Source organism: Pan troglodytes, chromosome 14, assembly GCF_028858775.2.
Source record: "Pan troglodytes isolate AG18354 chromosome 14, NHGRI_mPanTro3-v2.0_pri, whole genome shotgun sequence".
Classification (NCBI taxonomy): Eukaryota; Metazoa; Chordata; class Mammalia; order Primates; family Hominidae; genus Pan; species Pan troglodytes.
Genome location: NC_072412.2, coordinates 86,706,288 through 86,778,376, shown reverse-complemented (window position 1 = coordinate 86,778,376; position 72,089 = coordinate 86,706,288). Strand labels below are relative to the sequence as shown.

At 36.0% G+C, this 72,089-nt stretch overlaps 1 long non-coding RNA gene across 1 annotated transcript; it reads right to left on the bottom strand.

The window, feature by feature from the left end:
* Nucleotides 1-18,667: 18,667 nt before the first annotated feature.
* Nucleotides 18,668-57,551, bottom strand: LOC107967937 (uncharacterized). The gene is made up of 3 exons (XR_008538854.2): nucleotides 56,852-57,551; nucleotides 54,898-55,098; nucleotides 18,668-18,798 (listed from the first exon to the last, which is right to left on the bottom strand). It is a non-coding gene; the product is annotated as an uncharacterized LOC107967937 (long non-coding RNA).
* Between the last annotated feature and the right edge of the window lie 14,538 nt (nucleotides 57,552-72,089).

Here is a 72,089-nt window from a genome sequence, read left to right as displayed (position 1 = left end):
TTATTTATTTAATTGTCAGAGCCTATGTTACTCCAGTTAGCATATGTTTTACATGAGTTGCCTGTTTATCCCTTTAAAGGAACTGTCTTTTTCAAACCTTGATTAGTAGCATTTGGAATCTTAACCTAAACCTTAAAAGTATCCATCATTGGTTTTATTTTTTAAAATTATTAAATATACATAATTTATTGTACTGGGAACAAAGCAAAATACTAGACACCATTTTGATTGAAAATTACACACACCTATGTTTAAATAAAGTCTCTGTGTATGTGTGAATTTTAATAAAGAGTCTCAGTTTCTCTACCCAATCAGTAAATAACAAAGTAGTGGGAAAAGAGGAGATGTGGAAATGGAATGTAACCTAGGGTCCCAGGGTTTTGGGATATGCACTGTGAAAGAGTTATCCAATTTAACTGTTGCACCCTGAGTTCTTGTTTCAAAAAGTTCCAGGAAGAATGTTCAGCCCTGGAAAAAAAAAAAAAAACTAATTGAAGCCCTAGATATCTGAGTTGGAGATAAATATTGGCAAAATCTCCTCATAATCACACTAAAATGTCCACCCAGGGACGAACTTATTGCTATTTTCTATACGTATACACAGTGTACGTAGTAGCACGACTGATGACTGCACCTCTGTAGCCTTTACTCCATCTCCACATACAATAACTCAGCTAACCAATAAAAGCCCTGTTTCTACTTTTGTTGCCTGGGGAGGCACTGTTTGGGAAGTATCCTCAGTGCCCTCCTTACTTGTTGCAAGAAATACAATCCTCTTGTTAAATCCTCCTTGTTTGTGGCCACCTGTAAGTGGTTGGTCCCACCATTGTGTGAGTAACAGGAACACATGTGTTTGTGTGTATGTATGTGGATATTACACCAGCTTTATAGTGTGGGGCTGAAGAATAGAGTTGTATATACAACATTGTTATAGGACCTGGCGGAGTGAACACTTTGGGAGAGACAGTCTTCCATGGAACACATGTACTCCTCCACGTCTTGTTGGGTATGCCAACAAGCAAGTCCTTGACCATTTATTCTCTGGCATTCTCTCAGAGTTGTGTTTACATTTGTCAACCTACATGCAGGACAAAGAGCAGGCTTACTAACTGCTTGCTATAAAATGGCAGATTCCTGAAGTTCAGTGCTTCTGTTCTAGAACATAAACCATTGCCTGTGCAGGCATCTATCTATCTGGTCACAAATTATGCCACCCTTATGTGGCTTTGGGCACGGGGTGCTGACACACATACGGATGCTCCTATGCTCCTGCTACTTGCTTTATCATAAGTAATAAAATGCTTTGTCTCTGTCCCAAAAGCCTCAAGTCTTCCACTAGCATCCATAAAATGCTGAGAGGTTAACTGATTAATATTTGTATAGAGTAAAATAAAATTCCTCAATAAATGTTAGGAGAAAACAATGACTGAAGTTGAAACACCAACCTTACATTAAAAAATAAAATTCAACATTAATCAAGTCCCTTGACTTTGGTGCTAGATAAATCAACCACCATTGAAAGGCATTATAGAAGTTCTCATTATGAAATTTAAAAAACATATTTATAAATGTTTGCTTCTTTATACTTTATCTTTTAATGGTCCAATTATTTTATGCAACTTACTGTAAGCTTAAGTATACACTAAGAATTTGTGTCTATTTTCTCCATCTTTATAATGTTTAATATTACTGGATTTCTCCCTCAGTTTCAGTTTTATTACTTTATTGAATACATTCATTTTCTCCCTTAGAGTTAGTATGTTTTCAGGTAGTGTTTTAGAATATCCTGGTTTTTTTTTTAAAGAAATTTAGTTCTGGGATCTGTAACAGACACTGAATTAGTATGTCAAGACAATGACCTAGAAATCTGTATTTTAGTGATGATCAACATGTTTTTTATGATCAATTTGGGGAATACTGTCAACATAAGAAGTGCTTGAGTTTTTAAGTAAACTTTTTATGTAACCCAATGAAAACTTATAAACATAAAAACTTTAGCTTTTGATTCCGGTGTCCAATGTTAACCCCAAGGCTGGAGCGCTTAGGAAGTAAACATTCATTTAAACATTCATTTAAGAAGTATTCCTTTAAGAAATATTTCAGGCTGGGCACGGTGGCTCACGCCTGTAATCTCAACACTTTGGCAGGCCAAGGAGAGTGGATCAAGAGGTCAGGAGTTTCAGACCAGACTGGCCAATATGGTGAAACCCTATCTCTACTAAAAATACAAAAAATAGCCAGGCATGGTGGCAGGCACCTGTAGTCCCAGTTATTCAGGATGCTGAGGCAGGAGAATCACTTGAATCCAGGAGGCAGAGGTTGCAATGAGCCAATATCGCACCACTGCACTCCAGCCTGGGCGACAGAGTGAGACTACATTGCCAAAAAAAAAAAAAAAAAAACCCACCAGAAGTATTTCACTTAAGAAGTATTCATTTAAGAAGTATTGAGTAAAAATTCATTTAAGAAATATTTCTTAGGTATTTCGTGAATACATCCTAGGCAAGGGGTTTGTGGTAAGTGTGCTGAAGATTTTTCTCGTTTCTCTCAATAAGTTAAATGGATTTCAGATTCAAAAGGATTTAGGGTGATTGAATATTTCATGGAAGAATTCAATTTTATGAAGATCTAGAATGCTTTAAATTTTATAAGTCCTCAGAAATGAATGCTTTATAATACGTATTCATTATTTTTGTTATGGCTTATTGACCTTGATGTGTTTAGGGACATTATCGTGCTACTTTTAAGAGCAGGTGCTTTGAAGTAGCACCCTTAGGTTCTAAGCATTGTCCCAGGCATTTACATGCAGCAGTAAATATGACAAACACTGCCATGGGCCTCAAAACTATTTTCCAACCATTACAGGTCACAATAGTCCTGGCCTTCTCCGTGTCCCACAGAACTAAATCTCTCTATTATATATTTTAGCACCAAAACATACTTTGGGGGTGTTTCCTCTTCTCTGAATGTGCCTAACCACAATGCTAAACACATGGTATATTCAATAAAAATTGACTAGTTGAATTGAATTAGGCATGAGGTGCATTTTCAGTGAAAGGCTTCCAATAAAGAGCAGCACTTACTATTTTCTGCCAGAAATAATCTGTGGCACTGGTTGAAAGAAAAGACAAAGTGGTATATTTTCAGCTCTGATCATATATTTATAAGTTAGCGGCAGTAATATTCTGTATGTAGTTTTTCCATATTTATTTCTCAGAATCATAAAAATAGGATATATTAACGCTGGACATTTCTCAGAGTTTGGCTATAGTTTTCTAAAGATGTTTTTAGAGGAGTATATGTTTTCTTGCTGTAACTCCTGTTTTCTGTTGCGCTCACACTATTGCAACAATACTTGCCTCTTTTTTCACATTAGTCAAGTTTAAAAATTATTCACAGTTTTGGTACATGCAGTGTGTGTGTGTGCGTGTGTCTGTCTCTGTGGATTATGACAATATTGCACGCATGTCTTAGCATTTTTATATTAGTATTCTTTTTAACAACATATAAAATTTTCTATGTCAATGAGTATTAATCAACAGGATTTTTAAATGATTCTATAATATTTCATCATACAAACTCACTATATAAACAGGCTCCAAGTGTTTCAAATTTAAGTTACCAATTTTGTCATCATAATAAAAGTGACCACTGAGGTAATGAATATTTGTGTTTCATTTCACTTTTTTATCTTCTTGTACATTTCTTTGTTTTTATCTCATATATGTAACAGCAATAAAGAAATACAAATTCATAACTCATGTTTGAGTAATGGATATGCTATTTGCAGGTGATGAAAAGTCACATTGTTTTTCACTCTATTCTTCCAATTTCTGGATCAAAGACCACAATTCACAGTGGAAGAGATTTTGGCATCCAGATGGGATGGCAACCAGACCACAGGAAATGTTTTCTGACAACTTGTAGAGATTCACTTTTTGGAAATACGCCATGACCATTGCCTAGGGACCTGAAAACATGAGATGGTATTCTCAAGGTAAAAGCAACTCAACTCAAAATGTTGCTTTTCACATAAGAGAGAAAATGAAAATCAATTTCAGCTCTCTGTATCAAAAGAGAGCAAAGAAATAACCATGCATGCTTCTGAAAGTTTTATCTTCTTGTAAGGATTAAAGTAAACAAAAAGTATCTTCGAGGGTAACAATTAATCTATATTTATTTTGAGGCTCTAAAATCAATTATTAACAAAGACTAGAAATAAATAATTATATTGCCTCTAAGTGTAGATGAATCACACTTTATAAATACAGTAAGAATATTGAAGTTATTGGTACACTAAGAAAGTAATCAAATTAAATGTAACTGTGAATATTAATGTGTGTGTTTGCATATGAATTAAACAGCATTTAAATTTTCACCAAAGAAAGATGATAGATAGATAGATAGATAGATAGATCCTCAAAGGGAATTTTACAAATATTTGTGTAGCTTAATTATAAGTAAGTAAAAATAATTGAATCATAGAGTACATTGAATTTTAAAGCTGTGAAAATTTTTAAGAATGAAATAATTTAGTTCCTTTGCTTCATCGGTATGAAAACTGAATTTTAAAAAATAAAAACCAATTGAGCTGATGCTGAAACAATTTAAAAAGAGTAAAAACTTCCTTTGTTTAAATGAATGACAATTAAAATAACTTTTGAGACAATTTATTGATTAAAAGCTGAATGAGAATCATTGGCAATGTAGACATTATAAAAATCACAGGTCAGGAAGAGTACTGCTTTTCTTTTAGGCCTATCTGGAGAATGCATCTAGCAAGTAAATGTATGTAAGTCATAAGGGTTTACCTGCATTTCTAATATGATACAGTTAAGTGAAATGTGATGATTTCAGAGGGCAGCCATAAATGTCATCATGAGTTAGAATACAGATTAGGAACAATTTAAACAGTTAGAAAAGCTAATGCAAAGGTCATGCTACTCACAAACCATGAGGACTTCAATTTTCCTGACATTTCCTCTAAGGATGTGAAGTTCACAATCTCCAAAGGACCATTTAAGTTCTATCTCATAAAACTGGAAGGCTTTCTTTTTTCACAGTCAATGATCAACTAATAAGACAAGTGATTAGAGAGAAAGCAGTCCTAAGAAACAGAGCAAACATAATAAAATTACTTGGCATTCTTAATTTGGAAAGGCTACTAATTTAATCAGATCCAGCTAGCTTGATGAATAAAAATATTGGAGCCTGAAGGAGATATACTGAATATCAGAAGATTAGATTAATTAAATATAATGAATAATAGAAAGCAAATTAAAACATCAGGCTGAAGCTACAGGGGGCAAATTCCAGTTATTTATTTATTGTTTTGATCAAGTTTATTTAATTTTTCTGAGTTAAAATTTTCCTATTTTGTAAACTAAAATAAATATATATTTAGTTCAAGATTCTTGGGGCATTAAAGTAACAGCATATATAAAAGTTCTTAAAGGGGAGAGAGCCAAGATGGCCAAATAGGAAGAACTCTGGTCTACAGCTCCTAGCATGAGCGACGCAGAAGACGGGTGATTTCTGCATTTCCATCTGAGGTACCAGGTTCATCTCACTAGGGAGTGCCAGACAGTGGGCGCAGGACAGTGGGTGCAGCGCACCGTGCACGAGCCGAAGCAGGGCAAGGCATTGCCTCACTCGGGAAGCGCAAGGGGTCAGGGAGTTCCCTTTCCTAGTCAAAAAAAGGGGTGACAGACAGCACCTGGAAAATCAGGTCACTCCCACCCTAATACTGCGCTTTTCCGACGGGCTTAAAAAACAGCCCACCAGGAGATTATATCCCGCACATGGCTCAGAGGGTCCTACACCCATGGAATCTTGCTGATTGCTAGCACAGCAGTCTGAGATCAAACTGCAAGGCAGCGGCGAGGCTAGGGGAGGGGCACCCGCCATTGCCCAGGTTTGCTTAGGTAAACAAAGCAGCAGGGAAGCTTGAACTTGGTGGAGCCCACTACAGCTCAAGGAGGCCTGCCTGCCTCTGTAGGCTCCACCTCTGGGGACAGGGCACAGACAAACAAAAAGACAGCAGTAACCTCTGCAGACTTAAATGTCCCTGTCTGACAGCTTTGAAGAGAGCAGTGGTTCTCCCAGCATGCAGCTGGAGATCTGAGAATGGGTAGACTGCCTCCTCAAGTAGGTCCCTGACCCCTGACCCCCAAGAAGCCTAACTGGGAGGCACCCCCCAGTAGAGGCAGACTGACACCTCACACGGCCGGGTACTCCTCTGAGACAAAACTTCCAGAGGAACGATCAGACAGCAGCATTTGCGGTTCATGAAAATCCACTGTTCTGCAGCCACCACTGCTGATACCCAGGCAAACAGGGTCTGGAGTGGACCTCAAACTCCAACAGACCTGCAGCTGAGGGTCCTTTCTGTTAGAAGGAAAACTAACAAACAGAAAGGACATCCACACCAAAAACCCATCTGTACGTCACCATCATCAAAGACCAAAAGTAGATAAAACCACAAAGATGGGGAAAAAAACAGCAGAAAAACTGGACAGTCTAAAAAGCAGAGCGTCTCTCCTCCTCCAAAGGAACGCAGTTCCTCACCAGCAATGGAACAAAGGTGGACGGAGACTGAGTTTAATGAGTTGAGAGAAGAAGGCTTCAGACAATCAAACTACTCCGAGCTACAGGAGGAAATTCAAACCAAAGGCAAAGAAGTTAAAAACTTTGAAAAAAATTTAGACGAATGTATAACTAGAATAACCAATACAGAGAAGTGCTTAAAGGAGCTGATGGAGCTGAAAGCCAAGGCTCAAGAACTACGTGAAGAATGCAGAAGCCTCAGGAGCCGATGCGATCAACTGGAAGAAAGGGTATCAGTGATGGAACATGAAATGAATGAAACGAAGCAAGAAGGGAAGTTTAGAGAAAAAAGAATAAAAAGAAACGAACAAAGCCTTCAAGAAATATGGGATTATGTGAAAAGACCAAATCTACGTCTGATTGGTGTACCTGAAAGTGACGGGGAGAATGGAACCAAGTTGGAAAACACTCTGCAGGATATTATCCAGGAGAACTTCCCCAATCTAGCAAGGCAGGCCAACATTCAGATTCAGGAAATACAGAGAATGCCACAAAGATACTACTTGAGAAGAGCAACTCCAAGACACATAATTGTCAGATTCACCAAAGTTGAAACGAAGGAAAAAATGTTAAGGGCAGCCAGAGAGAAAGGTCGGGTTACCCACAAAGGGAAGCCCATCAGACTAACAGTTGATCTCTCGGCAGAAACTCTACAAGCCAGAAGAGAGTGGCAGCCAATATTCAACATTCTTCAAGAAAAGAATTTTCAACCCAGAATTTCATATCCAGCCAAACTAAGCTTCATAAGTGAAGGAGAAATAAAATACTTTACAGACAAGCAAATGCTGAGAGATTTTGTCAACACCAGGCCTGCCCTAAAAGAGCTCCTGAAGGAAGCACTAAACAAGGAAAGGAACAACCAGTACCAGCCACTGCAAAATCATGCCAAATTGTAAAGACCATCGAGGCTAGGAAGAAACTACATCAACTAATGAGCAAAATAACCAGCTAACAACATAATGACAGGATCAAATTCACACATAACAATATTAACTTTAAATGCAAATAGACTAAATGCTCCAATTAAAAGACACAGACTGGCAAATTGGATAAAGAGTCAAGACCCATCAGTGTGCTGTATTCAGGAAACCCATCTCATGTGCAGAGACACACATAGGCTCAAAATAAAAGGATGGAGGAAGATCTACCAAGCAAATGGAAAACAAAAAAAGGCAGGGGTTGCAATCCTAGTCTCTGATAAAACAGACTTTAAACCAACAAAGATCAAAAGAGACAAAGAAGGCCATTACATAATGGTAAAGGGATCAATTCAACAAGAAGAGCTAACTATCGTAAATATATATGCACCCAATACAGGAGCATCCAGATTCATAAAGCAAGTCCTTAGTGACCTACAAAGAGACTTAGACTCCCACACAATAATAATGGGAGACTTTAAAACCCCACTGTCAACATTAGACAGATCAACAAGACAGAAAGTTAACAATGATACCCAGGAATTGAACTCGGCTCTGCACCAAGCAGACCTAATAGACATCTACAGAACTCTCCACCCCAAATCAACAGAATAAACATTTTTTTCAGCACCACACCACACCTATTCCGAAATTGACCACATACTTGGAAGTAAAGCTCTCCTCAGCAAATGTAAAAGAACAGAAATTATAACAAACTGTCTCTCAGACCACAGTGCAGTCAAACTAGAACTCAGGATTAAGAAACTCACTCAAAACTGCTCAACTACATGGAAACTGAACAACCTGCTCCTGAATGACTATTGGGTACATAACGAAATGAAGGCAGAAATAAAGATGTTGTTTGAAACCAACGAGAACAAAGACACAACATACCAGAATCTCTGGGACCCATTCAAAGCAGTGTGCAGAGGGAAATTTATAGCACTAAATGCCCACAAGAGAAAGCAGGAAAGATCCAAAATTGACAACCTAACATCACAATTCAAAGAACTAGAAAAGCAAGAGCAAACACATTCAAAAGCTAGCAGAAGGAAAGAAATAACTAAAATCAGAGCAGAACTGAAGGAAATAGAGACACAAAAAACCCGTCAAAAACTTAATGAATCCAGGAGCTGGTTTTTTGAAAGGATCAACAAAATTGATAGACTGCTAGCAAGACTAATAAAGGAAAAACAGATAAGAATCAAATAGATGCAATAAAAAATGATAAAGGGGATATCACCACCGATCCCACAGAAATACAAACTACCATCAGAGAATACTACAAACACCTCTACGCAAATAAACTAGAAAATCTAGAAGAAATGGATAAATTCCTCGACACATACACCCTCCCAAGACTAAACCAGGAAGAAGTTGAATTTCTGAATACACCAATAACAGGGTCTAAAATTGTGGCAATAATCAATAGCTTACCAACCAAAGAGTCCAGGACCAGATGGATTCACAGCCAAATTCTACCAGAGGTACAAGGAGGAACTGGTACCATTCCTTCTGAAACTATTCCAATCAATAGAAAAAGAGGGAATCCTCCCTAACTGATTTTATGAGGCCAGTATCATCCTGATACGAAAGCTGGGCAGAGACACAACCAAAAAAGAGAATTTTAGACCAATATCCTTGATGAACATTGATGCAAAAATCCTCAATAAAATACTGGCAAACTGAATCCAGCAGCACATCAAAAAGCTTATCTACCATGATCAAGTGGGCTTCATCCCTGGGATGCAAGGCTGGTTCAATATATGCAAATCAATACATGTAATCCAGCATATAAACAGAACCAAAGACAAAAACCACATGATTATCTCAATAGATGCAGAAAAGGCCTTTGACAAAATTCAACAACCCTTCATGCTAAAAACTCTCAATAAATTAGGTATTGATGGGACGTATCTCAAAATAATAAGAGGTATCTATGACAAACCCACAGCCAATATCATACTGAATGGGCAAAAACTGGAAGCATTCCCTTTGAAAACGGGCACAAGACAGGGATGCCCTCTCTCACCACTCCTATTCAACATAGTGTTTGAAGTTCTGGCCAGGGAAATTAGGCAGGAGAAGGAAATAAAGTGTATTCAATTAGGAAAAGAGGAAGTCAAATTGTCCCTGTTTGCAGATGACATGATTGTATATCTAGAAAACCCCATTGTCTCAGCCCCAAATCTCCTTAAGCTGATAAGCAACTTCAGCAAAGTCTCAGGATACAAAATCAATGTACAAAAATCACAAGCATTCTTATACACCAATAACAGACAAACAGAGAGCCAAATCATGAGTGAACTCCCATTCACAATTGCTTCAAAGAGAATAAAATACCTAGGAATCCAACTTACAAGGGATGTGAAGGACCTCTTCAAGGAGAACACAAACCACTGCTCAATGAAATTAAAGAGGATACAAACAAATGGAAGAACATTCCATGCTCATGGGTAGGAAGAATCAATATCATGAAAATGGCCATACTGCCCAAGGTAATTTATAGATTCAATGCCATCCCCATCAAGCTACCAATGACTTTCTTCACAGAATTGGAAAAACTACTTTAAAGTTCATATGGAACCAAAAAAGAGCCCGCATCGCCAAGTCAATCCTAAGCCAAAAGAACAAAGCTGGAGGCATCACACTACCTGACTTCAAACTATACTACAAGGCTACAGTAACCAAAACAGCATGGTACCGTTACCAAAACAGAGATATAGATCAATGGAATAGAACAGAGCCCTCAGAAGTAACACCGCTTATCTACAACTATCTGATCTTTGACAAACCTGACAAAAACAAGCAATGGGGAAAGGATTACCTATTTAATAAATGGTGCTGGGAAAACTGGCTAGCCATATATAGAAAGCTGAAACTGGATCCCTTCCTTACACTTTATACAAAAATTAATTCAAGATGGATTAAAGCCTTAAACGTTAGACCTAAAACCATAAAAACCCTAAAAGAAAACCTAGGCATTACCATTCAGGACATAGGCATGGGCAAGGACTTCATGTCTAAAACACCAAAAGCAATGGCAACAAAAGCCAAAATTAACAAATGGGATCTAATTAAACTAAAGAGCGTCTGCACAGCAAAAGAAACTACCATCAGAGTGAACAGGCAACCTACAAAATGGGAGAAAATTTTCACAACTGACACATCTGACAAAGGTCTAATATCCAGAATCTACAATGAACTCAAACAAATTTACAAGAAAAAAACAAACAACCCCATCAAAAAGTGGGCAAAGGACATGAACAGACACTTCTCAAAAGAAGACATTTATGCAGCCAAAAAACACATGAAAAAATGCTCACCATCACTGGCCATCAGATAAATGCAAATCAAAACCACAATGAGATACCATCTCAGACCAGTTAGAATGGCGATCATTAAAAAGTCAGGAAACAACAGGTGCTGGAGAGGATGTGGAGAAATAGGAACACTTTTACGCTGTTGGAGGGACTGTAAACTAGTTCAACCATTGTGAAAGGCAGTGTGGCGATTCCTCAGGGATCTAGAACTGGAAATACCATTTGACCCAGCCATCCCATTACTGGGTATATACCCAAAGGACTATAAATCATGCTGCTATAAAGACACATGCACACGTATGTTTATTGAGGCACTATTCACAATAGCAAAGACTTGGAACCAACCCAAATGTCTAACAATGATAGACTGGATTAAGAAAATGTGGCACATATACACCATGGAATATTATGCAGCCATAAAAAATGATGAGTTCATGTCCTTTGTAGGGACATGGATGAAACTGGAAGTCATCATTCTCAGTAAACTATCGCAAGGACAAAAAACCAAACACCACGTGTTCTCACTCATAGGTGGGAATTGAACAATGAGAACACATGGACACAGGAAGGGGAACATCACACTCTGGGGTCTGTTGTGGGGTGGGGGGAGGGGGGAGGGATAGCTTTAGGAGATATACCTAATGGTAAATGACGAGTTAATGGGTGCAGCACACCAGCATGGCACATGTATACATATGTAACTAACCTGCACACTGTGCGCATGTACCCTAAAACTTAAAGTATAATAATAATAAAATTTTAAAAGAAAGTTCTGATATAGTTAATACACACTTATACATTTTAAAAAGCGTAGCCTAAAATATAGGAAATATAGGTTGTATAATATTGCATGTCATTTGGATAAATAATTGAAAAATAAATACATAATGGAAACAAAATAAATATATCACTTTCATGCTTACATATGTGCGGAGACCAGATCAATAGGGAAGACCCTAACCCAGCGGCACTAGAGGAATTAAAGACACACACAGATACATAGAGGTGTGGAGTTGGAAATCAGGGGTCTCACAGCCTTCAGAGCTGAGAGCCTGGAACATACATTTACCCACATATTTATTGACAGCAAGCCAGTGATAAGCATTGTTTCTATAGATTATAGATTAACTAAAAGTATTCCTTATGGGAAATAAAGGGATGGGCCGAAATAAAGGGATGGGTTGGGCTAGTTATCTACAGCAGGAGTATGTCCTTAAGGCACAGATCACTCATGCTGCTGTTTGTGGTTTAAGAATGCCTTTAAGCAGTTTTCTGCCCTGAGTGGGCTGGGTGTTCCTTGCCCTCATTCCAGTAAACCTACAACCTTCCAGTGTGGGCATCATGGCCATCAAGAATATGTCACAGTGCTGCAGAGATTTTGTTTATGGCCAGTTTTGGGGCCCCTTATGGCCAGAGTTTGGGGGCCTATTCCCAACACATATGTAAAATGAAGATGAGAATAGAGAATTAATATGGTTTGGCTGTGTCTCTATCCAAATCTCATCTTTAATTGTAGCTCACATAATCCTCACATGTTGTGGGAGGGACCTGGTGGGAGGTAATTGAATCATGGGGGTGGGTCTTTCCCATGCTGTTCCCATGATAGTGAATAAGTCTCCTGGGATCTGATGGTTTTATAAAGGGCAGTTCCCCTGCACATGTTCTCTTGTCTGCTGCCATGTAAGATATGCCTTTGCTCCTCCTTTGCCATCCGCCATGATTGTGAGGCCTAAAATATTGGTTGTACAATATTGCATGTGATTTGGATAAATAATTGAAAATTAAATACATAATGGCAACAAAATAAATATATCCTCCCCAGCCATGTGGAACTGTGAGTCCATTAAACCTCTTCCCTTTATAATTACCCAGTCTGTGGTAATTAGCAGCATGAGAACAGAGTAATACAAGAATTTTTCTTAATATAATCAGAATCAAATGCTAAATCTTAGATATCTGAATATTTAAAGCAAAAGCCTTCTTATCTTATTTGTTGAAATGGTATCTTTACCGTACAATTTTATTTTTATAATTTGACTAGATAAATTAGCATACTGTATACTATTTTTTCAAAATGTTCTTCATTTTCCATTTAATAAGTCCCAGTCTTTCTTAAGCAATAAGAACATTGGAATAAAGATAAGAATAAAGTAGAATTGCAATCCTACCTTTATATTTCCACAAAAGAGGGAGAATAGTTCACATTTATATAAAATTATATTTTCATTGAATTAAGTTAAGAAGAGTTGAGTAATGTCTTCTCTCTGACATACGGGAGTACAACATTCCAGGCCAAAAGTATTGCATTTTAAGCAATTGTCTCTGGAATGCCTGCTTTCCAACAATTAACTTGATTCTAGTGAGAAATACTTGCTTATCTCCCTCCCAATTAATAATTATTGCCCTTGTTTTACTTGCATGTCCCAGGTACTGAAAACCTGAAATGATATATTTGACTCAGGAGGAAAAGATTAACAATAGTTCCCTTCTTAGTAAGTTTTGTTGACATTATTCTTTATAGATCTCATACATTTATCATACTAGGATAGCTTTGACATTATTTCTTCTTATTAAGTTTAATACCACTGTCTTATTTACTAAATCTGTTGTTTACCTGTCATACTTTGTGGTTCTATATTTTGGGCTCTATATAGGAAACCAGGGAAGATATAGATGTTCCACATAAAAATCAAATTCACATATGATGCCATCAGCGAAATACCAAAAATGGCTGCTTGGAAGCTGTAAATGCCATACAAATACTCTTATGGCAATGAGGCTAGAAATGGGGAAAGACTGAAAGGCTTCCTCAGTTTGTAAGTCTCTTAATTCAGAATCGCAACCACCCTGTGTGTTTGCAGAGGAAATAGATAGTTTGTAAGCTGCTTCAATTTATTGCTTGAGAACATGTGGAGAAAGGGAATACAGGACATTTGGAAGAGCTCACAACAGTGTTGCTGAAACTCCATTTTAGACTGAGAACTGCTCTTCGACATATTTGTCCTGAAAGTTTGATGGGAAATTCTCTTGCCGCAAGTTGCACTAAACTACCACAAGGGGTTTTTCTTAGAGTTCTTTCATCAGGAACTCTGCGACAAATACTAAAAGCTGCAAAACAGAATGCCAAGCAATACTCTTGAGGGTAAGATATGGTATGTTAAAGCCTCTTGGACTGTTTATAGGTTATTTGGTGAATGTAAATATATCAAACATTACTACACTTTTCCATATGCTATCACCTAATTAACTTTAAAAATATTGTACTTACTTGCTCCTTATTTCATTGTATATGCCAATTTCAAAATATACCACATGAATGTACTCTGTTTTAACTGCAGAAAAGGGGGAAAATATTTTTCAACCAGGCTGGCAAATACAACATAAATGTTTAAAATGTTTATCACAAAGGACATCTTTTACATTTAGAATACTACTCCGCCATCTAGAGGAAAACTAAGAATCTAACACCCAGTGGGGGAAAAATTCAACTAGAATGAATTCTTCATACTTAGAATGTAAAAATTATGGTAAGTAAATAGTGTAAAGGGCCGGGCGCGGTGGCTCATGCCTGTAATCCCAGCACTTTGGGAAGCCAAGGCAGGCAGATCACGAGGTCAGGAGTTTGAGACCAGCCTGGCCAGCAAGGTGAAACCCCCTCTCTACTAAAAATATGAAAAATTAGCCGGGCATGGTGGCACGTGCCTGTAGTCCCAGCTACTCGGGAGGCTGAGGCAGGAGAATTGCTTGAACCCGGCAGGTGGAGGTTGCAGTGAGCCGAGATTGTGCCATTGCACTCCAGCCTGGCAGCAGAGTAAGACTGCGTCTCAAAAAAAATTATGTATATATATATATATATATATATATATATAAAATATAGTAAAGTCGCCATCGACAGGAAGATTTTTTACTAACCTTGTTAATGTAGATCATAGAAGTAATAACAATAAAAAGACAATATTTACAAAAATAAATCGACAGACATGCTTAGCAGCAAAACAAGTAAAATGTGAAAATATTGATCTTTGCTTCTTTCTGTTATACAGATGATATCTAATCTTCAAATAAATTGCATCTGAAAATTATTTGCTCTCTTTGTGTCTCATTAATAATAAAATTCTTTGGCTGCAAATCTATGCGTTGGAATGCAGTTTCTAACTGCTGATGCCTTTTTCTTTTTAGATGATTGACCTTTATGTTCAATGCTGTAAATATATTAAAACCTACTGGCACTCTCCATACCTCCTTGCCTGTATAACAAGAGCAAAAAGCACTGACTGTGCATTCACAGGTCACTTTCATAGAATGTTTAATTTTTAAAAAATATTTCGAATCCAGTATTGCTTTTTCTTAAGGAAGTGAAAGAGGTATTGCTTAAATAATTTTTCTGGGAATAGCAGTTTGCTGATTATACATATATGTAATATATAATCAAGAAATAGAATGTTACATATTATGTAATATATAATATAGCATATTATATATTATATAATCAAGAAATAGAGAGAAATCTCTCTCTATCTCTCTCTCTATATATATACATATATACAATCTATATATTGTTATGTAGTCCCTTCTATGTCTATATATATATATGGGGAGGGACTACATAACGATATATAGATTTCAATGCATCACTAACTTTTGTTGTTGCTGCCATTGCTGTTTCTTGCCTATGTTCAGCTTAGCACATTCCCTTTGTGTACAATCTGTGATTTCAGGCACGAAAATAAAGGAAGGTGCATGAAAAAGTCACTTTTCATTATTCTTGAGTGAATTTCTGCTAGAGAACAAGAAAACTCTCAGTAGCTTGTACTGAACCCCTGCTGTCTTTTAAAAGGTCTTCATGCAAATTGGCATTTTTTATATAGGTTACCTTGTGAAGAGAAGCTAATTCGGTGAAGGTCAATTTATCTCAAAGCAAGTGTGAAATGTGTAGTTTGTTGAATTGATCTATTATTTCATTGAATGTTAAAATAAACCACAATTCTGTTCAGGTGAAATCCAATCTCTTAAAATGACAGTGACTCATGAATAAAATAAAATATGTACTTTTCAAAATAATTAAATAATGGGATCTACCCAGTCATCAAATAAATGACTTTTTGGAAACTATTAACAAGAAAGAGTACATTAATGTTCTTTGATTCTTTTCACATAAAGAAAAATGTGGGCCAGGAGTGATGGCTCACACCAGTAATTACAGCACTTTGGGAGGCTGAAGCGGGAGGGTCAACTGAGGTCAGTAGTTTGAGACCAGCCTGGCCACCATGGTGAAACCGTGTTATCTATAAAAATACAAAAATTAGCCAGGCATGGTGGCACCTACCTGTAATCCCAGCTACTCAGGAGGCTGAGGCAGGAGAATTGCTTGAACCCAGGAGGCGGAGGTTGCAGTGAACCGAGATCATGCCACTGCACTCCAGCCTGGGCGACAGAGTGAGACTCGGTCTCAAAAAAAAAGAAAAAGAAAAATGTCTTTGTTTTTATTTTCTATTAGTATCTCAGTGCAGTTTCATTGTGCCCTTCTGAATTATTAAAGATTAATATCTAAAATGATCTCCTCTGTCTTTTTAAAAAGACTCTTTAAATGTAAAATAGAATACAGATGGAAGAAAACTGTAAACAGCAGTCACATGGCTTAGTAAATGCTTATAAATTTTAATAAGGTAAAAACTACAAAATCCAAGAAATATAACAAAGCCACAAACAGTAGAGGCTCCTCATGGGTTCAGATTCAGTCTCAAAACCACCCCTTCCCTCAAGATTAGCCAGCATCCTGACTCTTATATTAGTCATTTCCTTTCATATTATCAACGTTTTATCCTCCAGGTGTGCTTCCCAAATAACAGTTTAGTCTTGCCAACTTTATTTTAATTTTATGTTTCAGTCTTTTTTAATTTACAGATTCCCTTCTGTCCTTTTTATTTCCTTGTAACTTATTTGTTGAAAATCATGTGATGTTTGACCTTTAGGTTTTTCTGCAGTCTGGATTTTGCTGATTGCATACTCATTTCAGGATGTTCCTCTGTCATTTATACTTTTTGCAAATTGCCAGTTGGCCCTAGAGTTTTCATCAGATTCATTTTCAATTCCTTTGGCAAGACTATAGGTATTGTCTTGTTTTATCAAGAAGCACGTCTTGTGGTATAATCAGTGGTTGACCTTCCATGACTAAATCAATTGCTGCTGCCTAGTGAGTAGCAAATGGCAATAGTCAAATTAAAGGTAAAAACACGGTTCAATTACTGCCTGAGTCCACTTGGGCCACTATAACAAATAACCACAAACTAGAAATTTATTTCTCTTACTTCTGGAAGCTGGAATGTCCATGGCCAAGGCAGATTCAGTGTCTGGTCAGAGCCCAATTCCTGGCTCATAGACAGTGCCTTGTTTCTGTGTCCTTACATGGTGGAAGGGATGAGGAATGTCTCTCAGACCTCTTATAAGGGCATGAATCTTATTCACGAGGGGCCCAACCTATTACTTAATCGTTGCCCAAAGGCCCCACCTCCTGAAACCATCCAACTTGGGAGTGAGGATTTCAAAACAGAGATTGTGGGGAGACATGAGTATTCAGACCATAGCAACTACTATTTGGTTTCATAGTAATATAACTCCTTTGGAAGGACAGGATAAATCTTTTCCTTTTATATCTTATTTTAAGGATAATGATTTGCTTCCCTATTATTTTCCTAAAATTGTCTAATTATTATTATTAAGAAATTATGACTTTAAACATATTTGATGAATTTAATTTAGTCTTACATATTACCACTTTTGGAGCTCAAATTGTATCATGTTTGCCCAGTGGCAGCCTCTTCAATATGACACCTGAGTCTTTTTGACATAACCTTTAACAATTTAAAAAAGAAAAGGCATGTCTATTACTGGGCACAAAGATTATTTATCTCAATTTTTATTGTTTATATACATAATATGTCTGTAATCCAATAAAGAAAAGTATACACACATACACACCATGAATATAAATCATCCACATTCAATAGATATCAAAAGAAGAAGATACATAAAGGGCCCAAATGTTGGAATTACTAGGGAAAAAAATATTTATAAATAACTTTTGCATTATAAAGAATCTAGTGGAAAAGGTATCAAATATGCACAACCAGAGATAGAATATTATAATACACAGAAATGGAAACTATAAAAATGAGATTAATGAAAACGCATGCACGCACACACACAAACATACACACATGCATACATATGTGTAAGAAATGAGAATGTCCTCAGTGGGTTATCAGCAAATTGAACACAGCAGAGAAAAGAATCATTGAATTTGAAGACAATTAGTTAAAAGTTATTCCAACTGAAATTTTTTAAAAAGTTGGAAAAAGAAACAGAACAAATACATAACTGATCTCAAAGAAATGAAAACTTATTTCCACACAAAATTCTGCTCATGTGGCCAGGCGCAGTGGCTCATGGCTGTAATCCCAGCACTTTGGGAGGCCCAGGCAGGTGGATCACCTGCAGTTAGGAGTTCAAGACCAGCCTGACCAAATGGTGAAACCCCATCTACACTAAAAATACGAAATTAGCTGGGTGTGTGTGCACATACCTTTAATCCCAGCTACTCAGGAGGCGGAGGCAGGAGAATCAATTAAACCTGGGAGGCAGAGGTTGCAGTGAGCCGAGATCGCGCCATTGCACTTCAGCCTGGGCAACAAGAGCGAAAGTCCGTCTCAAAAAAAAAAAAAAAATCTGCTTATGAATATTCATTACAAATCTTATTTGTAATATCCCAAAACTGGTGACAATGATGTGATGGGGACGTTACACCAAAATATGGTACCTGGGCATTCGAGAAAACAGCAGATTCAGGAAGATCACTCTCACCTTCCTCTTGCTCTTCTTTCCTGAAGCAAGTCATAAAATCTTTATTTCAGAGGCACTTTCCCTATGCTTGGAGAAAAAGTAACATCCATATCCTAGAAGACACAGAGAAGCCAAGAAGAATCTGAATATACAGGCCTTACAAAATTCCTAGAACTTAGTTTATGACCATTAGATCAGATCCCCATTGTGCAATCGTACTTCTACATGACTGTCTACCCTTCATCAAACTTAACATAAAAAAGGATGGGGTTTTCCGTTTCTTTGGGTCTTCATTTTTGAATGCACCTGTGTTACATAACACATATTAAATAAATGTGTATATTTTTCTGTCATTAATTTATCTTTTGTTATAGACATCTCAGCAGTAAACCTTGAGTTGAGTGAAAAAATAATATTATTTTTTCTCTCCTAAAAACATAAATATCCTTCAATAAATAAATTGTTAAACTCTGGTATATCTATTCAATATCCATCCAATTTAATAATAACCAGGGCCGGGCGCAGTGGCTCACGCCTGTAATCCCAGCACTTTGGGAGGCTGAGGCAGGCCGATCACTAGGTCAGGAGATCGAGACCATCCTGGCCAACGTGGTGAAACCTCGTCTCTACTAAAATACAAACAATTAGCCAGGCGTGGTGGTGCGTGCCTATAGTCCCAGCTATTGGGGAGGCTGGGGCAGGGGAATCACTTGAGCCTGGGAGGCAGAGGTTGCAGTGAGCTGAGATCGTGACACTGCATTCCAGCCTGGCGACAGAGCAAGACTGTCTCAAAATAAAAAAAAAATAATAATAATACCCAAACATATGCAGTAACACACGATTAATACATGTAACAACTTGGATGGATCTCAAGAACATTATCCTGGGTGAACAAAAGTTAATCTTAAAAAGTTGTGTGGCTTCATTTGTATAACATTTTCAAAATAACAAAATCAGAGATATGGAGAAATATCAGTGATTGATATGGATTAAGAAAGGGGTGAGAAGCAACTTTAAAAGAATAGCACAAAGTATTGCCTGTCAATTTCCAACTTTTAAATTTTATTTTTGATAGCACTTTATATCTATATATACATATATAGATATATATAACTTTTTATTATTACTCCCACATTTTGGTGGCTTCATATTTTTTTATTTATTCAATATATTTTAATACACTGTGCTGTACTTGTCATAGATTTTTTAGATTGAAATTTAATTCACTTGTTTTTCTTCTTTATTTGGGAAGTGAAGTTTATGGATTTTCCTCAGTGGATTTTTCCAGATTGATTACAGAGATTCTAGTATGTTGGACTATCTTTACTGCTATTTTTGATGTTTTGCAATTATATATACTTGTGTCTCTCTTAGGCAGAAACATAGTATAAAGGCATGTTTTCTTTTTGACATGTGGATGGGGGCTTTTTTTTCAGTTGTGTTTAATTTTTGATTTTATTGCATTTTGCTCCAATATTTTTATATGATTTTCATTTTTATAATTTATAGAATTATTTTAGTATGGCCTAAGATATGGTCAATAACAATATTATTTTTAATTTAGCTAAAAACTCTATTCCCTAATAATAGAAGAATTCAATATATGAGACTGTGTGTATATGTGTGAATATATATATATATATATAGTGTGTGTGTGTATATATATATACACTTAAAAATATATATATATACACACTTTCTACATAAAAAGAGTATAAAATATTTTGTGATCCCCAAAACTATTAAGAGTGATATCACTCCATTAAAAATGAATGTTATATAGCATTTCACTCTATAAATGTATGAAATATTATATATACATTATGCTGATAATTTATGAGTTTTCAATTTGGGGCTATGATGAATAGAGCTGGTAACAGCAGCTAACTAAAGGCCATTAAATAAACATATTTATGTGTTTCTGCTGGGTTTAAACCTAAAAATGGAATTTCTGTATCATAGGGCATTCAGATGTTCATCTTTAACAGATGCTGGCAAAGACTTTTTTAAGGTGTTTGTCAGATATTCTCTTTTCACCAATATTCTGTAACTTTTCTGGTTGCCAAATGTTTTTGCCAGTATATTGTATTTAATTAAAAAGTATTTTAACAATGACAGTAGGTAATGTATTATCTCCTGTGAAATGCTTGTTCTTTTGTCTATTTCTACTATAATAATCTTTTTGAAAATGATTTATAATAAATCTTTATTTCTATATTTACTAATATTTATAGTAATTTTTATATGTTATAGATAATAATACTTTGTTAAATATCTTTATTGTGAATATGTTTTCTCATATTTTGGAATACATGGTTTCTTAAAAGTAATGAAGTCTAATTTGCTAGTTTCCAGGTTTTTATTTGAGTGCTCTCAGTGTCCTAGATAAAGATTTGTGCCTTTCTCTAAGGACATACAAATATCCTCCTGTGTATTCTTCTCAAAACTTTATTGGTTACCTGTGTACATTCAGACCTACAATTAATCTGGATTGATTATGTTTATCCTTGCAATTAAGGATCAAGAGAAAATTATTTTCTATACAATTTTCCAATTCATTTGGCATTATATAGTAACAAAATCAGCCTTTCCCCACTGTATATATGAAGATCTACTTCTGGACATAATATACTTTTTAAAACATTAATAGATGTTATTGTTTAGAGCTGTTTCAGGTTTGTAGAAAAAAATGAGTGGAAACTACAGTAAGCTGCTCTCTACTCCCCTCACCTAACACTCCTTCCACACAGCTTCCCTTATTATAAATATCTTGAAATACTATGGCACATTTCTTAAAATCGATGAGAAAACATGATACATTACTATTAACAAAATTCTATAGTTTCCATTAGGGTTCACTCTTTGTATTGTACAAGCTATGGGCTTTGACAAAACCATAATGGGAGGTAACCACCACTATAGTATCATAACCAACTGTTTATCCCTCCCCCACTTCCCACCAACCACTGGAAACCACAGCTCTTATTGTTCTTATTATCTTTTCCAGAAAGACATATAGTTAGAATCAGTCTAGTATGTAACCTTTTCAGATTAACTACTTTTATTTAATACTTGACAATATTTATATGAGTATCCTCCATGTCTTTTTGTTGCTTGATACTTCATTTTTTTATGACTGAATAATATTCCATTGCATGGATTACCAGTCTGCTTATCCATTCACCTACAAGATTACATCTTGGTTGCTTCCCAATTGTGGCAATTAAGAAAAAAATGCTATAACCATTAATGTGCAGGTTTTTGTGAGGACATATATTTTAAGTAAATACTCATACCAAGAGTGTGATTGCTAGATCTTATCATAAGATGAGGTTTAGTTTTGTAAGAAACTGCAAATTGCCTTCCAAAGTGGCTGTACCATTTTAGTTTTCCACCAATAATAAATGACAGTTTCTTTTGCTCCATGTTATTTTGTCTAGTTGTATTAGGATTTTAAATCTCCTTAATTGTAAGATTGGGAATTAATCAAACTATATGTTTTCTGGAAAAAAAACCTAGCAATCTATGTTAATGATGAAAATAATAGTCTGGGGTACTGGAAATGACATTTTGTATGGCAAAAGTTAGCACTGGCCTTCAGTCCTGCTCTGGTACGAAGCCAAATGATACAGCATTTCTAGTGCTAAAACTCTATGAATTATCTCCCTTCAAATTGCTCTACAAAAACTGAGCTAGATTTTCCTTTTCACAGATGGTGTCACCGGCCTGTACCTTAAACAGTGATATGTGAAACAACTCCTTTCACTACTCTTGCAGATGATCAAGGACATCTGGGCTTACGTCTAAATAGGAGGACCTAGAGTAGTTTAAATTGAGGCCATGAAGCAGCCGGGGAAGTCTCTCATGTGTAGCTCTCCTGAGCATCTAATTAACTGTCTGTGATATTTGTAACCTCTTCAAACAGTCTGCATAGTCATTTGGATAAACATTTAAAATATTCTAAATTTATTAGTATTCTAATAAATAATTATAGATTCAGCTACCACTGAATCTACAATATACATTTACTGGCACATAAAATAAATTGCAAAGTGTGATTGCTTATATGTTCCTCTGAATAATATGAAAGAATGACTTAGAAACTATAGCACTTCACACCTGTACAGTGAACTGCCTATACCTTAAAGAGTTTTCACATGGGATTTAGATTAAACATACCTGCATATGTGCATTAAATATAATAAATATAATGGGTATTATGTATAAGTATTTTATATCAATATTTTTGGACATTCATGTCTATAAACTATTAGTTACATTTGAAGTAAAATTCACTCTGTACAGCTATGAAAAAAATGTGTATTAAAAAATAAAGTGTCTACAACTAGTTTCCTTTTTTAAAGCAGAATTCAAAGAAAATAATGTCCAATTCTGCCTATACTGATAGATGACATTAATGAGATAGTGCATTTATTGTATTATTCTCAGTGTCTGCAACTTCACTATAGAATAAGGAGAAATTGCCCAATCTTTTTTCATTTTTGCCAAATTGCACTTTGGCAAATAATGACTAAAATGACTTTGTACAAATATTTTTCACCATAAGCCTTTTTCTCAAAGTTATTGGGATTTAAATTAATCATTATTATGTTTTTATAATGTCACCTTTTAAGGAACTCAAGATTGATAGGTATAATTTGAAGGGCAGTGCAGCTCCAAACATCTGAATACCCCCTGCACACATCATACTGACTGATATCTCACTATTAAAGATTCATTCCACTGGGATAGAGTTTTAAGAAATATAAATATTCAAAATATCCAAAGAAGAGGCAAATTTAAAAATTTAAAAGCTCACAGGAAGTCTCTATTTTTATCAGTGGCTACCTGATCAGGCAGGAACTAGAGAAAAGCTAGATGAAAACAAGTTAGAGAAAAAGGGGTAAGAGACAGCAGAAACACTCACTTTCCACAGGGTCAGGAGAGGGTGCCAGAGCTCCACTGCTTATACTTTACATATGTAGGGGCAGCCAATCTTGTATACATATTCGTGAGTCTGACAGTATAACAAAATTTTGCCCACCTAACTCTTAACATTGATAAAGCATGGCTTCCTCTAAATTATTATCTCTTCAAATTTAAGTATCTTGGTTTTATTTTGAAGCATCCTTTGCCAAAAGCAGATATTAATTCTATGGCACTTAATATGTAAAAACCTTAATGCACAACGACCAAGGGCATTGGAAATACACAGATCTAGATTTCATTTCTAGCTCCATCAAATGCAATGTGCGACACCATATTGACTTCAATTTCCTGGTTTCCAAATATACAGAACAAAGACAATAACAACGTGTTGAATTGTTTGCCACTAATGTTTACAGTTTATGCATATAACATATTATTTCTCTCGCTGAAACATTTGATAACATTTTAAATATTCATAAATATTTTATCCATTATAAAATATTTATAATAGTTTTTCTCTTTACCTCAAGTTTGATGTAAAGATTTAATTAAATAAGCTATCAATAATAATGTCTGGTAAAATATAAGATGTATATAAATGGGGTAAGTGTGTGTGCTAAATTAATACTACTGTCCTTTCATTAACTTAGGAGCACTGGGCAAATAGACCATTTTATTAGACTTTGTTTATTTTATAGAGTATTGTAGGACAGTGCTTCTCTGAAGAACAGACGTAATCTCTGCATTTATGGAAAATCTATAGTAGGAAGCAGTCATAAGCCTTTGGTTTTATTTTGGTTATGTTTTGGTTTTTTGCCTCTATTACCTTTAGGACATGCTTCCTCAATGCTCGACCTCCAAACTGAGTTTGTGTTAATGCATGGATTTGAGTCTTCCTTTCTATATTCAGGTAAATGTGGCTCTCGCTGTCTCCATATTACAACATGTCAGATAAGTTTATGTGTAATGTCTTTTGAAATTATTCACAAAAATTGGTTATCCCATCCTTTATATTCTATACATTTTAATATGATATTTCCTTTTGCAATAATTGGCCCAGGAGTCTTTTAAATAAACTTTTGCATAATTACAGCAACAGAAATACTATGAATTTTATAGAACATGCCATGCCACGGTCTTTTTTTTTTTTTTTTTAATAAACAAGGTCGTATTTTGCCACACAGGCTGAAGTGCAGTGGCGCGATCGAAACTCACTACAGCTAGATCTCCCGTGCTCAAGTGATCCTCTCATTTCCACTTCCTGGGTAGCTGGGACTAGCGGCACGTGCTACCAGTGCCAGCTAGTTTTTTGTTTTGTTTTGTTTTGTTTTTTAAATATTTTTTAGAGAAAATAGTTTCACCATGTTGCCCAAACTGATCTTGAGCTTCTGGGCTTAAGCAATCTGCCTGCCTCCACCTCCCAAACTGCTGGAATTATAGGTGTGAACCACTCACTGCACCCAGCCCATGCCATGATCTTTCAAAAATCAGTTGGCTGCATTCTCTGCACTAGAGTAAAAACATATATACAATTTTAAAAGTCTTAAGCTGCTATAACCCAAGAAGATCACCGTGCCTTTAAAGATATTTAATCAAAGGTCAAGAATAAGAAAGGTTGAATGAAAGAAAAATTTATAATCACTTTTTTAATGTAAAATAGTTATATTGTTTAATCATTAAAGAAGAAGTTGTGGTTTTGATAGTTTTAAAGGTTACAATCTTGTGGTTATAATTATCATAATTACCTAACCTTGTGTATGTTAGGCAAACTTTAATGAAATTCATTTTGTCACAAATTCTTTACTGAATAAACTAATTTGTTGAAAAAAATAAGGAACTTAGAAATTCCCCAGTAATCTTAGTTAATACAACTAAAAGATGGCCATATGGCATGGCTGCAGTAGTCACAACTGTTTTCAAAAACTCAGTTATTTTCTAGATGGAACTGTGGGCTTACATACAATTTCAGATCAACATTTAGCTAAAAGGTTTCAAAATTGGGTAAGGACATATTCCTACATTTCTAAAGCAGGCTTTTGGCCATTTGCCTACTTTATTAGACTTTATTTATTGAGTTCAGAGAATATGCTGGAATTAAAAGCTAGAATTCACAGTTTTGGAAATCAAATATATGTTGTCGCAGGGAGAAATATTTTTACCTTTGATCTGTGACCAATAAATCACAAGACAGTGCCTATCTTCAGATGAAATAGAGTATTCGGCCACAGTCACTTTGATATCACTCTTACTAAAGTGTCATCACATCAGCCCTGTCAAGTACTTAATTACAGAATTGATTTTACTAGGAAATACATACAGTTGATATTTTTCACCTTATTCATCTCAAGCCTTACCACCTTTTAAGGAAACTCTTAATATCTACATTTGTATTATTTTGTATAATTTAATTTTGAAGTTTGTTTAATTTGGAAAAAATATGCATCATATTTTAGGACTGTGAGAACTGAATTTTGAGTATAAATCAGAGCAATACATTTTGGAGAGCAATTTGGTAGTATTTTGAATTTCACTATCAGACAACATAAAATTTCACACACACACACATACACTAATACATGAACAAATATTTTTCCAGTCCCTTTGCCTGATCAACAATGAATCATTTTGTTATGAAGATGCATATCCTCTTTTATGTGGAAGAAAGTTTCTTCCATTATTTAATTGATTATTATTCTTTTTATCTTCAATTTTTTCTGTATTTCCTAATTCATGTATATCAGACCTACTTCCATTCTCCAACTTGCTCCTCTTGTAACTGATCTTTTTGCAAAATCATATTTTTTCTAAATTTAAGAAAATATGGCCAGGCACGGTGGCTTATGCCTGTAATCCCAGCATTTTGGGAGGCTGAGGCGGGCGGATCACCTGGGGTCGGGAGTTCGAGACCAGCCTGACCAACATGGAGAAACCCCATTTCTACTAAAAATACAAAATTAGCTGGGGTGGTGGCCCACACCTGTAATCCCAGCTACTCGGGAGGCTGAGGCAGGAGAATCACTTGAACAGGGGAGGTGGAGTTTGCGGCGAGCTGAGACTGGGGCTTTGCGCTCCAGCCTGGGCAACGGGAACAAAATTCCATCTCAAAAAAAGAAAAAAAAGAAAAAAGAAATATCTTGACCTCGATTTCTCTACTGTTTAATCTTATGGTTATTGCCCCCTTGATAGTATTTTATTTTAATATGGTATTTTTGTTTGTTACTTGAAAGCATATTCTCCAAACTCAATTTGTTCTCTTTATATTGATGGCATTTGTTTTCAAATATTGTAGGCACTATGTACAATATACTGTAAGGAGACAGGATGCCTTTTACAAATTACAATATTCTTTTCAAAATTCTAAAATAATCATTTTTCTTCCAACCATGGAGTCATTTAATGTGCCTAATGATATTTCTGTATTCTCTCTTTTAATACATTATTTTTGGAAGTTTAAATGTGTTCTGTCAGATATATTGCAGACCCATCTTCAAATACCTGTATTACAGATAAAGGGAGAAGGAAGAAATTTGTGTTTACTCTCATTTTTTTTTTTTTTTTCGTATTCTACTGATCCAGTTTGCCATAATATGTTAAGGCTGAGTTAACCATGTGGGCAGCTGTAAACTAGGCAGGGGGCCCATATTTTGTCGAGTTGCTCCAGGCAGGAACTCTGGTAACTATAGATTCTGAGTCATGCTTAGGGGCACCTGCTCCCCTGTAACCACCACACTTGCTAGCTTGACAGCGTCCTCAGCTTTTGCCAGATTGTGAGCTTAACAAGGATCAATGCCAAGTCAGAATTATACTGGAATGAACTGCCAGGCAGGGCAATTAGAGTAGAGAACAAGACACCGTTGCTCAAGGTTTCGTTTGGTTTGTTCTGTGTTTCAGTACTAGCTCAAGGATAGTTGATGCACAGTTCCTCTTTTCTAAAAGATACAATTGCCCTTTCACAAAGCCCACTACAATGCCTACATTTTACTCGGGCCACATTTCATGCCAAGTGTTGGTTAGAGATGAGTTTTGTGTCCAGGGCATCACGGAGGTAGCCCTGTCACCATTTTCTGAACAACTCAGCTTGTTCCTACCAACAACCCCATTGCTTCATCTTGATGTAAGCTTCTGCTAATCAAACTCTGGGAGTTTTCTAGTGCTTTCTGATAATTTCATTTACTCTGTTTAGAAGCAAAATAAAACATAAACACATAAAAAATATTTTCTTTGTATTGGTAGCTCATATCTATTTATGTCCTGTATAGAAATCTCTAGTGCATTGTTGGCACTCTTTCCTCTTCTGATTTAGGATTTTTATCCTTTTTATTATTTTTAAAAATTGCCCTTTATTATTACAGACATGATTTTGAAACAATGGAAATCTAAGAAGAAATTGCTTGTTAACATCTTCCAAAATAAAATTTCTATTTTAATTTGGTCATAAGAGCTTCCAGACCATGTCTTTGAATGATCAATTTTGACATATTTATATATCTACATATACATAATACTTAGGTATAATATTATGTATTATCTCTCAAATATGCATAGCTATCTATACATACAGCCCATTGTTTTTCTTCCCTCACATCATCCCTCAACCCCTGTCCTACCCACTACAGGTAGGCAAGATTAGCACTTTGGAGGTGGGGCCTGGTGGGAGGTGATTAAATCATGGGGACAGATTTCCCCCTTTTTGAAGTTCTTTGAAAATTCTCCAAACCACTTTCCAGAGTGGCTGAACTATATCACATTCCCACCAACAGTGTATAAGTGTTCTGATCTGAGTGAATTATTAAGTAAGAAAAATACAATGAAGATAAAAACTTAGAACTACCATTCAACCCACCAACCTCATTACTGGGTATATATATATCCAAAAGAAAATACGTCATTCTACCAATAAGACACATACACTCATATATTCATTGCAGCACTATTCACAATAGTAAAGACATGTAAGCAACCTAGGCCCCCATCAATAGTAGATCGGATTTTAAAAATGGGGTACATATATACCATAGAATTCTACACAGCATTAAAAACAAAAACAAAATCATGCCCTTTGCAGCAAAATGTATGCAGATGGAGCCCCCTATTCTAAACAAATTAATACAGAAACAGAGAACCAAATACCATATGTCCTCACTTATAAATGGGAACTAAATGTTAGTACTCATGGACATAAAGATGCCAACGATAGTCAGTGGGGACTACTAGAGGGGTGGTATGGTTTGGATCTGTGTCTCTATCCAAATCTCATGTCAAATTGCGATCCCTAGTGTTGGAGGTGGGGCCTGGTGGGAAGTGATTAAATCGTGGGGACAGATTTCCCCTTTGGTGCAGTTCCTATGATAGTGAGTTCTGGGTGACATCTGGTTATTTAAAAGTGTTTGTCACCTCCCCCTACTCCTGCTCCAGCCATGTGAAGTGCTGGTTCCTCCTTTGCCTTCCGCCATGATTTTAAGTTTCCTGAGATCTTCCCAAAAGCCAAGTAGATGCCAGCATAATACTTTCTGTACAGCCTATGGAACCATGAGCAATTAAACCTGCTTTCTTTATAAATTACCCAGTTTCAGGTTTTGTTTTATAGCAATGTGAGAACAGACTAATACAAGGAGGGAGGATGGGAGTGGGTCAAGGATTGAAAATTAACTATTGGGCTCTGTGCTCAGTACCTGGGCGACAGAATCAATTGTATCCTAACCTCAGCATCACAAACATATCCAAGTAGCAAACTTGCATGTGTATCTCCTGAATCTAAAATAAATGTTGAAATTTAAAAAAGTAAATAATAAAAGCTGCTTTGCTGTAACCAATAAGTACCAAAAGATAAAAGGGAAAAAAAATGCTACTTGATTCTGAAAAATTATGTAGTTATAATTTAAATAATAAAAATGTATTAGTAAACAAAAATATTATACTTTAGATTAAAATAATGAATTCATTTCTTTATTAAAAAATAAAAATATTCACCCAGATCAAAAGACATGGGTGGATTGACATAATATTCACTTTTATGAGTGGAATCCACTTTATTTAACCATTCCCCATTGGCATTTATATTGTTTATATTTTCTGCAGGTACAAAAATATTGCAGCAGTATTCCCTGTATATAAATGTATTTTAATTAATATTTTATTCAGTGGATAGACTAAAAAAGTGACACTGTGTGGAGGAGCTTTTATGGTTTTAATTTTGAAAGTTTTAATATCAAATTCTTTCCCTGATAGTTGTGAGATGTTAATGGTATCTTCAGAAGTTCCCGGCCAGGGCCAGCGCCTCACACCTGTAATCCCAACACTTTGGGAAGCCGTGGTGGGCAGATCACAAAGTCAGGAGTTTTGAGACCAGCCTGACCAATATGATGAAACCGGGTCCCTACTGAAAATACAAAAATTAGCTGGGCGCGGTGGTGGGCGCCTGTAATCCCAGCTGCTCAGGAAGCTAAGGCAGGAGAATTGCTTGAACCAGGGAGACGGATATTGCAGTGAGCCGAGATCGCACCACTGCATTCCAGCCTGGGCGACAGAGTGAAACTCCATTTCAAAAAAAAAAGTTCCAGTGACTTTTTATGATTTGTGGATTGGTTTTTGAGCATAACAGTCACCTGTTGATACAATTCCAAGTGAGTCAGGAAGCTGAAAGAAGTCAAGTCCTGCTTGTCAAAGCAAAATGAACATATAAATGGTCAGGGTGAAAGGCGGATGATAAACCAAAGTTCTTTTGAAAGAGCTTGACACATTGATATCACCAAGAATTGGGAACAAGTGGTAAATAAATTGAAGTGTACCAAAATATTGGAGATGTTAAAAATAATACTGGGTTTATGTGTATTGTACATGGGGAGAATTTGCAGAATATGTAAAACATGGCACCTTACAGAGCTAAGTAAAATGGAAACAAACCAGTTTGCATGTGTGTTCATTATTTTTTAATGCATTTGTTCAGACACATAGGTAAATGCCTGAAACTGGTAACTGAAGGCTATACTGCTAACAGCTGTTGCACTTGGGGAAGATGGTAGAATTAACCATCAGCGCAGGAAGCCCTTCATTTTGACCTCTATAGAACTCTGAAATAGTTTCATTGATGGCAAACATGTATTTGTTTGCAAAATGCAATTTTTAAAAGAGGTAAAAGGCAGAGGAGGATGAGATGAAGGAAGAGAAGGAGTGGGAGGAAGAACAGAGGTGAAAATTAAATCAGGTCAAAGTCCAAAACTGCACAGTGGTTTCAGAAAAAACTCAAACATTGTCTGGCTTATTCAGTGTCTGCTCTTTGTATTCCTTTTTCAGTGGAGATAACTTTATCACCAGCTCACCTCAGCATCTTCCAAACATACCATCATTTTTTTTCTTCCTTTTCTAGTTTTCTTCTTAATAACATATATTATTAGAGTTTTTATTTTATAGAAATGCCTACTTTATTTAAGAAATATCATCTGTGAATACATTATAAAATATGAGTCACTAGCTTTACATCTATTTAGGTTCATAAATATTTTCAACTTATGTCTGTGTTTTCTAATGCTTATAGTTCACACAATTACTCTTGGATTTCCAGAATGCTTTTGGTAATTTTTTTGAAAAGCAGCATCTTATAGAAATAAGGAAACACCCCCAGATGGACTGAAGAAGCGAATATTAAAATGAACATTTGTCACATGAAACTGACTTCTTTAGTAGACAAAGGCTGTGATGGCTGTACAATATTCCCCTTACTCTCTACTTCTACTTCCAAGTACTTAAATATCCTTAAAAAATATAAAGCTTTACTGAAAGGTGTGAAAATTTGATATGGTTTGGATCTGTGTCCCCATCCAAATCTCATGTTGAGTTGTAATTCTCAGTGTTGGAGGTGGGGCCTGGTGGGAGGTGATTGTATCACGGGGATGGAGTCCCCAAGAATCGTTTAGCACCATTCCCCTAGTGCTGTTCTTCTGACAGAGTTCTCACAAGATCTGGCTGTTTAAAAGTGTGTAGCGCCTCCACACTTCTCTCTCTTCTTCCTGCTTTGGTCATGTAAGACGCGCCTGCTCTCCTTTCCCCTTCTTCCATGACTTTAAGTTTCCTGAGGCCTTCCCAGAAACCAAACAGATGCCAGAATCACACTTCCTGTACAGCCTGTGGAACCATGAGCCAATTAAACTTCTGTTCTTTATAAATTACCCAGTCCCAAGTACTTACAGCAATGTGAGAATGGACTAACATACAATTCTATCAGAAAACTCCTGCCTCACCTGTGCCTAATTTTGACCTTGATGGCTTTTGATCCACTTGAACAGAGTTCATTATTGTGCTACCTCGGCACATAGAAGATGCTATTGTTCCTTCCTGTTAGAGACCCATTATAAAGATTTCTCCGAAGCAAATGCACTTTTCCAGGAGTAATATTTAGCACAGAGTTTTCTCCTCCCCACCTGTAGAATGTATAAAGAATATCAAAAAAGTAGTACACCGGAAAAGATTATCAAGTCCCATAGCTTTATGATCAAAGTTATGTTTTAAGTCCAATAGATGAAGAAAGATATGTTATCACTTCTTCTCCAAGCAAATCAAAGGAAGAAATATTTTATAGTTATTAAAATCACTAAATCACTATTTCTCTCTCTGTGTTGCTCTATTTCAGCTTTTTACTCACTTTTAGTCCTCTTTTAAGCCTGTTTTAATGATATTTAAATAACTGCTCTGTCCCAGATAATGAAACTTGTCTAATATAGAGATTTTTGGCATGATTCATTTACTGTATTGGTTCACCTTGTGTGACAAGTATACTGAAGAGTTCATAAAAAAATGACAACATGGTGAATTGCCCTAATTGAATCAATGATCTAAATAGCCTTTTATAACTTAAATAATTCTGTTTAGCTCAAGCCATTAACGTGACAATAATTTTAAGGGATATGCTATTGAAAATTGCTGTTCTCTTGCATATATTAAATCTTCAGGCCTAGAACTCTATTAATGAAAATATAATTTCAGCCTTACCAACGCATTCATGAAAGTAAATTGATCTTTATACAGTGTATTGCAAAAACTAATGGCATTTTTTTCCTATAAATGAAAGCTGTAGGGATGTTTGGGATTGTTTGTTTCTTTTTTTGCTACTGCATTTCGAAAAAAAAAAACGGTCCACAAATGCTAAAAAAACAAAAATCTAGTTTGATGTACCTTGTTTCAGTTGTCTAAAAAAATTTATCAAACTTAATTGGAGCTAACATTGGGATTAAAAACCAGCATGGCTTAACTTTATTTTTAGTTTCCTTCTGATACCTGTTCTTGGGGCATTACCTAACTACCTTTATATAAGTTAGGTATGCAGTACATAAAACATTTTTAAACTTATAGATTCATGGAGCACATGTGCAGGTTTGTTACAAAGGTATAATGTGTAATGCTGGGATTTGGGCTTCTACTGAACCTGCCGCCCAAATAGTGAACATTGGATCCAGTAGGTAGGTTTTCAACACTTGCCCCCCTCCCTCTCTCTTCCTTTTTGAAGCCCCTAGTATCTATTGTTTCTGCCTTTATGTCTATGAGCAGCACAAAAAAACTTAGGACACTTTTTTGCAAATTACGGAAAATTTGATCAAAACCGCCTTAAATAAGATAGAAATTTATTACCATAAAATTGAAACATTCAGCTTATATTAATTTCAAGCACAGATAAACAGGAATATTACCATTAGTAATTCTTTTGTCTTTTGTATTCATCTGTTTAAAGTATACATTTCATCTTTTTTTAGTATATTCAGTTATACAAACATCATCACTACCTAATTTTAGTATATTTTCATCACTACAGAAGGAAACCCCATACTCATTATGAATTACTCCTCAATCCCCACTTCTCCAGTCATAGGCAGCCAATAGTGTACTTTCTATTTTGATGGATTAGCCTATTCTAGATTTTACTATAAATGGTATCATGTGGTCTTTTGTGATTGGTTTCTTTTACTTAGCATAATGTTCTTTAGGTACAACCGTGTTGTCATAGGTATCAGTATTTCATTCCTTTTCATACCCAAATAACATTTGTGGTACACTACAGTATATATGGATATGCAACATATGTTAATCCTTTCTTCAGTTGATGCATATTTAAGTCGTTTCTATTTTGGGATTATAAGTGGGCAGTCTTTTCACTTTCCAGATGGTGTTCTTAAAATGCAAAATTTTGTTATGTATTTGTCATGTACAACGTGATAGTTTAAAGTATGTATATATTATGTAATAGTTTAATCTAGCTAATTAATAATGTATTGCCTCAAATAGTTATAGTTTGGGGATAATAATGCTTAACATCCACTGTCTATGCATTTTTCAAGAACACAATATATCATCATTAATTTTAGTCACCATACAGCCACCTTGTGCAACACATCTCTTGAACTTATTTCTTCTAACTGTAATTATGTATCCGGGGATCTACATCTCCTAGTCACTCAATCCCTGCCAACAACCTCAACCTCTAGTAACCACGGTTTTACTCTCTACTTCTATGACATCAACATTTTTAGATTCCACATTTAAATGAGCTCGTGTGGAATTTGTCAATCTGTGCCTAGCTTAGTTCAATTAGCATAATGTCTTCCATGTTTTTCCATGTTGTTGCAAATGATTGTGATGAAATCCAAAGTATTTATATATTGTCTTTGGTTACTTGTACTTTTGGTGTCATATATAGAAAATCATTGTCTAACCCAACCTCACAGATTTACTCCTATGTTTTGTTTTAATTTGTATAGTTTTAGCGCTCACATTTAGGTCAACGGTCAGTTTTAAGTTCATTTTTATATATAGTGCGAGGTTGGAGTTCAACTTCACTTTTTTTTTCATGGATAACCAATTATTTCAGCCATATGGTTAAAAGACTATTACTCTCCCACTTGAGTTGCCTTTGTGCCCTTGTCAAAAATACCTTTATTGTGAACATAAGTGTTTATTTTTTGATGCCACTTCTTTTCCATTGGTGTAAATATCTCTTCTACTCTAGTACCATACTGTCCTTATTACTGAAAATGTTTTCCTAAGTTATGACATTAGGAGAAATATGTCTTCTAATTTTGTTCTAATTTTAAAGATTGTTTGAAATATTCTGCATCCTTTACATTTCCATACAAAATTTGGTATTAGCTTCTAACATTCCACAGACATAAAAAAATGAGAATTTGTTTGGGATTGTTTGAATCCACAATATGATTAGTTTGTGGAGTATTTCAATTTTAATGATATTAAGTTGACCAATCACTGAACACGGAATTGCTTTATGTTTGTTTAGATATTTTCTCACCTTCAACAATATTTTGTAATTTTCATTGCACAAGCCTTCAATTTCTTTTGCTAAATCTATTTCTTTGTTTTATTTATTTTTTGATGCCATGGGAAATGGAATTGTTTTCTTCACATAATTTTTATATTCTTCACTGTTAGTATAGGGAATTATTATTGTTTTTTGTATGCTAATTATGTATTCTGCAGCCTTACTGAATTTATTAGACATATTAGACATAATCAGCTGTGGGGGTGTGTTTGCTTATGCTTGTGTGTGTATTTCTTAGGATTTTATATATAGAAGGTCATCTTATCTATGAGTAGAGATAAATCATTACCTCTTCCTTTCCAAAATGAATTTCATTTTTTAAATATTTTTATCTATTTTATTATTTTTAATTTTTATGTGTACATAATAAGCATATATACTTATGGGGTACATAAGATATTTTGATACAGACATGTAATGCATAATAATCACATCTGGATAAATGGGATATCGATTACCTCAAGCATTTATCCTTTGCGTTACAAATAATCCAATTATACTGTTTTAATTATTTTAAAATATACAATAAAATTATTATTGACTACAGTAACAATGTTGTACTAGTAAATACAAAGTGTTATTCATTCTTTCTAACTATTTTCTTGTACCCATTAACCATCCTCACCCCCTTGTCCCTCTGTTCCCAGCCTCTGGTAACCATCCTTCTACTCTCTATCTTGATGAGTTCAACTGTTTTAATTTTTAGCTCCCACAAATCAATGAGAACATGTGAAGATTGTCTTTCTGTGCCTGGCTTCTTTCACTTAACACAATGACCTCCAGTTCCATTCATGTTGTTGCAAATGACAAATCTCATTCTTTTTTTTTTTTAATGGCTGAATAGTGCTCCATTGTGTATATGTACCACATTTTCATTATCCATTAATCTGTTGATGGACGTTTAGGTTGCTTCCAAATCTTAGCTATTGTGAACACTATTGCAACAAACAAGGGAATGCAGATATCTCTTCAATCAACTGATTTTCTTTCTTTAGGTATATACTCTGCAGTGGGATTGCTGATCATATGCTAGCTCTATTTTTAGTTTTTTCAGTAATCCCCAAACTGTTCTCCATAGTGGTTATACTAACTTACATTTCCACCAACAGTGTACAAAGATTCACTTTTCTTCACATTTTTGCCAGCGTTTGTTATTGCCTGCCTTTTGGATATAAGCCATTTTAATTGGGGAGAAAATATATCTCATCGTAGTTTTGATTGGCTTTTCTTTGATTATTAATGATGTTAAATATCTCTTCATATGCCTGTTTGCAATTTGTACGTCTTCCTTTGAGAAATGTCCATTCAATTCTTTTGCCCCTTTTTAAAATCTAATTAGTACCTTTTTCCTATGGAATTGTTTGAACTCCTTATATATCTGGTTCTTAATCACTTGTGAGATGGGTGGTTTGCAAACATATCTCCCATTCTGTCTGTTGTCTCTTCACTTTGTTGATTGTTTCCTCTGCTATGCAAAAGCATTTTAACTTGATGTAATACCATTTGTCAATTTTTGCTTTGATTGCCTGTGCTTGTGAGGTATTACTCAAGAAATTTTGCTCAGACCAATGTCTTAGGGATTGTCCCCAATATTTTCTTGTAGTAGTTTCAAAGTTTGAGGTTTTAAATTTAAGTCTTTAATCCATTTTAATTTCACTTTTGTATATGGCAAGAGATAAGGATCTAGTTTCATTCTTCTGCATATTCATATCCAGTTTTCCCAGCACCATTTAATGAAGAGGCTGTATTTTCTTCAGCATAGGTTCTCGGCATCTTTGTCAAAAATGAGTTTACTGTGAGTGTGTGGATTTGTTTCTGGGTTCTCTATTCTCTTTCATCAGCCTATGTGTTTCTTTTTATGCCAGTACCATGCTGTTTTGATTACTATAGCTCTGTAGTATAATTTGAAGTCAGGTAATGTGATTCCTCCAGGTTTTTTTTCCCTCAAAATAGCTTTGGCTATATAAATTTTAGGAATTTTTTTTCCATTCCTTTGAAGAATGTAATCGGTATTTTGACAGGGATAGCATTGAATCTGTAGATTGCTTTGGGTAGTATGGACGTTTTAATAATATTGATTCTTCCAATCCATGAACATATAAAATTTATCAGTTTTGGGGGATCCTCTTCAATGTATTTCATCAGTGTTTTATAGTTTTCATTATAGAGAGCTTTTATGTGTTTGATTAAATTAATTCCTAGGTATTAAATTTTATTTGTGGTTATTGTAAATGGGATTACTTTATTTCTTTTTCAAATTGCTCACTATTGGCATATAGAATTTCTGAATTATTGCATGCTAGTTTTTCATCCTGCAACTTTATTGCATTTGTTTTTCTGTTCTAATAGATTTTGTGTGAAGTCTTTACGTTTTTTCAAATATAAGGTTATATCATCTGCAAACAAGGATAATTTGATGTCTTCCATCCATTTTGCATGTCCTTTATTTCTTTCTCTTGTCTGACTGCTCTAGCTAGAACTTCCAGTACTATGTGAAATAACAGTGGTGAAAGTGGGTATCCTTGTTGTTTTCCAGATCTTAAGTGAAAGACTCTCAGTTTTTCCTCATTCAGCATAATACTAGTTGTGATCTGTAATATATGGCTTTTATTATTTTGAGGTATGTTCCTCCTATACCCAATTTTTTGAGGATTTTTATCATACTCTGACCTTTTATTCTACTAAGAAGAAAATGTTGAATTTTATTAGATGCTTTTTTAGCATCAACTGAAATGATCGCATGATTGTTATCATTCTTTCTGTTGATATGATGTAGAATATTGATTGATTTGTGTATGTTGAACCATGTTGGCATTCCAGGGAAAATCCCACTTGGTCATGATAAATGATCTTTGCAATGCATTATTGAATTTACTTTGTTAATATTTTGTTGAACATTTTTACATCAATATTCATCAGAGATATTTTCCTGTAGTTTTCTTTTTTATGATGTGTCTTTGTCTGGTTTTTGGTAGCAGGGTAATACTGGCCTGGTAGCATGAGTTTGTAAGTATTTCTTCCTCCTCTATCTTTCAGAGTAACTTGAGTAGGATTGGTATTAGTTCTTCAAATGTTTGCTAGAATTCAGCTGTGAAGACATCAGATCCCAGGCTTTTCCTTACTAGGAGAATTTTTATTACAGCTTCCATCTCATTACTTGTTACTGGTCTATTCAGGTTTTCAATTTCTTCCTTGTTCAATCTTTATAAGTAGTATGTATCTAAGAACCTGTCCATTTCTTCTAGATTTTCCAATTTATTGACATATAGTTACTCATAGTAGCCATAATGATGCTTTGATTTCCTGTAGTATCAGTTGTAATGTCTCCTTTTTCATTTCTAATTTTATTTCTTTGTATTTTCTCTCTTTTTTTTTTCTTAGTCTAGCTAAAGGTTTTTCAATTTTGTTTATCTTTTCAAAAAACCAACTTTTTATGCCATCAATCTTTTGCATTGTCTTATTCATTTCAAATTCATTTATTTCTGCTCTGATCTTTATTATTTCTTTCCTTCTACTAATTTTGGGCTGGTTCGTTGTTGCTTTTGTAGTTCTTTAAGATGCACCATTGGATTGTTTATTTGATGCTTTTTCTCTTTTTTGATGTAGACACTTACAGCTATAAAGTTTCCTCTTAGTTTTGCTTTTGCCATATCCCATTACAACTGAAACTACAGAAATTCAAAGGTTTTAGTATGTTTTCATTACTATTTGTTGCAATAAATTTTTTCAATTTGTTTCTTGATTTCTTCATTGACCCACTGGTTATTCGGAAGCATATTGTTTGATTTCCATGTATTTTTATAGTTTCCAAAATTCCTCTTGTAATTAATTTCTAGTTTTATTCCATTGGGGTCAGAGAAGATGCTTGATGCTATTTCTGTTTTTTTTTTTTTTTAATGTTTTAAGACTTGTTTAATGACCTAACATCTTAACACCTATACTTAGGGATGATACATGTGATGAGGAAAACATTGTATACTTTGTAGCTGTTGGATGAAATCTTATTTAAATACCTATTAGATCCATTTGGCCTATAGTGCAGGTTAAGTCCAATGTTTCTTTGTTGATTTTCTGTCTGGAAGATCTTTGCATAGCTGAAAGTGGAGGGTTGAAGTCTCCAATAAACAGTGTATCGGGGCCTATCCCTCTCTTTAGCTCTAATAATATTTGCTTTATATATCTGGGTGCTTCACTGGAGCATGTTTTATAACTTAAATAGTTAAATATTTTTAAAATGTGATATAATTTTACATGCTTTTAATGGTGCTTATGTAATACAACTTGTGTAAGATATTTATGAATGATTAGTTTTCAAAATTTCTTGAATATTACAATATAGTATTCTTTACAAATGTTTGTTTGTAACTCTATCATATTGGGGTAGAATCCCAATAAAAGGATTGCAAAGTCAAAGGGCATGAACATTTTAAAGGCTTTTATACCATTTTCTGATCACCTTCTGGAAGATATTACCAGTTTGCTCTTCCTTCAGACAGTATGAGATTTCTTTATTCCAAGTATGGGATAAAATTATTATTTAGACCATTGAACTAAATGCATGCTTAACTTCCAGTTCTTGCATATCCAGATGTGTGTTATTTTTGTCTAATAACCATCCTGAATTTAGAGTATAGTATGATTTTCAATATACAAGTTTGGCAAACACTCACTTTTAAAGATATATATTTTTTCATGGATGTAACTGAAAGGCAGCTGTAGATTAAAGCACTGAATGTGTTTGTTGGCAAAAGTGATTTTGCTATGTAACACTGGAAGACAATTGAGTTTTAAATGTAACTTACACATGAAATTTAGTATCAGTCTCCAAAGGGAGTGTCTAAGCCCTGCTTGGAAGAAGACTATATATATGTTTGCTAGAAATACTAGTTGTGTTACTGATAATTATCATATTGTTTTACATATTTGAGTTTATACCTATTAACTCATTTACATGTTCTATTTTCCCATTTCTTTTTCTTTTTTTTCATTCTTTTGAACTAATTTTATTTTAATATTTTTCTCCTGGTTTGGAATAATGAACAATTTTTCTAGTTTGAATGGTTATCTCAAGAACTGCAGTATAAATAATTAACTTAGTAATTATTAGTAACTTAGGCCTAAAACTAATCAATATCTGTAAAATAATAGGACTTTTGTCTTTATATAATAATACAAGGACATTGTCTTTCAACCCCTTCTGATATGCTATTGTTGCTTTATATTTTAGTTTTGCTTTTCAATTTACATACGACAATCTAATTTTATGTTACCCTCAATATTTCTTTGGATTCTTGAACACATTTATATTTTTGTTCTCTCTATTCCTATTCTATCTAAAATCTTCCATTTTAAAATACTTCTCTGTGTTCTGAAATAGCATCTCTTAGAATTTCCTTTTTGAAGATACCATAATGCAAATACCCTAAGCTTGATCTAAAAGTATTTTTCATTCTTAAAAGATCTTTTATATATCTAAAATTAAAGCTGGGCAGTTTATTTTCTCTAAAAATATGGAAGATGATATTTCATTCTCATTTGGCATTTTATGCTGCCATGAAATGGAATTGTCCTTTTAATGGCTGTTCCTTCTTTGGTAGTCAGCCTTATCTCTCAGGGTGTCTTTATGATCTTTTCTTTTTTATCTGTGCTTTTTTACTTTACTATTTCCAAATGTATATTGCTTTTCACTTATCTTGATTGTGATTGATTGAGATTTTAAAATCTGTTGAGTAGTATATGTATCAGAAAACTTTTACTGGGCCACCTCAGAATCTCTCGGCTTCTGTCCGTGAGATCCTCAGTAATTTTGTTTTCACTTCAGTAACTGATATATATTTCAACTCTAGGTGATCTCCACCTATGTGTATAAACCCCACAGTTCCTTGCCTTGCACATGTCATATCTTCTGCCTCCTAAGCTCTAAAATTCCCTGGTTCTATTCAGCACCCTAATGTACAGTTAGTGCTTCAAAGGAGTAAGTTTGGCCAATGGGTGTAGGAGAAAATACGTTTTTCTTTCTAACAACACCAGTTAGGACAGTTGTTAATAAATTCACCTTTAACAATAGTTACTTTCAATAGGACTTTAGAGTGGAATAATTCAATGGACTGATGGTAATGTGGACACCATTGGCTTTTAGAGGTGAGATGGTGATAATCTCTGTCATAAAGTGGCAATAAAGCTACTGAGGCTTTAACATGTTTAATTGGGAGAGGGTGCAGGCAGAAGCTGAAGTGTTGGAAAGAGCAGTGGTTGTTGCAGTTGACTTGTGTGATGGCAATGATAACTATATGGATTTTAGAGATGGTTGGCTTCTGTAAACGACGTTGAAATTTTTGCAAAACGACAAGGTCGGCTTGGAAAAGCCACTGGGCAACTCATTTCATACTGTGAAAAGTCACTAGTTTCGAATTGAAATGCAATGACAATTGAAATGACATTGAAATTTTTGCAAAATGAGAAGGTGGGCTTAGAAAAGCCACTGGGCAACTCATTTCATACTGTGAAAAGTCAATAGTTCTTATCCATGGATTTTAGGGGCAGACTCTAATATATTGTCTCTTATAGCCACAGAAAAGACTGCACTGAAAATTTAGTCCAGGATCCGACAGGGCTATAAAGGAACCTAATTACAAATGGTTCCAAGAAGGATTGTACCACTAGAATAAATAGTAATTTTTAAAAAAAATCACATTCTGGAAAGAGTTGCAGAAGTTAATGCAACTTAACTTATTAAAAGACTTAAAAAATAGGTTGTCTCACCTCTCTTTTGAAAACCAGATGGATTGTGGCAGATGACAATGGGCTATGATAATCCTAAACCACCATGCTGGATGTTGTGTGTTTACCAGAGCAGATCAACACAGCCTTTATCATTTGTAATGTCGTTATTGATCTAACACATGTATTCTCTTCAGTCCCCATCAATAAAAACAATAAAAACCTGTTTGTCTTTACAGGACAATGCACATTCTCTGTATTGCCCCAGGACAATATTTATTCTCCTGCTCTTTACCATTAATTAGTCTGCTGGGCACATTATTATCTTGCATTCCACAGAATATTGTACTGTTGAATTGGTGATACTTTACTAATTGTAATTATATTGGGCTGGAAGTAACAAGTATCCTGGATGCTCTGTTTAGGCAAATGTTTCCCAGAGAGGAGATGAAAACTGGTGAAGAGTCAAGTTCTTTTACATCCACGAAGATGCTTGTGGTCCAGTGGTCTGGAGTGTGCTTTCTAATTTTAGGGGCAAGTTGTTGCACCTCACATTTATTATCTCTAAAAAACAGGCAGAGCACATGAGCACCCATGTGCTGATTTTTCTAGAGATGAAGGTAAGATTCAGGCAAAATACCCTTCTAAATATAATTCTGCTAAAGTTATAAATGGAGCAAAGAATTTTGATAAAAACCTGGCGTATACAATGAAGTAGTTTACCTTTTTGAAAGGACAGAAGAATGGTCCTTAGCAGCCCAAGAACTAGTTTTCCATAGCTATCACAGTTCACACATTATTGGTTCGATTTCATGAAACACTCTGACATTTTGGTTAAAGTAAAAACAACATTTTCACACCATGGTAATATAAAAATTCTAACTCTAATAAACCTTACCATTAAAATAAAAACAATTGTTTTTATATAATTGTTTTATCTGTGGAAAAGTGAGTTTTATATATATATATATATATATCTGATATGTTCCCAAGGGATTTTTGTCAAAGTCATGCTATAACATTTTGGGCAATACATGGATAAGTATTTATTGAAAAGAAAATTTTCAACTGAATCATGATTTCTAGTGTTCAAATATTGTCATCACAAATCAAAAGAAAATAACATTATATGCTATACTTAATAAAATAGCTTAATAGAATATGAATTTCCAAATATTTCCTTATAGTCTTCTTTGACAGGAATGCATCAACTTGACATTATTTTATAATTAATTTTTGAGATTGCCTATTATAGGACAAGTATTTTATTACTGACTTTTCTTGTTGAGATTCATTGGAATTGGAAAACTTAAATAGGAAAATAATACATAATTCAAGTTATTTTTTCTTCGAAGTTTCTCAAATTAATTGGGGGTAATTATGAAATAATTATGATACTTTAGAAAATAATGACGTCTCTGAATGAAGAATAAATAGATTAGGATGGTAGAAGTGGGAACAGTCAGATCTGTTAGAAGGCATTGAAGTAGTTTATGTAGCAGGTGAAGTACTTTGAAAATGATATAAACAAGGACAGTGGTATGAAATGAACAGAAGTGCATGAATTTAGCATGTTTTCTGGATTTTAAGCTTCTAGAAATTGCTAATGAATTCAATCTGTGAGAGAGGTGAAGGTGAAAAAATATCAGGGATAATTAATAAATTTTTGATCTAATATGTAGTAAAGTATTATGTAATTATTGGGGGGACAACCTTGGGAAAATAACAGCATTACAAAAGTAGAAACCAAAATTTTTCTTTGAATATGTAAAGTTTGAGATACAGAGCGGTTATTTGAGTGGTTATATCAAGAGAGTGCTAAAAATATCTGCCACTTAAATTATGAGTCAGATCTGGCTGCAGAAATGTGTGAGTTGTCAATGTACAAATGTTTGTACACTGTACAATGTACAAATAACTTAGTTATTTTCTGATAGTGAAGGAATGTGGATAGAGAGGCAGAGATTAAGACTGAACTTAAGGATACCCCAACATTGTAATTCAGAAAAAAGAACAAAATGCATTAAAGAAGACTAAGAAGGGCCCAGGAGATCAGAAAGAAACCCAGATAATGTGGTTTCAGAAAACAAAGAGAGCAAATTTGAAAAGTAAGAAGTGGAGGCAAGAGGCAGAATGAGATGATTGATATGGTTTGGCCCTGTGTCCCCATCCAAATCTCATCTCAAATTGTAATCCCCATATGTTATAGGAAGGGCATGGTGGGAGGTGATTGGATCACGAGGGCAGATTTCCCTCTTGCTGTTCTCATGATAGTGAGTGAGTTCTGACAAGATCTGATACTTTAAAAGTGAAGCACTTCCCCCTTCACTCTCTTGCTTCCCCTTCGCCTTCCACCATGATTGTAAGCTTCCTGAGGCCTCCCCAGCAATGCAGAACTGTGAGTCAACTAAATCTCTTTTCTTTATAAATTACTTAGTCTCAGGTATGTCTTTATAGCAGTGTGGGAACAGACTAATGCAATGGCTGAATAGAAGCCTCCATCAATTGTCCTCCCCACAAGAACACCAAATTTAACATCTATCTACACAAGAAAACACCTTCATGAGAACCAAAAATCAGGTAAGCAATCACAGCACCTGGGTGTAACTTCATATTGCTTAAAGAGGTACTGAAAAGGGTAGGAAAGACAGTCTTGAATTGCTGACATCACCCTTTCCCCATCCCTAGGCAGTGGCCACATGGTGCTGACAAAAATTCTGTGCACTTGTGGGACTTTGCGTGGGAATACAGTGCTGCCAATACAGAGGCCCACAGTGCCGGGCAGAACTCAGCTGATGCCCATGGAGGGAACATTTAGAACAGCCCTATCAAGAGGAGAATTGCTCATCCCAGTAGTCAGAACTTAAGTATCAGCAATGCTGGCCACCATGGGCTAAATTAATCTGGGCTCTAAATAAACTTGAAAGGGAGTCTAGGCCACAGGGACTGCAACTCCTAGGCATGTCCTAGTGCTGTGCTGTGCTTGAAGCCAGTGGACTTGGGAGTCACATGATCTAGTGAGACACAGCAAGGGTGGCCAGGGGAGTGCTTGTACCACCCCTTCCTCAACCCAAGGCACCACAGCCTACAGCTCCAAAGGAGAGTCCTTCCTTCTGCTTGAGGAAAGGTGAGATAAAATTAAGGAGGATTTTGTTTTGCCGCTTGAATACCAGTTCAGCCACAGTAGAATAGGGTACAAAGCAGAGTTGCGAGGCCCACATCCCAGCCCCTAGCTTCTGGACAGTATTTTTAGATACACCTTGGGCCAGAAGGGAACCCACTGCCCTGATGGGAAGAACACAGTCCTAGCAGGATTTATCACTTGCTGACTACAAGCTGACTAAAGAGTCTTTGGGCCTTACGTGAACACTGACAATACCCTGGCAGGACTCCACAAAGGCCTGTGGTGGTTGGACATGGAAAACACTCCTCTGCCTGGGGAAAGGAGATGGGAGAGTGGGAAGGACTTTGTCTTGTTGTTTTGGTGCCAGCTCAGATGCACTAGAATAGAGTACCAGGTAGATTTCTAAGGTATCTGACTCCAGATCCTGGCTTCCAGAGAGCATCTCTGGACCTGCCTGTAGACCCCTCTCTTCAAAAGAAGAGAACAAGACTGGCTAATGATAGAGCCTGCTGATTATATAGCCCTAGGATCTTAAGCAAACATAGGCGGTGGCCAGGTAATAGTTACAGTGAGCTTGGGGTGAGATCCAGTTCTGTGCGTGCTTCAGGTCTGATCGAGTGCAGCCCCAGTGGTGGTGACCACTGGGGTGGTTGTGTCAACCCTCCGGCATCTCCAGGCAGCTCAGCTCACAGAAACTCTGTTTGGGAGGAAGTAGGAAAGAGAACAAGAGTCTCTGTCTGGTAATCCAGGGAATTCTTCTGGATTTTATCCAAGACCACCAAGGCAATACCTCTACAATCCGCAAGAACCACAGCATTGCCTACTGTGGGGTATCCCTTAATGCAGATAAGGCTGCAGTGACCAAAAACTGAGATCACAACCCCCAAGTTCCTTCAAATACCTGGGAAGCCTTCCCAAGAAGAATGGGTACAAACAAGCCCAGAGTGCAAAGACTACAATAAATACCTAGCTTTTCAATGCCCACACACCAACGAACATCCACAAACATCAAGACTATCCAGGAAAACATGACCTCACCAAATGAAGTAAATAAGGCACGAGGGACCAATCCTGGAGAAGCAGAAATGTGTGACCTTTCAGAGAGAGAATTCAAAATAGGTGTGCTGAGGAAGCTCAAAGAAATTCAAGATAACACAGAGAAGGAATTCAGAATTCTATTAGAAAAATTTTATAAAGAGACTGAAATAATTAGAAAGAACCAAACAAAAATTCTGGAGTTGAAAATGCAATCGATGGCCAGGCACAGTGCCTCATGCCTACAATCCCAACACTTTGGAAGCCCAAGGCAGATGAATTGCTTGAGCACAGAAGTCTGAGAACAACCTGGGCAACATGGTGAAGCTCTATCTCTACAAAAAAAATATAAAAAATTAGCCGAGTGTGGTGGTACATGCCTGCAGTCCCAGCTACTTGGGAGGCTGAGCTGGGAGGATCACTTGAGCCTGGGAGGTAGAGGCTGCAATAAGCCATGATCATGCCACTGCACTCCAGCCTGGGTGAGATAGTAAGACCATTTCTCAAAGAAAAAAACTTAAAAGAGAAAGAAAATGCAACTGACATGCTGAAGAATGCATCAGATTCTCTTAATAGCAAAATTGATCAAGCAGAAGAAATAAGTGATCTTCAAGATACACTATATGAAAATACACAGTTGGAGAAGACAAAACAAAAAATAATACAATGGAATAAAGCACACCTTGAAGATCTAGAAAATAGCCTCAAAGGGGCAAATTTAAGAGTTATTGGCCTTAAAGAGGAGGTAGAGAGAGCTAAAACTTATATTCAAAAGGACAATAACAGAGAACTTCTCAAACCTAGAGAAAAATAACAGTGTTCAAGTACAGGAAGGTTAAAGAACACCTAGCAAATTTAACACAAAGAAAACTACCTGAAGGCATTTAATAATCAAATCCCCAAAGGATGAAGGATGGATCCTCAAAGCAGCAAGAGAAAAGAAATAAATAACATAAAATGGGGCTTCAATACAACTTACAGCAGACTTTTCAGTGAAAACCTTACAGGCCAGGAGAGAGAGTAATGACATAAAGTTCTGAAGGAAAAAATGGTTACCCTAGAATTTGTATATCTGGGAAAAATATCCTTAAAACATGAAGGTGAAATAAACACTTTACAAAACAAATAAAAGCTAAGAGATTTGATCAACACCATATCTGTCCTACAAAAATATGCTAAAGAGACTTCTTCAATCCGAAGAAAAAGATGTGAATGAGCAATAAGAAATCTTCTGAAGGTGCAAAACTATCTGTGAATAGTGAGTATACAGAAAACACAAAATATTATAAAGATGTAAGTGTGGTGTATAAATTACTCCTATCTTAAGTAGAAAGATGAAAAGATGAATTGATTAAAAATAATAACTACAATTTCCAATGCATAGACAGCATAGTAAGATATAAATAAAAACAACAAAAATATAAAAAGTGAGGAGACAAACTTAAAGTGTAGAGGTTTTATTAGTTTTCTCTTTGCTTATATGGTAATTTGTGTAATCACTATTAAGTTGCCTCATTTTAAAATAAAGGGCTATAAGATAAGTGCAAGCTTCAAATCTAAAAACATGCAATAGATACACAAAAAATAAAAAGTCAGAAGTTAAAACACACCAGCAGAGAAAAATGCCTCCCCTAAAAGGACGACAGGAAAAAAAAATACAAACATAAAAGGAAGACAGGAAGGAAGGAAGGAAGGAAGGAAGGAAGGAAGGAAGGAAGGAAGGAAAGAAAGGTGGAAGAGAAGATTAAAAAACAACCAGAAAACAAATAACAAAACGACAGGAGTAAGTCCCTACTTATCAATAATAACGATTAATAAAAACTGACTAAATTCTCAAATCACAAGACATTGAGTGGCCAAATGGAAAAGTGATCTCTTGCCTACAACGACCACACTTCAGCTATAAAGACATACATAGACTGAAAATAAACAAATTGAGAAACATTCCATGCCAATGGAAAACAAAAAGTAGTAGGAGTAGCTATGCTTATTTTACACAAAATAGATCTCAAGATAAAAAGTATAAGAAGAGACAAATAGGTCACTATAAAATGATGAAGGGGTCAATTCAGCAGGAGGATATAATTATGAATATATATGCACCAACACTGATGCACAAGTATACCATTGTACCATTTTCTCCACATTCTCAACACTTGTTATCTTTTGTGTCTTTGATAACAGCCATGCTAACACATGTGAGGAGATATCTCAGTGTGGCTTTGAGTTGCATTTCCCTGATGATTGGTGATGTTTAGCATCTTTTAAAATACCTTTTGACTATTCTTATGTTTTCTTTTGTTTATTATTTTTTTTTAGGTAAATGCATACTTGATATACAGTTCCCTCCTAGTTATCTACTCAAGAGAAATAAAAACATATGCCCACACAAAGACTGGTCTTTATTTCAAAGCAGTATTATTCATAATTGCCTCAAACTGGTGAGTAGATAAGTAAGTTTGATGTATCCATACAAAGGAACACTACTCAACAATTACATGGAACAAACTACTAATACACACCACAACATAGATGAATCTCAAAAACATTATGCTAAGTAAAATAAGCCAAGCCCAAAAATATATACTGTATATTCTCCTTAATATGAAATGCTAGAAAAGACCAAACTATAATCATATTAAACAAAGTAGCATTTGGGATCAAAAGAGGCTACAGATAATTGACTGCAAAGGGGCATGAGGGAAGTTTCTAAGATGATGAAAATATTCTAAATCTTGATTGTGGTCATGATAACATGACTGCACACATTTGTCAATCTCACTAAACTGTGTACTTAGAAAGGATAATTTATTCCATAGACATTTAATTCGATAAAGTTGATAAAGATAGATTATCAGCATAGCATTTTCCCTTTACAAATTTTGCCACTTATTTTCTTCTGGATCTATTTACTTTCTTTTGTGCTAAACTGAGTGATATAGTTTGGCTGTATCTCCACAAAAATCTCATCTTGAATTGTAATTCCCACAATTCCCACATGTACTGGGAAGGACCCAGTGGGAGGTAATTGAATCATGGGGGCGGGTCTTTCTTATGATAGTGAATAAGTCTCAAGAGAGCTCCTCAAGCTCTCTCTCTTTGCCTGCTGCCATCTGTGTAAGACCTGACTTGCTCCTCCTTGCCTTCCACCATATGAGGCTTCCCCAGCCATGAGGAACTGTAAGTCCATTAAATCTCTTTTTCTTCCCAGTCTCAGGTATGTCTTTATCAGATGCATGAAAATGGACTAATATGCTGTGGAACAAGCAAATTAGACAATTTGCCTTTGACAATTAAAAGTCTGGTGATGATAGGCCGGGCGCGGTGGCTCATGCTTGTAATCCCAACACTTTGGAAGGCCAAGGCAGGTGGATCACGAGGTCAGGAGATCGAGACCATCCTGGATAACACGTTGAAACCCCATCTCTACTAAAAATACAAAAATTAGCTGGGTGTGGTGGTGGGTGCCTGTAGTCCCAGCTACTCGGGAGGCTGAGGCAGGAGAATGGCGAGTGAACCCGGGAGGTGGAGCTTGCAGTGAGCCGAGATCACGCTACTGCAGTCCAGCCTGGGCGACAGAGTGAGACTCTGTCTCAAAAAAGAAATTAAAAATTAAAAAAATCAAAAAAACTCTGGTGATGATAATAAAGTGTACAATTTCATGGGTCTCTACAAAATACTAAGGGCACAGAGGACAAAGTAAGAGGTAGGAATCCAATAGTGGGAGTGCATTTATATATGAAGCCTGTAATATATTAAGTAATGCAAGGCCCTTAACTTGCTCTATTTTTTTTAATCAAGTGAGTGGAGAAATAATTGTGGTGGGTAAAAGAATCTCAAGAAGATACACTCAGAGTGAGTTTTAAAATGTCACTAGCAGACAAAACAGGTGGGATTCCTTGGGATGATCATTCTAAATACATGAGTGTATTGCAGACAATGGCTTTGGGGGAAAGCAGGATTAATTTAGCTTACTTAAAGCTTAAGAAAAATGCTTAAGGGGAAAGTAAAAAGAATGACAGTATTACTGGTAAATGACTCAGATTAAGAAGGGCAGTCATGCATCTATGTTCATTACTAATTTGGAATTGACAGTGGCATTGGAATTAGATAGTAATAGCTTTGAATTTTTAGATTGTTTTGAACAGTATATTTATTTTAATGATATTGATTCTTCCTATCCATGAGCATGGGATGTTTTTCCATTTGTCTGTGTCATTTACAATTTTTTAAATCAGTGTTTGTAGCTTTCCATGTAGAAGTTTTTCACCTCCTTGGTTAAATGAATTGCTTGGTAATTTTATTGTGGCTATTTTAAATGGGATTGTATTCTTGATTTGGTTCTCAGCTTGAGTATTTTTGGTGCATATAAATACAGCTGATTTCTGTGCATTAATTTTGTATTCTGAAAGTTTACTGAAATTGTTCATCAGGTCTGGGAGGCTTTTGGAGAAATTTGTAAAGTTTTCTAGGTAGATCTAGTCATCAGTAAACAGAGATAATTTGACTTCCTCTTTTCCAATTTGGATGCCTTTTATTTTTACCTCTTGCCTGATTGCTCTGGTTAATAGTTCCAATATTATGTTGACTAGGAGTGGTGAGACTGAACATCTTTGTCTTGTTCCAATTCTTAGAGAAAATGCTTTTGACATTTTCCCATTAAGTGTGATACTGGCTGTGGGTTTGTCATATACAGCTTTTATTATTTTGAGTTATGTTTCTTCAATGCCTAGTTTGTTGAAGGTTTTTATCATGAAAGGATGTTGGATTTTATCAAATGCTTTTTCTGTGTCTATTAAGATAATCATATGGTTTTTGTTTTTAATTCTGTTTAGTGGTGTATCAGATTTATTAATCTGTATTAAAACACCCCTGCATCCCCAGAATAAAACACACTTGATTATGATGAATTATGTTTTTGAAGTGCAGCTGGATTCAGTTTGCTAGTATTTTGTTGAAAATTTTTGGAGGTTGTTCATCTGGGATTTCTGCCTGAGGTTTCCTCTTTTTTTTCTTGGGTCTTTGCCAGATTTTGGTATCAGGAAGTCCCTCTTTGCCAATTTTTTTGAACCCTTGCAGTAAGATGGGTACTAGACCTTTCTTGCATAGCTGGTAGAAGTCAGGTGTGAGTCTGTCTAATACAGGGCTCTTTTAGTGAGTAGATTTGTTATTACTGATTCAACTTCATAGCTCATTATTGTTATGTTCAGGATTTAAATTTCTTCCTGATTCAATCATGGGAGGTTGTATCTAGCAATTTATCCTTTTTCTCCCGGTTTTCTAGTTAGTGAACATAGAGATGTTCATAATGGTCAATGATAATCTTACATATATATCTGTGGTATCAGTTGTAACATCATGGGTATCATTTCTGGTGCAGCTTATTAAAATATTCTCTCTTTTCTTCTTCATTAATCTAGGCAGTGGTCCATCAATTTTATTTCTTCTTAGGCACGCTGGCTCCTGTTTCTTCCTTCATAGCCACTCATGAATGCCCACCTCAAGACTTTTGCATTTTTCTCCCTCTACCTGAGAGATTCTTCCCCAGGTCTTCTTGTTGGCTGACTACATCTCCTCTTTCAGATCACCCAATTCCACCACCTTTTCAAAAAACCAACTTTACATTTTGTTGATACATCATACGATTTATTTGGTTCCGATTTCATTAAGTTCTGCCCTGATCTTTGTTATTTATTTTCTTGTGTTACCTTTGGCTTTGGTTTGTTCTTGTTTCTCTAGTTCCTTGAAGTGCAATGTTAATTTTTTTGTGTTAATGTGAGATATTTCCAGCTTCTTAATATAGACATTTAGCACTATACACATTCCTCTTAACATTGCTTTTGCTGTATCCCAGGGGTTACTGTGTATATGCTGTGTATATATTTTCATTTGTTTCAATTTTTTTTTTTCTGATTTCTGCCTTAATTTTGTTGTTTACCCAAAAATCAGTCAGGAGCAACCTGTTTATTTTCCATGTCCTTGTGTAGTTTTGAGAGTTCCTCTTTGTATTGATTTCTATTTTTTACACGGTTGTCTAAGAAAATACTTGATATGATTTTGATTCTTTTGAATTTATTGAGACTTGCTTTGTGACCAAGTATATGGTCAATTTTGGAGAATGTTTCATGCACAGATGAGAAAAATGTATATTCTGCAGTTGGTGACTAGAATGTTCTATAGATATATATTAGGTCAATTTGCTCAAGAGTTTAATTTATATCCGGAGTTTCTTTGTTAGTTTTCTACTTCAAAGATCTGTTTAGTGTTGTCACTGGGGTGTTGAATTCCCATACTATAGTATATAGCTATCTATCTCTTTTTCTTAGGTCTAGTACTGTTTCTTTAATAAATCTGTTTGCTCTGGTGATGGCTGTGTATATATTTAAGATAGTTAAATGTTCTTGTTGAATTAACCCCTTTATCATTATATAATGCCCTTCTTTAATTTGTTTTGTTATGTTTTGTTTTGTTTTACTGTTGTTGATTTAAAGTATGTTTTATATAGTAAAAAAATAACAATGCCTGGTCTTTTTGGTTTTCCATTTGCATAACATATTTTTCTCTTACTTTGAGCCTGTGGGTGTCATTATTCATTAAGGTCCTTTGAGGGCAGCAGATGGTTGGGTTTTTATTTTTATCCAATTTGCCAATCTACATCTTTTAAGTGGAGCATTTAGGCCATTCACATTCAAAGTTAATATTGACATGTGAGGTTTCGTTCCTGTCATAGTGTTTTTAGGTAGTTGCTTTGTAGTCTCAATAGTGTATTTGCTTTATAGGGTATGTGTACTTTGTATTTATGAGTGCTTTTATTGTAGCAAGTATCATCTTTTCACTTCCATATTTAGAACTACTCTAAGCATTTTTTGTAGGACCAGTAGCCCTTAGCATTTCCTTGTGTGGGAATGACTTGATTACTCATTTATTTATTAAGCTTAGTTTGGCAGGATATAAAATTTTGGCTGGCATTATTTTTCTTTAAGGAGGCTAAAAGTAGGCTCACAATCTCTTCTGGCATGTAAGGTTTCTGCTGAGAAATCCACTGTTAGTTTGATGGGTGTACCTTTATAGGTGATTTGACCCTTTTATCTAACTGCCTTTAAGAATTTTTTTTTAGTGTTGACTTTGAATAGTCTGATGACCATATGTCTTGGTGAAGTTTTCTTGTACATTATCTTACAGGTGTTCTCTAAATTTCTTGTATCTGGGTGTCTACCTCTCTGGGAAGACTAGGGAAATTTTCCTGAATTCTTCTCTCAAATATATATTTTTTCAATTTGCTTACTTTTTCTTCTCTCTCAAGAATGCTTTATAAGCTTTGGTCAACTTAGGTAATCCCATACTTCTCTAAAGTTTTATTTATTTAAAAACAATTTTTTTCTTTATTTTTGTCTGACTAGGTTAATTCAAAAAACAGATCTTCAAGGTCTGAAAATTTTTCTTCTGCTTGGTCTAGTCTATTAGTAAAGCTTCCAACTATATTTTGAAATTTCTTTAGTAAATTTTCCAATTCCAGAATTTCTACTTGTTTTTCAATTAAATATAGCAATCTCTTCTTTTATATCCTGAATCATTTTTCCGGATTCTTTGCTTTGATTTTCAATTTTTTCTTGAATCTCATTGTGCTTCCTATTGGATTCTGTATCTGTCATTTTAGAATTTTCATTTTAGTTAGGATCCTTTGTTGAAGAATTAGTGGACATCTTCAGAGATGTCAACACTCAGGTTTTTTGTTCTGCTAGTGTCTTCACACTGATTCCTTCTCATCTGAAGCAGCAGTTGCTTTTATTTTTTTTGTGTAATTTGCTATCATTTGAATGGAATTTTTATGTTTTATTCTTTTTTCCCTTGAGGATATGACTGTGATGTGTATTGCATATGATTATTTGGCTTCATTTTTGGGTGCTTTCAGGGGGCCAAGTCTCTACATAGGTTTCTTGGTTGTGGATACCCTCTCTGTTGTGGTTTTCTCAGATGCTGCTCGCTGTAGTGATGTATTGGACATATGAGCTGATACACTATCTTCCACAGGGCTGAGAGTACACAGGTCTCATAAAACTTATCTCATTCACTAGCACTGGGCCCTTCAGACAGCAGCTTTTTATTTGGTGGTACAGTTCAGTATTCCATGCAGTAAGTTTCACTTAAGAGTAAGAGCCACCCACTCTCCAGGACCCTGATAATTGAGGGGAGGAACTACCCTAATAAGAGAAGGAGGGAATCAGCATGTTGGGGTATGCTGAGATCTCGGGGGCAGGGTTGAGGTGCTGCACTAACTGCTTATCCTGGGCAAGGAGGAACATGCTCTGCTTTCATATCAGGGCCCTGCTCCAGGGTTTGTGACCTTTAGTTCATATAATCATTATGTTCTGCCTCCTTTCTGTAGCCAAGAGCCAAAGAAATGCCCTTCTGGTGGCTACTACAAAATAGGGTTCGGGGCTAAGCCCCGGGTCCAGAGCAGACAGACAGCTCTGTGATTTGTCTGCCCTTTATTGCCAGAATGCTACTGCCTTATGTAAAGAGCAGGAGATGGGTCCTATCCTTCGCTCTGTTGTGTCTGCAACAGTGGATGGGGGCAACAGGAGATAACCTCTTTCTCATTTCTATTTCCAGCAGTCAATGCCACCCCCTTCATCAATTGACTCCATGTCCATGTTTCCTTTGTCCCAAGGGCAGGTTGGAGGGCTGTGCTCCCCTCTTACCTAAGGGCAGCCCACACTGAGAGCTAGATCTTTAAGGAACCCACAGCTCCTCAAGGATCTGCTGGTACCATATGGTTGCCGAAGACCAAGCAGGTCATGGGCTATGTTTGTGGGGTATCTGGTGATGTGGCGACCTAAGGGCTGAAGTCCCCTGGGGAGAACAGTGCACGTAAAACCAGTGTGGCACCTGCCATTTCAATTTGGGTCTGAGGGGATTATGGGCATACCTGCATGAACTGACCACCCAATTTATTGTCCTTAGCAAGGTCCCAAATCACCACTGACATCCTTCTCTGGATTGTGAGGGCAGAGGGGCTCCCCAACACTTCAGAGAACATCAGATTGTCACACAGGTGAGGAGACAAGAGAAGCCATGACTTACCCTTTTCGTGGTCCAGGTTTCTAGGGAGACAATCTCTGCCAGTCTCTTGCTGCTTTCCTCTTTTGTGCCCCAGGTTCTTCCCATGGGTGCTCCAACAGGTCCTTGCTTCATTCCCTCAGATTTCCATTTAAATCATGGCCATTCACCTGTAACTTTGATCTTTCTGAGGAGACCTGGCATCCAACATCCCTAGTCAGCCAACTTGAAAAAAAAAAGAGAAAAAAAACTGTGAAAACTTTTAAGGTAAAAGTAACTTCATGATTAGCATTCTTTGTATTGATTTTCATTTATTCTGAAATTAGTTTTAAAGCAACCCTTACACATACACACAAATAAAAAAAATGTTTAACAGTGACAATCAGTGTAACATACTTTGGAAGTATTTCCCTTCCAATGACACAGCATGGATTTATTCAATGTTATTTGAGAAGATCCTTGAGAGTTTTATAATTTAAGTTTCAAGTAGGAATTATACTCTGTCTCTCAGCAATATTCATAACAGGTCTTACTACAGAATGTCATTCAGTAAAATACTCTGTGCATGAGTTTGAATGTAATAATTTTACTCATAAAAAATCAGTGCAATAAATCTACTGATTCAGCATTAAAATTTACCTCAAAAAAAGAAATAATTTATCTTGTCAAAATACCGTTTCACCACTACTAACTAGACACTTTTTCAAAGTTTCACTTTTCTAAAGGATTAGATATGGATCTCATCCCATAGGATAATCAGAAAGCTTGATAAATCAGTGTTGTTTATATTCAAAGTATATTTGAGACTTCAGAGTTTATCAATTGCACAGGAGAATTAAATGAATAAATTTTCAGTTAATGTTAACATAATTTGTGGAAATCATCCTATGCTCATATCATATGCAGTTTTTTAGGGGGTGGGGTTAATATTAATTAAACTGTGTATGTAAAATTTGGGCTACATGCATTATCTTATTCAATCCCGACAACACCCGTATCAAATAAATATATTTTTCTTCTTTTCATGGATGTAGAAACTGGAATTTAAATAGGCTAATTAGTTAACTATCTTAGTTTATTAAATACTTAATTTGTGCCAGGAGCTTTCCTAAGCATTTTATACATGTTACCTAATGTCATGGCTACAACTAGTTAGGGAAATACACATACACAGAGAGAGATAAACACACAGGGGGAAAATACATTTTACATCAGAGAGTTACCTGACCAAGTACTACACTTCTTTTGCTTTTCTCTAAGACCAACCCAATGCTAATTCCTTGACTTATCTATTTTTATTTACTAATGTGAAGCAGAGATTAGGTGTTCAATAATTTTGTTTTGAAAATATGACAAATGAATAGGAGAATGATAGAGATCTCAATTTATTTGAGATATCCCTATGTTTTACAATCAAAACTGAGTAAAGAGGTTTCCAAATTATGAACTATTTAATCAAAAAGTTATTTTTGAATTTTAATTTATGTGTGAGTACATATCTTTATCTGTTTTGGTTTACTCATGTCTGCTTCCCCTGACACCATGATTTATAGATATAAGTGCAAGTAAGATATGAGTTATTATATGTGCACACTGAGATTGTGCAAATTGCATGTAGCTATGGATTAATATAGTTAGAGGTATGGAATTTTCTGTTCTTTTTGTACTCTACTGACATATGGACCCACTGTTTTGCTGGAAAGTGGAGCCAATTTGTCTGGCTTTGAAGAAAACAGGAGAAAAGAGGATATACTGGGGACACTTTAATGACGGAGAAAGAGCAAGCCATTGGCCCAGCTAATAAAAGTTATTGCTAATATTTGTTTATCATGTATTAGATGCAAGTTTATACTGTTTATCACCATTTGATGTTTAAGTTTTGTTTACTGGAACTCAAAATTGAGGTGGAAGTAATGCTTTCTGAAAAAAATGAATTTAAAATTTTTTACATCGTGGAAAGAAAAAGAACTCTGCGGACCTATCAGTTTGTTGGGGCTGCCATTTGAAAGTAAACCAATTCAGGTTGCTTGAACAACAGAAATTTACTTCCTCACAGATCTGGAGGCCAGAAGTCCAAGAGCAAGGTGCCAGCAGGGTTGGTTTCTTCAGAGACCTCTCTTCTTGGCTTGTAAATGGCTGTCTTCTCCTTGTGCCTTTACATGGTCTTTCTTCTGTCTGTGTCTTAATCTTTTTTCTTCTAAGAATATCAGTCCTATTGGATTAGGCCCACATCAGTGACCTCATTTTACTTTAGTCACCTTTTAAAAAATCTTGTCTTTAAATGAGGAGCTGAATGTTAGAAACTCAATATATGAATTTGGGGAAGGGGACAATTCAGCTTATAATAGAAGATGGTGTAAAGGTAAAGAATCACCTGGCTAAGTCATCTGCATTGTACTACTCATCTTTTGATATAGACAGGTACCTCAGTCTTAGTACTGTGGAGGGCATGGGAGAGGTAATTTCATAGCGTCCTGTCTCTGCAAATCCCTCTTGAGAAAACTGTAGAGAAATATATTCAATTTAGGGAGAAAATTGACAATACATTATATTATTATTAATTCTAATAAAATAGGACATAGAAATGCATAAAATATTTGGTGAAGTATTTTAAATATATAAAAAGTAATTTATATTGTGTTTTAATCTAATCTGGCTAAAATTATTACTAAAAATATTGAAAAAATCAGTTTGAGGGAAATGTATACAATCAACATTTTGTGACAAAAATGTTCATATCTATGTATTTTTGGACAATGACAGCTGCAATATTATCATAAATGTTTAGCAATTCCAAGCTTGAGGCAAACTCCACAGATAGAGTAACTGTAATTTATTAGGTGATAGAAAAGGAGATCATGATAGATTGACTTAATCTTTCATTCTACACTTTTCTATGTTTAAGCTCAAGAAGAATGCATCATAAAAACCATATGTTTTCCTAACACCTTATACTACTAGTAGCTTTCTTTTTTTTTTTAGTCTAATCTTTACTCTAGAAACTATTTTCAGTCGAGAATCTAATAAATATAAGTTTGAGAGGTATGTTAGCTAATTGTTCACTTTTAACTAAAACACTAGAGGGCACCCTTTCCTTCTGCTAGAACATGTCCTCCTCTTCTAAATTACATGCCGTGGAAACACAAAGGATTGCCAGGTAAAAACAATATTCATTTTATTTTGTATTTTTATGGACTCGCTTTTATATTTAACCGGTAATAATTTTGCGGATCCCAAAAGTCACAGCATATTATTTTAAATGATATGAAGATGATTTTTAACGGAAATGAATTCTAAGCCGGAAATGTCAGTGTCACAGAGCTAAAGAGTCAGATGTCTCCCTAGTGTCACAACAGTGAACAAAAATAAGTCTGTGTTTGGCGTGACTTGTGGTGTTTATGTAGTATAATTTATCTTACATTTCTGTGTTTAGGATTAGGAATTATTCGTACTGAATGTGTATTCCTATTTTCTACGTTCTCAGATGAATAGCACACTACTGCTAGGTTAACCCAGTTTGAAACAAAATGCAAACAAGACTGACCTAGAGGAAAGAACAAAAGTTGAAAATTCAGTGAGGACCCACCAAATAACAATTGCCAATATTTATTTAGTGTCTGTTTTTGTCAATCACTTGTGTAAGCATTTTAATTACAATATTTAATTGATACTGCATTGAGTCGTTATTTACTATTTTCATTCTTATTCAATATAGAATAAAATATAGTATTATAAGAACAGATAAACTAACATGAAATGTGTCTTTGAATTGTGCTTTCCCACATCAGAAACCTAGGGCAAAAGGGAGCTGCTACAGCTGCAATTTTGCCTGGGCAAGACTTGCCACCAGGGTCAGCTTGTGCTGACCTGGTCTGCATGTGCTATTACTGGGTTTACCAGCCTGCTCCCCTGAAATAGTGGTGCATCAAGATCCTCTCTGCTCTAACCTCAGGCTGAAATTCAGGCATTTGGAGCATCATTTGCCTAGACCATCAGCCTGAGGTGCCCCACTCTTCCTGGACATAAATCAAGGTATAGTGGGGCCCTCTCTGCTCCATGCTTAGACAGATCTCCAGGCATTTGAAGCAATCACTCAGCTGTATTAGCAGCCCAACTCGCCCCACCCTTCCTGGATGTAGATCGTGGTGAGTGGGGTTCTCTCTGTTCCATGTCCAGGCATACCTCCAGGCATCTAGAGCACTTGCTTGCCTGGATGACAGCCTTACCTTCTCCACTCTTCCTAGACATAGATCATGGTGCAGGGAGGACCTTTCTGCTTCATGCCCAGGCAGATCTCCAGGTATTTGGAGTAATCATTCAACTGGTTAATCAGTCTCATATACCCCATTCTTCCTGGGCTTACATCATGGTGCAGTGAGGTTCTTTCTGCTCTAAGCCCAGGCAGAGATCCAGGCATTCAGAGCACCTGCTCACTGGGATTGGCAGTCTCTCTCACCCTACTCTTCCTATGCAGAAATCTTCTTGCATAGAGGGCCTCTCTACTCCAACCCAGGCCCATCTCTAGGCATCTAGAGCACCTGTTTGCCTCAAATAGTGGCCTGAGCTACCCCACACTTCCTGTGCAGAAATCCTGGTGCATGGAGGGGACTCCATGCTTGATATACAGGGAGATCTCCAGGCATCTGGAGCACCCACTGTTCTAAAATTAGGAGTTTAGACCAGCCACCATCCCAATGCAGAGAACCTGGGGCCAGAAAGGCTTCCTAAATCCACATTTAGACATATTTGTGGGTGCTTGGTGGCCACCCACTGAATTCTTCCTCAGTTTTGGTGCTTATGCTGGCAATTGGGGGACCTGTAGGTGAACCTGCCTAGGCCAGCCCTGCCTATCTTGGCCCCAGTCCCCCAAGACTAAGCAGGGAGCTAAGACCACTGTGTACTTCATGAATCAGCCCATTTCCTGAGGAAACAGAGAGATTATCTCAGTAACAGGATCAAGTATATACTCAGCCACATTGGCTGCAGCTGGCTGTTACCTATAAGTACCATCTACTGGCTTGTAGGTCAAACTGCACAGCCCAGTATAAAACCTAGTGACAGACGTGCATAGGGCTATAGAAACAAAGCCAAAAGACCCTGCTCAGTATTCTCAAGAGTCACACCCTATAGTGAAGAGGGAAAGGAAAAGAAAAAAAATATATAGGGAATAAAACAAAAATAAAATATTCACCTGTATGAAAATAATTACAAAATTGTAAATGTTAATGTCCCCAGATGAGAAGGAAACAGCACAAGAATTTGGGCACCATGAAAAATCTAAATGTAATGACACACCAAAGGATGGAAAGAGCTCTCCAGCAATGTAATAAAAATGGAAACTGAGAAATTATAGATAAAAATTTGAAGCATGGATTGCAAGGAAGCTCAAAAAGATCCAAGACAACACAAAGAGAATCAACATGAGGAAACTTCTAAAGCAATCTAGTAAATGATGGAACAGATAAACATTCTAAAAGGAAATAAATCTGAGCATCTGGAATTGAAAAACTCACTTAAGGAATTTCAAAATACAATTGAGAGCTTTAGCAATTTAGACTGGACCAAGAAAAAGAAACAATTTAAGTGCTTGAAGACGAGTCTTTTTAACTAATACAGTCAGGCCAAGAAAAAGAAATAATTTAAGAGCTTGAAGACCAGTCTTTTTAACAAATATAATCAGACAAAAATTTTTAAAACAATTTTTAGAAATATACAAAGTCTTTGAGAAATGTGGGATAATTCAAAGTAAGCAAACCTAAAAATTATTTGGTATTGCCAAAAGAGAAGGAGACAAACAAATAATGTGAACAAATAATTCAAAAAAAAATTTCCTACTCTTCCTAGGGAGATTGGTATCTAGATGCAAGAAATCCAGAGAATAACTGCAAGATAGTGTAGAAAACAAACATCACCAAAGGTATATAGACATCAGACTCTCCAAAGTCAATGTTAAAGAAAAATTCTTAAAGGCAGCCAGAGAAAAAGGTTAAATCATGTATAAAGGGAAGCCCAACAGGCTAACGGTGGATTTATCAGTAGATATCTTACAATCCAGGAAGGATTGGGGGTCTATTTTTACCATTCTTTAAGAAAAATTTCATCCAAGAATTTTTATATCCTACCAAACTAAACTTCATAATCAAAAGAGAAATCGGACCTTTTCCCAACAAGCAAGGGCTAAGGGAATTAGTTACCAATAAAAAAGCCTTACAATAGATCCTTAAGGGAGTTCTAAATGTCAAAATAAAAGAATGAAACCTGCTATCACAAAACCATACTAAAAAACATAGCCCACAGACCCTATAAAGCAATGACACAGTAGAAACTACAGAGGAACCAGCTAACAACTTCATGATAGGATTAAAACTTCACATATCAATATTAACCTTGAATTTCAACAGTCTAAATGCCTCCATTTAAAAGGCACAGAGTGGCAGGATGGATACAAATACAAGACCCATCCATCTTCTATTTTCAAAAGACCTGTATCACATGGGTTGATGTAAACAGTGAGAAAAAAATCTACCACATAAAAAGAAAACAAGGCAGGGTGCGGTGGCTCACGTCTGTAATCCCAGCAGTTTGGGAGGCCGAGGAGGGTGGATCCCCTGAGGTCAGGAGTTTGAGACCAACCTGACTAACATGGTGACACCCCATCTCTACTAAAAATACAAAATTGGTTGGGTGTGGCAGGCACCTGTAATCCCAGCTACTCGGGAGTCCGACACAGGAAAATTACTTAAACCCAGGAGGTGGAGGTTACAGTGAGCTGAGACCATGCTATTGCACTCCAGCCTGGGCAACAAGAGTGAAACTCTATCTCAAAGAAAAAAGAAAAAGAAAACAAAAATGAGCAGGTGTCACTATGACTATATCATACAAAACAGACCTTAATCCAATAATAAAAAATGATAAAGAATAGCATTACGTAATAATTCAATTAACAAGATGGCTTATCTATTCTAAATATATACATGTCCAACATTGGAGCACCCAGATTTATAAAGTAATTACTTCTAAACCCACAACAAGATGTACATAACTACACAATAATAGCGAGGGACTTCAGTGCCCCACTGACAGTGTTAAAGAGATCTTCAAGGCAGAAACTAACAAATAAATTTTGGACTTATATTCAACATTTGGCTAACAGAACCTAATAGACTTCTACAGAATAGTTCACCTATCAGACACAGAACATAAATTCTCATCTGCACACAAAATACACTCCGAGATCAAACACATAGTTTCCCATAAAGCAAACCTCAATAATTTCCAAAAAAAAAAAAAATGAAATCCATGCCATCCATACTCTTGTACCAGAGTGGAATAAGCATAGAAACCAATAACAAAAATCACAAATCTCAAAAATCACACAATTACATGGAAATTAAACAACTTTCTCCCGAATGACTTTTAGGTGAACGACAAAGTAAGGCAGAAATTAAATTATTTGAAATAAATAGAGAAACAACATACCAACATCTATGGGCTGTAGCAAAAGCATTGTTAAGAGGAAAGATTAAAGTGTAAATCACCAACCTTAAAATGTTAGAAAGATCTCAAATTAATGATCTAAAGTCACACCTACAGGAACTAGAAAAAAACAGAACAATGTAACCCCGAAGGTAGCAGAAAAACATCACTAAAGTCAGAGCAGAACTGAATGAAAATGAGACCCAAAACTTAATACAAAGGTCAGTGAAACCAAAGGTTGGTTCTTTGAAAGAATAAATAAGATCAATAGACTAATAACTAGATAAACACAAAAGAGAAAAGTTTAAAATAAGCAAAATCAGAAACAACAAAGGTGGCATTACAACCTATCTCACAGAAATACAAAATATGCTGAGACTATTATGAACACCTATATGCACAAAGACTAGAAAATATAGAGAAAATAAATTCCCAGAAACACACAACCTCCCAAGATTGAACAAGAAAGAAATTGAAACCCTAATAGACCAATATCAAGTTCTAAAATTGAAGCAGTATTTTAAAAAAATAAATCAACAAAAGCCCTGTACCAGATGGATTCACAGCCAAATTCTATCAGACATGCAAAGAAGAGCTGGTACCAATTCTGCTACAACTATTCCAAAAAATTTGAAGATGGACTGTTTCCTAAGTTATCTAAAAAGCTAACATCACCCTGACACTAAAACCTAGCAAAGACACAGTAAAAAAAGACAACAACTGTCCAATATCCTTGATGACCAAAGATGAAAAAATACTCAACAAAATACTAGCAAACTGAATCCAACAGCACTCCTATTCAGTATAGCACTGGAAGTAGTAGCCAGAGAAATTGGTCAGAGCCATGAGGCCCCCTTTCCAGGCCCTAGTTCCTGGATAATATTTCTAGACACATCCTGACCATAACGGAGCCCACTGCCTGCAGGAAGGAATCTAGACCTGGCAGGACCCATCACCTACTGACTAAAGAGCCTTTGAGCTCTGAATAATCAGCAATGATACTCATGTCATATGCTGTGGGCTTTGGGTGAGACTCCAAGACATGTAGGCTTCACGTGAGACTCGGCATAATCCCAGCTGTGTTGGCTACTAGGAGACACTCCCTCTGCTGGAGAAAAATAATGGGGACTTTGTTTTGCACCCTAGGTACCAGCTTGACCACAATAGGTCGGAACACCAAGTAGGCTCTTGGGGTCCTGAATTCAAGGCCTTGGCTCTTGGGTGGCATTTCTGAGCATTTCTGAACCTGCCCTGGGACAGAGAGGAGTCCACTGCACTGAAGGGTGAGTCCTAGGTCTGACAGCATTCATCACAAGATGACTGAAGAGCACTTGGGGCTTAAGGGAACATCTCTCATCACCTTGCAGTAATCCCCATAAGCCTGTGGTGTTGGTTACCAGAAGGTGAAGTGCCTCTCCCTGTGGAAAAAGGAGGAAAGGGTGAGAAGAATTGTGTCCCATAGTTGAGTACCAGCTCAGCTGCACTGTAAATAGAACAGCAGGTAGACTTCTAAGCTGTATCACTTCAGTCCCTGGCTCCTAGAAGATAATACTGGACTCACCCAGGGCTTAAGGGAACTCATCATCCTGAAGGAAAGGATAGAAGCCTGGCTTGCTTCACTGCCTGCTGATTTTAGAGACCCAGTGACGTAAGCAAATACAGGCAGTAGCCAGGTAGTGCTTACAGTGGGTTTGGGGTGAGACCAAGTGCTGTGCTGCCTTCAGGTCAGACCTAACACAGTCTCAGAGGCAGAGGCTACAGAGGTGCTCATTTCATCCCACCCCAAACTCGAGATGGCTCAAAACAGAGGGACAATCCGTTTGTTTGAGAAAAAGTAAAGAAAGACAACAAGAGTTTCTGCCTGGTGATCCAGAGAATTTTTTTCAGTTTTATCCAAGACCATAAAGCCGTTATGCCTATGATTCTGCAAGAACTACAGCATTACTGGGCTTGGAGTTTCCCCTAATGCAGATACTGCTTAGATCTCAATGCCAAAGTCCTTTCAAATATCTGGAAAGCCTTCCCAAAAGGACGGGTACAAACTAGCTGAGTCTGCTAAGTCTACAATACATACCTAACTCTTCAATGCCCAGACACTAAAAAAATTAACAAGTATCAAAACCATCCAGAAAAACATGACTTCGACCAATAAATTATAGGAGGTACCAGGGACCAATCCTTTCAGACAGAGAATTCAAAATTACTCTTTTGAGGAAACTCAAAGAAATTCAAGATAACACAAAGAAGGAATTGAGAACCCTATCAGATACATTTAGCAAAGAAATTGAAATAATTGAAAAGAATCAAGCAGAAATTATTGAGTTGATAAATATAATTGACATGCTATAGCATGCATCAGATTCTCTTAATAGCAGAATTGTTTGAGCAGAAGGAAGAATTAGTGAGCTTGAAGACAGGCTATTTAAAAATACATAGAGGAGCCAAAACACACACACACACACACAATGAAGCCCACCTACAAGATGTAGAAAATAGCCTCAAAAAGGCAAATCTGAGTTATTGGCCTTAAAGAGGAAGTAGAAAGAGAAGGCTAGAAAGTTTATTCAAAGAGACAATAACAGAGAAATTTCCAAACCTGGAGAAAGATATCAATATTGAAATACAAAAGGGTTATTGACCACCAAGCAGTTGGCATTTAATAATAAAATCTACCTGAAGGCATTTAATAATCAAATCCCCAAAGATCAAGAATAAAGAAAGGGTCCTAACACCAGCGAGATAAAAGAAACAAATAACATATAATAAAGCTCCAATATAACTTAAGAAGACTTTTCAGTAGAAATGTCTGAAAGTCCTTACAGGCCAAGAGAGAGTGCCATGATATGTTTAAAATTCTGAAGGAAATCCACTTTTATCCTAGAATAGTACATGTGGTGAAACTTGCCTTCAAACATGAAGAAGAAATAACTTCCCTAGACAAACAAAAGCTAAGGAAATTCTTCAATATCAGGTCCATCGTATAAGGAATGCTAAAGGGAGTACTTCAATTAGAAAGAAAAGAACATTAATGAACAATAAGAAATTATCTGAAGATACAAATCTCACTGGTAATAGTAAGTACACAGATAAATACAGAATAATATAATACGTAACTCCAGTATGTAAACTACTGTTAAGTAGAAAGAATAAACATTGAACCAATCAAAAATAATAACCATAATAACTTTTCAAGGCAAAAATAGTACAATAAGATATAAGGAAAAGTGGGCTGGGCACGGTGGCTCACGTCTGTAATCTCAGCACTTTGGGAGGCCGAGGTGGGCAGATCGTGAGGTCAGGAGATCGAGGCCATCTTGGCTAACACGGTGAAACCCTGTCTCTACTAAAAATACAATAAAATTAGCCAGGCTTGGCAGGCACCTGTAGTCCCAGCTACTCAGGAGGCTGAGGAAGGAGAATGGTGTGAACCCGGCAGGCGGAGCTTGCAGTGAGCCGAGATCATGCCATTGCACTCCAGCCTGGGAGACAGAGTGAGACTCCAACTCAAAAAAAAAAAAAAAAAAAAGATATAAGTAAAAGCAACAAAAAGCTAAAAAGTGGGGGATATAGGATGTAGAATTTTTATTAGTTTTCTATTTGTTGTTTGTTTATGCAAAGAGTGTTAAGTTGTTATCAGCATACATAATGGGTTATAAGACAGTATTTACAAGCCTCATGTTAACATCAAATGTGAAAACATGCAAAGGATACAAAAAATAAAAAGCAAGACATCAAATTCTAAAACCAGAGAAAAATCACCTTCACTAAATGGAAGACAGGAAGGAAAGAAAAAAGGAAGAAAAGACCACAAAACAAACAGAAAACAAACAGCAAAATGGCAGAAGTAATTCCTTACTTATTATTGATTACATTGAATGTAAATGGACTAAATTCTCTGTATTAGTCCATTTTCACACTGCTGTAAAGACACTACCCAAGACTGAGTAATTTAATAAACAAAGGAGGTTTAATTGACTCACTGTTTCTGCTGGCTGGGGAGGTCTCAGAGAACTTACGATCATGGCAGAAGGGGAAGTGGGCACCTTCTTCATAAGGTGGCAGGAGAGACAGAGAGAGTGTGTGTAGGAGCAAATGTCAAACTTATAAAACCATCAGATCTCATGAGAACTCATACATTATCATGAGAACAGCATGGGGGAAACCGCCCCAGTGATCCAATCACCTCCCACCAGGTTTATCCCTCAACACCTGGGGATTACAAGTCAAGATGAGATTTGGGTGGGGACACAAAGCTTAACCATATAATTCTGCCCCAGCCCTTCCCAAATCTCATGACTTTTCACATTTTAAAACTAATCATGCTTTCCCAACAGTCCCCCAAAGTCTTAACTCATTTCAGCATTTACTCAAAAGTACCTAGTCCGAAGTCTCATCTGAGACAAGGCAAGTCTCTTCTGCCTATTAGCCTGTAAAAAAGCAAGTTAGTTACATCCTAGATACAATGGGGGTACAGGCATTGGGTAAAGGCTCCCATTCCAAATAAGAGAAATTGGCCAAAACAAAGGCTACAGGCCCCATATGAGTTCAAAACCCAGTGGGGCAGTTATTAAATCTTAAAGCTCCAAAATAATCTCTTTTGACCCCATGACTCACATCCAGTTCATGCCGATGCAAGAGGTGGGCTCCCATGGCCCTGGACAGCTCTGCCCCTATGCCTTTGCCGGGTACAGACTCCACAGCTGCTTTCACGGCTGCTTTCATGGCTGGCATTGAGCGTCTGTGGCTTTTCCAGGTGCATGGTGCAAACTCTCAGTGCATCTACCATTCTGGGATCTGGAAGACAGTGGCCCTCTTCTCACAGCCCCAGTAGGCAATGCCCTAGTGGGAACTCTGTGTGGGGGCTTCCTAATCTTCATCTGAGACAACCTCAGCCTGGACTTCATTGACCATAATAGCATTTTGGTCAAAACCATTCAACAAGTCTCTAAGAATTTCCAAACTTTCCCACATCTTTCTGTCTTCCTCTGAGCCCTCCAAACTGTTCCAACTTCTGCCTGATACCCAGTTCCAAAGTCGCTTTCACATTTTTGGATACGCACTCTTCATAGCAGTACCCCACTTTCTGAGATACCAATTTACTGTATTAGTTCATTTTCACACTGCAATAAAAATACTATCTGCAACTGGGTAATTTATAAACAAAGGAGGTTTCATTGACTCACAGTTCCACCTGGCTGGGGAAGCCTCAGGAAGCTTACAATCATGGCAGAAGGGGAAGCTGGCACCTTCTTCACTATGTGATGGGAGAGACAGAGAGAGTGTGTATAGGAGAAAATGTCAAACACTTAAAAAACCATCAAATCCTGTGAGAACTCACACATTATCACAAGAACAGCATGGGGAAAACTATCTCCATGATCGAATCACCTCCCACCAGGTCTCTCCCTCAACACCTGGGGATTACAAATTCAAGAAGAGATTTGGGTGGGAACACAGAACCTAAGCATATCACTCTCCTATCAAACAACATAGAGTGTTTAAATGGATTTTTAAAAAAAGATACCCAGTGATCTGTTGCCTACATTTTACCTATGCATGCACACATGGACTATAAATGGATGGAAAAAGCTATTCCATGCCAATGGAAACAAGATAAAGCAGGAGTAGCTATACTTATATCAGACAAAATAGATTTCAAAACAAAAAGTCCAGGAAACAAGAAGGTCACTATATAATGATAAAGGAGTCCATTTATCAAGAAAATAGTAACGGCTGGGTGTGGTGGCTCACGTCTGTAATCCCAGCACTTTGGGAGGCCGAGGCAGGTGGATCATGAGGTCAGGAGATCGAGACCATCCTGGCTAACACAGTGAAACCCCGTCTCTACTAAAAATACAAAAAATTAGCCGGGTGTGGTGGCAGGCACCTGTAGTCCCAGCTACTCGGGAGGCTGAGGCAGGAGAATGGTGTGAACCCGGGAGGTGGAGTTTGCAGTGAGCCGAGATCGCACCACTGCACTCCAGCCTGGGTGACAGAGCGAGACTCCATCTCAAAAAAAAAGAAAAAAAAGAAAATAATAACAATTGTAACTATATATGGACCCAATGCTAGAGCACCCAAATACATATAGCAAATATTATTAGAGCTAAAGAGAGAGATAGACCCCAATATGATAATAGCCAGAGATATCAACACCCCACTTTCAACATTATACAGATCTTCCAGACAGAAAGTCAACAAAGAAACATCAGACTTAATCTGCACTGTAGTCCAAATTGGACAAAAAGATATTTACATAACATTCCATCCAATGGCGGCAGTATAGACATTGTTTCCTTAGCACATAGATCATTCACAAGAATAGACCATACTTTAGGTCACAAAGTAAGTCTCAAAACATTTTTAAAAATGAAATAATATCAAGCACCTTCTTTGACCACAATAGAATAAAACTGAAAATCAATAATGAAAGGAATTTTGGAAACTATACAAAAACATGGAAATTAAAAAATATGCTCTTGAATGACCAGTGATTATTTGTATTATATTCTTTATTTCAAATTTATTTCTACTCTGATCTTTAGTATTTATTTTTTTCTACTCATTTTGAATTTGGTTTGCTCTTGCTTTTCTAGCTCTTTAAGATTCACCTTTAAGTTGTGTATTTGATGTTTTTCTTTTTTTTGATGAAGGAAGTTGTAACTACAATCTTCCATCTTAGTATTACTTTTTACTGAATTCCATAAGTTTTGGTATTTGTGTTTTTATTATCATTTGTTTCAAGAAATTTTTAAATTTTCTTCTCAACACAATAAAAGCCATACATAAGCCCCACAGCTAGTATTATACTGAATGGGGAAAACCTGAAAGCCTTTCCAGTAAGATCTGGAACATGACAAGGATGTTCACTGTCACCACTGTTCTTCAACACAGTCCTGGAAGTCCTACTTAGAGCAATCAGACAATAGAAAGATATAAAGGGTATTATATAAAGATATAAACCGAATTGGAGAAGAAGACTAATTATCCTTTTTTGCAGATGATATAATCTTATATCTGGAAAAACCTAAAGAATCCACCAAAGAACTATTAGAACTAATAAATAAATTCAGTACAGTTGCAGAATACAAAATCAACATACAAAAATCAGTAGCATTTCTATATGCCGAAAGCAAACAATCAGAAAAAGAAATCAAGAAAATAATACCATATGATAGCTACAAAATAAAATACCCAGGAATTTATTTAAGCAAAGGAGTAAAAGATCTCTGCAATGAAAACTATAAAATATTGATGTGATAAATTGAAGAAGTCACAAAGAAATGGAAAGATATTCCACCTTAATGGACTGTAAGACTTAATATTTTTAACAAAATGTCCATACTATCCAAAGCAACCCATAGATTTAATGCAATCTCAATAAAAATACCAATGACATTATTCTCAGAAATAGATAAAACAATTATAAAATGTATATGGAACCACAAATAGCCAAAGCTATCCTAAGGGAAATAAAACAAAACTGGAGGAATCACATTATCCGACTTCAAATTATAGTACAGAGCTATGGTAATTAAAACACCATGTTTGTGGCATAAAACACACATGGATCAGAAGAAGAGAACAGAGAACCCAGAGATGAATGCTTATGTCTACTGTGAACTCATTTTTGACAAGCATGCTTTGTCAAAAGCATCTTTGTACTTTTTTGACAAAAATTACGTATATTGGAAAAAGTACATTCTCTTCAATAATGTGCTGGGAAAACTAGAGATCCACATGCAGAAGATTGGAATTAGATTCCTATCTCTCACCATTTGATCTTTGATACAAAGATCAAATCAAAATGGGTTAAAGACTTAAATCTAAGATCTCAAACTATGAAACAACTAAAAGAAAACTTTGGAGAAATTCATGAAGGCATTGGAGTGGGCAAAAATTTCTTAAGTAATACCCCGCAATCACAAACAAAGTAAAAATGGACAAATGGCATTACATCATGTTAAAAAGCTTCTGCACAGCAAAGAAAGCCATTAACAAAGTGAAGAGACAACCCACAGAGTGGGAGAAAATATTTGTAAACTGCCTATCTGACAAGGGATTCTTAACCAGAATATATAAGAAGCTCAGACAACTCTATAGGAAAAAAATCTAATAATATGATTAAAAAATGGGTAAAAGATCTGAGTTGATGTTTCTCAAAAGTAGACATACAAATGGCGAACAGGTATACATTAGGGTGATCAACATCATTGATTATAAGAGAAATGCAAATCAAAACTGCAATTAGATATTATCTCACCCTTGTTAAAATGACTTTTATCCAAAAGTCAGACAATAACAAATGCTGGCAAGAATGTGGAGAAAAGGGAAACCTCATACACCATTAATGAGAATGTAAAATATCACAACCACTATGGAGGACAGTTTGAAGTTTCCACAAAAAACAAAAATTAGAGCTGCCATAGAATGAAATAATACCACTTTTAGGTACATAACCAAAAGAAAGAAATCAGGATATCAAAGAGATATCTGCACTCTGATATTTATTGCAACACTCTTCACAATATCTAAGATTTGGAAGCAACCTAAGTGTCCATCAACAGATGAATGAATGATGAAAATGTGGTACATATACACAATGGAGTACTATTTAGCTATAAAAAGTGAGATCCTGTCATTTGCAACAACATGGATGGAGCTGGAGGTCATTATGTTAAGTAAAATAAATAAGCCATGCACAGAAATACAAAGTTTGCATGTTTCATTGTTTTGTGGGAGCAAAAAATTAAAACAATTGAATTTATGGAGATAGAGAGTAGAGAAGTGGTTATCAGAAGCTAGGAAACCTAGTGGGCATGGGGGGTGGGATGAGGGGAAGTGGGGCTGGTTAATTAGTACAAAAAATAGACAGAATAAACATGATCTAGTGTTTGATAACAAAAGAGGACGACTATTGTCAATAATAATTTAATTGTACATTTAAAGGTAACTAAAATAGTATAATTGGATTGCTTATAATACAAAAAATAAATGCTGGAGGCTATGGATACCCTATTTACTCTGATATGTTCATTATAAATCGCATGTCTGTATTAAAATATCTCATATAATCCATAAATATATACACCTATTATGCACCCACAAAAATAAAAAATAAACCACAAAGACATATGATCTCACACCATCATAATGGCTATTATTTAAAAGTCAAAAAACAACCCATGCTATTGAGGCTGTGGAGAAAAGGGACTGTTCATTCACTGTTGTTGGGAATGTAAATTAGTCCAGCCACTGTGAAAAGCAATCTGGAGATTTCTTTAAAAACTTTAAACATAACTATCTTTTGACTCAGCAATCCCATTAATCATTATATACCTCCTAAAAACCAAATTTTTCTCCCAAAAAGACACACATTCACATGTCATCACAGTACTATTCACAATAGCAAAGACATGGAATCAACCTAGGTGGCCATCAGTGGTGAATTGGATTTAAAAAATGTACTACATATGCACTGTGGAATATTATGTAGCCATGAAAAGAATAAAATCATGTTCTTTGTAGCAAAATGAATGCAGCTGGAGGCCATTATTCTAAGCAAATTAATGCAAGGACAGAAAATCAAATACTGCATGTTCTCAGTTATAACTGGGAGCTAAACATTGGGTAGTCATGGACATAAAAATTGCAACAATAGATACATGGAACTATTAGATGGGAGGAGGGACAAGGATTAGAAAACTAACTGTTGGGTACTATGTTATGCATCTGGGTGA